Below are 72,089 nucleotides of genomic sequence, written 5' to 3' on the forward strand. Positions count from 1 at the left end.
TTCCTTCAGCAGAGCTGTGCAAACAAGCAGTAGATCCATACCTTTCTGTTCTGCTGCCTTTAGATGCCAATGAAGCCAAAGCAGTATGGAGACAGCATTTAGGAGGTGGGAAAAAACCCATCTCAGCAGGCTTCTGTAAATGACGTCTACAAACTGGCACTGGCACAGGCTGCCCAGAGAAGCTATGAATGCCCCATCCCTGGAGATATTCAAGGCCAGGTTGGATGGGGCCCTGAGCAGCAAGATGGCAATTCGCACATGGCAGGGGTTTGGAACTAGATAGGCTTTAATGTCCCTGGATACTTGAATAGATCTGGATACTCAATATGTGCTTCTAATTAACTCAGCAAAAACCATTTCTCTAAAGGTAGTGGAGCCTTCAGCATGCTCAGTCCACATCTGAATGTCTCACAAAACACCTCACCTGTGGCCCTACCACCATCCTCAATGGTGACCTTGATCCAGCCTATGAGGAGCTCATTGTACCAGGGCATCGCTAGGGCCAAGAATCTTGGCTTGTTCAAAGAACTAGAAACTTAAATAATGTGATTATTCAGAGTTATTATAGCTAATGCTAACAAAAACTTTGGAAAGGAGGTAAAGCCTCATGCTCCTGGGTGTAGGCCAATCTCTAACTAAACTTACTAATAGCATAAGACCTTGGGGCTGATTACCTAGTTAATATCTGCTCACAGCTGGGTTTCATGCACTGGACTCCATGTATTGGCATAACAAAGAAGGATAAAAGATATTACTGTAAATTCAGCCTCATCCAAAACACCAATTTCTTAATTTCCTATGTTGCTAATCTCTCTGACTCTGTTCTTTCTTAACCTTCAAGACAGGACTCTGCAGCTTTAGGAAAGTATTGTAAGCCCTTGGAAATGCTTGGCCATCAGATACTCCCTCAAAATGGCAGTGGTAGGAAGTTAGAGACACATCTTGCACTGTAGCAGGTAGCAATGATAATAGTATGAATCACACAAAGGCAGTAGCTGGTTGCAGTGAAGTGGTTTGTGTCTCAAATCACAGCCTTTAATGATGTCTCTGGCTAAGAAGGATAACCCCTTTGTAATTTTCTATCCAAACAGAAGTATAGAAATAACAGGGGTCTTTATTCGCTTGTTTTGAATGAGATTTTGTCTTACTGAAAAAACGTCTGTCAATAAAAACAGAAGTTTCAAGGAAAAAAGAACTCCTCGGATTACACTTTTTCATATTTATGTGTATATACAAAAAGTTGAGTTTAATGATTGATTATAAAACATTGCATAAGTTTTCCTAGTGGTACTCTGAACTCTTAATAAAATCCATCTTTTTGGATAGGTGACAAATTCCTAATGCCATTTCAGTACATATTTGGATGAGAACTCCATTAAGGAGTATTTCAGTAATCACAGAATATATTTTCATGTTCTCATTGTCATCAATAATGTAAAAATCCTTCATGGATGAGTTTCACACAATATTAAAATCTGGAGGGTTTGCTATCAAAACTGTTGAAAGATCAAATGCCTTTAGGCAACAAAGGGTGAAGGTTGCCAGAAAAGCTGCTAATTTCAATTAGAAATCATCAGTGCAATTTTCACTTAAAAGATAGGGTCAATCGTGTCAATGGAATGATTTTCTCATTGTTTTTAATTGCTTGCAGGTTTGATATAACTGAATTTGGAAAACAGAGAACTGTTAGACACTGGCATTCATACGCTCTAATGCTGTTATGCTTTTATAACTTCTGATTATCAGTCATGGGATAAATCTTCCAGATTTTTTTGTGTTTTAGATTCCTGCAGCACACACAAAAAAACCTCCAAAGCATGAGCTTTGTGCTGCGTTCAGCCAATGTGAGCATGCTGATATGTACAGACAGATGATCACAAATTATTATGTTAATGCAATTTAAAAAATATTTATCTGTTATAATTGAGTTCATGCAGCCCTCCTGGAGTGGACACATGTAAAGATGCTTCATATTGTTACAACTGCCACTTCTATTATTACCAGTTCATGAACAATGACTTATATTGATTAAAAACAAATCACATCTGAAGTTAAAGCAATACAGCTTTAACTTTTACACTGTAATGGAAGCATGGCATCCTGCAAGGAGATTTCTGCCCTGCTGCAGTGACTAGCATTTAAAACCTGTCTAGAAGTGAGGAGATGCAGTTAATTATCACTAAGAAGACAGTGATTAAAAAAAATAATAATAAAAAAGCAAGCAAAACTAGAGCACAGTAGAAACACTTCTAATGAGGGGTGAAACAGGGTCCAGGACTGTGACACTGATTTTCCTGCAAAGTTTTCAGCAGGCAGACTAATCCCAGACACACCTCGTGCTGCCCTTTTCATGTGTGTACCTCCTAAACTTTCTGGGAGACTTTTCTCTCCCCAGCCCTTTGCTTCCTCCATCTCATGGGAGGGCTGCCTGCAGGATCTGGTGATCCTGCTTCCGCACAACGCCAAGCAGCCTCCACCTCCTTCCCTGCTTCCCTCCCCAGCTACTCACTCCCTCTCTCCCCTCCGGCTGGCAGGATTCCTGGGGCAGAGCATGCAATCAGTTCGCAGGGAGCAGCTGCAGCAACAGGAAAGATGCAGAAGCACAACCAAAAGGAGCACCTCTACAAGCTGCTGGTGATTGGGGACCTGGGAGTGGGCAAAACTAGCATCATCAAGCGCTATGTCCACCAGAACTTCTCCCCCCACTACCGGGCCACCATTGGGGTGGACTTTGCCTTGAAAGTCCTCAGTTGGGATGCTGAGACCGTGGTACGGCTGCAGCTCTGGGATATTGCAGGTAAGTACAGAAGGGAACCCTGTGCCCAAACCAAGTAGAGATTATAGACAAAATAAAGATCTGTATTTGTTTGTACCAGTCTTTAAATTGCCTTTGTGGTGAGAGGAGAGAGAACTTTAAGGTAGCTTGAGATTTTGGAGTTGCCGTAAAGCCAGCAGATGCATAAACAAGGGATGTCAGAGCAAAACTTGTCCTTCCTGATTTGTTTCACAAGCCCTCAGACCTGTATGGGGACATGGACGCCTCTCTCCAAGTGCCCTGACTTTTCCCTGCAGCTGCCACATCATTAGACTCACAGATCTCTGCGAAGGGAAAGAGATTGACAGGAATTTTTTGGCTTATTTGTTTAAGTTGGTGGAAGATATGAGAGGGATTCAGTAAGATGGCTAATGTGATTTTGGTAGTTAAAAAATAATAACAACAAAAAATCATGGTGTTACTTTGATCACAATACATTTTTTCCTTCCTCTCCTCTCTCTTCCACCACCTTCCTTGCGCCCAATAAAATGTAAAATCTTCTGCAGCTACTTGAAAATTGTTTACATTTGGGCAGACTTCTGGTGGTTAAAATGTATTTGGTCTGATTTACTTATCCTCCAAGAATAAACTACCTTATTTTACTTTAGCCTAGAATAAAGAATCAAACATCAAGCCAAAAAAGAAAAGGTAATTTAATCTTGGTGGGGAGGGGGGAAAGGGGGAAGAGTATAGATGTCCATCTCTATACATGCGTATTTAGATCATTAAAAATAGGGAACTGACATTGTTATAGTCTGTGTTTGTTTTTTTTTTTTTATATTTGACTCCCAATTAAAACTGCAGCTTTTACTTTTTGCAAACCCCCTTCCTCGACTTGAAGGACTTTTGAGTCAGTGGGCAAAATAAAAGCTGTGTATGGCGTATTTTGCGTGCCGTATGTAATCCTTCCTCGTGTAGCGTACATGAGAATCCAAGTTCAGCAAAAACTCAACAGCTTACAGCTGAAAGGAGGGCATCTTTAAAACTCTAAATTAAGAAGCTGTGTTCAATAAGTAGGGAATGAAGGTGCAGACTGCATGAGCTGTTAGGCAGCTGTGCCAGCTTGTGGGTTCAGTATGGTGTTGTGCAGAGTGAAACTAGTGAAATAGGAAAATTCTTAACATTCATATCCATGGAGGGAGTGCCCTCTTTCCACAGTTAGCTGGCTCGTATCTGAGCACTGAATTTGGCACTGAGGTACTAAAACTTATGCAACAACACTGCTTTGTGCATACCCTCAGCCTTTTTACACAATCATATAGTTTTGGGGCTTTATGGTACTAAATAAGCCCACATCCAGTATTCATTTTTACAAGTTGGAATAACAGGGAAAGCATTGCTTTTATTGCTTACCAGTGATTGATTGTAACAATAAATATATATACATCCAGCAAAATTTTTCTGTGTGTGAAAAAAACAAAAAAAAAGCTTTTAAAAGTAAATTCTGAATGCATTATGGACTTAAAGAATGTATTTTGCATGCTTTGTTTCAGAGATTTATTACACTACTAATCATGTGCTGGCGGATCATATGATGTAGCTTTCAGTCAGGCTGCAGAAGCAATTAGACCGAGTTGTAGTACTGAATGACTAGCATGCTTTCTGAGTTATCACACATGACAGAGAGAATTACAGCACAGTACTAAATTTCATATGAATTGCTCAATTCAGAGCATCTCTGTGAAGGTCAAGACAGTGGCTGGTAATAAACAGAGTGCTGTCTCAGTTTTAATGACTTCTGCGTAAGGAGCTGGAGCTGTTGATGGCTGTACGTAGAAAATAAGTTCTGCAGGTAACATTCTCCATTCAGAGCAGTGTGGAGTTACAATAATGCATCTCACTGGTGAGGAAAAAAAAAGTGTTTAAAAATGAAATTGAAGTGAAACTGGTTGGGTACATGGTGGGAGTGGAAGTACTTTGTCCTTGCCGTGGCTGTCATTTGTCATCACTTGCAAAGCACAGATAAATAGAGGTAGGAGCAACCCCTGACTTTTGCTAGAATCTTTGTTACTAGGTCATGCTTAGCTTTGAAGATAAAGATTATCATATAAAACCCACTCAGTTCCAACCTCCTGCTAGGCTGGTTGCCACCAACAGCTCAGGCTGCCCAGGGCCCATCCAACCTGGTGCTGAGCACCTCCAGGGATGGGGCACCACAGATCTCTGGGCAGCAGTGCCAGGTCCTCTCTGTCCCAATAGTAAAGAATTTCTTTCTAACATCTAACCTATTTTTCCTCTCTTTTAGTTTAAAGCCATTCCCCTTTGTCCCATCATACTATTAAATCTTGTTAAAAGTCACTCCCCTTCCTGCTTGCTTCAGTTACTGGGAGGTTGCAATGAGGTCTCCCTGGAGCTTTCTCTTCTTCAGCTTGAACAAGCCCAGTTCTCTCAACCTTTCTTCACAGGGGAGGTGCTCCAACCATCTTTGTCATTCTTGTCTGGATCCCCTCCAGCACTTCCTGTACTGGGTCCCTCAGGCCTGGATGCAGTACTCCAGATGGGGCCTCATGAGGGCAGAGTAGAGGGAGACAACCACTTCCCTCTCCTTGCTGCCATTCCTCTGTTGATGCAACCCTGGATTCTATTGGCCTTCTAGGTTGCAAGAGCACACCACTGTCTCATGTTCAGCTTTTCATGCACCAGAACCTCTAATCCTTCTCTGTAGGGCTGTTCTCAAGGAGTTCTCCCAGTCTGTACTCACATCTGGGACTGCTCCAATCCAGATTCAACACCTTGCAATTGACCTTGTTAAACCTAATTAGGATCTCATGGACCCATTTTTTTTTAAGTCTGTCCAGGTCCCTCTGGATGGCATTCCTTCCTTCTGTTCTGTCAACTGCACCACTAACTTGGTGACATCAATAAATTTGCTGAGGGTGCATTGGACTCCACTGTCTATCACTGATAAAGATGTTGGATACAATGCAACTCTTTAACCAAACTTAAGGATGTTGGCTTAGCATTTAGAGCATTTTTAAATTGAAGGTAATGCTGCAAACATGTCAGTATTGTTTTGTATCTGTACTTCTATATGAATATATATGTGTGCATATCTCTACATATCAGATATCTCTGCATCTCTCACATTCTCATCTCCCCCTTCATACAGACAACATTACTACCAGGCATAATGTGTAGTGTATTCTTACTTACACTTCACTGTATGCATCAACGGGCAGTAAATTGTTTAACAATATAGAAATAATTTTATCAAAAATATTTTAAGTAAAAATAGTGTGAAGCTTATGTGTATTATTAGTAAGAATATACCTGGGTGACTTCATGGGTGGAGTGGTGCACTCTAGCCACAAAAGAACTGATTTTACCAATTACATACCTCTGATCACAGACATAAGAACTGGTACACATGGTAACATTCTCCTTGTCTTTAATTTCATTTCAATACTTCCATTTTGTTTCACTGAATGCCCCAAACAACCTGCTATGGTATTCATGTGCTTCTTGAAGTATGCCATCACCTCTACTGCGGTGTGAAATATTGAAATCTTGCTTCTCTGTCTTTTGATTTGTTCTGTTGGGTTTGTTGTTGTTGTTTTTAACTACATGTTACCCCTGTATGAGCATCCTTTAAATTTGTCAGGAGATTGTTTGAAGGGAAACTTCAAAGGAAACAGTCATAACTGAACAAGGCTTTTACAAGGTAGGATCACTTTAGTCTTCCCTCCCTTCCCTCTGTGGTAGCTCTGCAGAAGAAACTACCCATTGCAGACAGCATGTCCAGATGTCTTTGCTGTTCACTTCTCTGTGCTGTTGCCCATGTGTTGTGCCCATTTAATTGTAGGCTCACTGCAGGCAGCAGCTTTCTGGGGCAGAGAGCAGCCTTCTCCTCCCCACTTGCGTTTTCAGAACCATTTCAACACTGCCATTATTCCAGCTGCTATGCATGTGTGGGCTGCACTATTAACTGTTAACAAATACATATTGGTTTGCTTTTACAAAGCTGGATCTCGACTCATAAACACTCGGTTAGAGACATCCAGGCAATACCAGTGACAAAAGACTAGTTTAATTGCTTTCCCTGCAGTTTCCACCTTCAGAAACAACAGTATTTGCATGGATATGGTCACATGACTTAGTAGTTGTAAATTTGCTGGGACTGTTATATTCCAGAAGGAGTAAAGAGACCATTCACTATTGCAAGGCACAGTGGCTTAAGCTTTCAGTGCTTGCTCAAGATTACAGTATGTATGCATAAATAAGATAGTCATGGTGATTTCTAGGCTAAGTTACCTTGAAATTACTGTTTCACAATCATAAATATTTCCATCACTGTGGTGGTTTTATTTCAGTAGTGATTTGATGGGATCTGAGGGCCTGATCCAGCTCATAGGTTGCTTTTCCACTTTTTGGCATGCCAAATGCAGGGTGCCTTTAGGCTAAGTTTCAGTCCTGCTTCTAGAAAGATAATGGCTTGACTTTAGGGGTGAAAATTCTGAAGGGTATTTTGAAGTAGAAGATAACAAGGGTTTAAATTTTTGTACAAATTCAAGCTTTTCAGTTTTGGGTAAAGACCAGTGGTTCCCAGAAGCTTTCCCTTTGTTGGATGAGGGATAGTGGCAAGAAGTGAAACTCATAGTAAAAGTGGGGTTGAGATGGTTTTAATCAATTTTTATCTATTTTTTATCTATTTTATCTATTTTTTAGATACTAGCAGATACTAGCACTTTCCCATCAGTTTTTATAACTTTATCAAAGATGAAAGTGGCTAGTGGACGCTGCAGAGTTCTGCAACTTATTCTCATGTGGTGTGCATTTATATAAGCTATAAAAGTTCAGGTGTTGATTGCTTTAAGCTTATTAAATGATACTTTACCTTGTTGCAGAGGTGCCTTTGGTATCAGTATAAATGTGTGGACAGGTACCATTCAGACAGCAAATCCTTCTTTTGAATGGAAATCTTGGTGCTTTAGCACCTTCATCTGTTCGGGATCACTTCAAAGTGGATCAAAATTTATCTGGTTTAACAATTAGGCATCTTTTACTGAACCAGATGAGTGTTAGCTACTATTTTTCAGCTTACCAGGGGGTCGAGTAAATTGAGTCATAAAATCATAGAATGTCCTAGAAGGAACAGACCCATAAGGATCATCAAGATCAAATCTGTTGATATTTTCCTGGTTTCCAGTTTGCCAATTCCCAGCTTGTGCTGGTTTGCCTCCATGGGGAAGCTGATGTGACTTCTTAAGTGACTGTCCTGGCTGAGAAAATGCCCTCTAGGTATCTTTTCTCAGTCCCTGACTACAAAGAAACCCTAATCTTAGATACAATTGGTGAACAGTTTGTGAATGAAGTTAGGGCTGGACCACCATCTCACTGCACCAAAATCGTCAGACTTGTGGGATTTGATGCAAGAGGGGCAGCAAAGCACAATGATCTACATAAAAGGTTTAGCAGGTTTCTGGTTCTTCCCATTAAAAACAGAACCCACCTGCCCCAGATTCTTGCTATAAGGCAGGTTCTAGTGTTCAAGACTGCCTGTGAGATACCACTGAATACCTAATGGTTGATCTATTTTCTAACATAATTACTGCCTAAACCATTGTGCTGCTGAAAACCTGAGGCCACATTCTGACAACTTTAATACATCAAACAGCGCCTATTTTTGTGAGTAATTCTGCAGAAGGAAATGGTTTTAGGAACCTCATCTATTAAGATAGCTGTTCACATAAAATGGGACCTCTGGAAAAAAAGTCTTCCTTGATCCTAAGACAATACCTTGCACTGCAAACATAGCAGAGTTCTTTTTCCAGCTTTGCCTTTCAGTTTAAATAAGAGTACAAATATTATGCAAATGATATAATATTAAAGGTCCATGGTTACAAACCACTATTTTCAAAGTTTCATCATGTCTTTATGCCAAATATGTTCATTTATTAATTGTAGCTGATAGGGAAGATTATTTTTTAAAAGGGTTTAGGCACTTTATTCAGCCATCAGCTTCATTTCTTCCCTTTCTTTGAAGTGATTTTTAATGGAGGTTGGTGAACTCTCTCTGCCTGCAGAAAGCAGCTTTATAGGTACCGGGGCTTTTCTGTGGAGTGAAAAACCTGGGTATCCACAAATGCAGTTGGAAAGAGAAGAAATTAGTGTCATAGAATTTGTCAGTGTTTTATGAGATACTATTAGCCAGAAGAACACATCTGTGGTGCCTTTCCTTCCTCCAGCTCTGTGATAGATGATTTATATTCTGTAAATTAATGATTCAGTGCATGTTCTATGACAAAACATCCCACCTACCTTATAGAACTGTGTAACAACAACTTACACAATGTAGAAGTTCCAAGTTCAGTTATTCTCGTGTCTACATCACATCTGCAGTGTAAGCAACCAAGACATTTACATGAAAAGTAAGAAGCATTACTGTAACACATCAAAAACAAATTGTATTTGTTGCTTCTGACCTCACTGAGAAGATGTTGATCAGATTTCTGTCTTTTTTTGAACATACCTTCTTGTAGATGGAAAACATTTTCTCAACCAGGAGATTGCTGAATAGCGCGTGACTTAGCCATGAATCTGATTTTCCCTTCTGATAGGATCATAAGACATTTTAAGTAAGATAACCATAAGAAATTTTCAATACAACCTTACATTTTCTGGATTTTTTTTATATTTCTATCTTGCTTTATCAATGGAGAGCAGTGTTTTTTTAAGGTAAAATATATATATATATCTGAGATTCATTAAAGGAAGTCAGATACAGATTGGTTTCTGTGTCCTTCAAAAGATCTTGCTGTTGCTAGAAACAACTATTGCATAAAACCAAAGATGAGTACAAATGGACTCATTGTCTCCATGATGTGCATTCAGTAAATTCCAAGGGCAGGCCCTAAGTCTGCCTGGTCAGTGCCATTTACATGAAATGAAACTTCATGGTCTAGAAGCTCAGGTCTCATCTCAGCTTTACATTTGACAACACATTTAATCACATAAAGTCTCCACAGGTAACCTCCCTGAGGTCAGACAAACTCCAATCTTCTTGTATTTTTAACCCACTCAAAACCACATGTATCTAGAAAATAAGGCTAGAAACAGGCTTTCATGGAACACTGTCTGCTTTCATAGCTTCTTTTCCCAGCTATGGGAGTTTATTGTTAAGTACAATGCTTAAAGATTGCTGTTATCATTAGATGTTTGCACTATTTACAATTGTTGTTCATTTTTGGATCAGAGCTTCGCAATAGACATCAATGGAAATTCTGTTCTTTTCACTTCAAGGAAAATACTGTGTATTTTTGGATATATTTTTGGTCAATTTTCCTGTGAAAATAGCATACATATTAACAGAACCCCTATGATCAATATTTCATATCTTAACATCACTGACTTCTTTTCACTGTTAATCATATGAAATATGAGACATTTCCAAATGTCCCCATTGAAACCTAATGTTATCTGTCTCCTCACAAAACACAAACAGCAACAACAGCAGCAAAAAAAAAAAAAAAAACAAACAACCAGCACAACAAAAAGTCTTTGTCTCTAAATGCATTTCCATAAACCTCTTTGAATTCAGCAAATAAAGCCATAAAACTTCTAAACAGATCCAGTGTGAAACTTCTTCCACCTCTTACTGGAGCAATACAGTTCTTTATGTTACTTTATATTGCTACTGTTGTGCTGGTTCTGATAATGTTTTCCACTTATTTAAGGTTTTAAATTCACCTTTCTCACCTTTATGCTTTGCTTCACCAGAAATTAAGTTCATAATGAATCTGATGTCTGGTGTAGCTCAAGAGCTTAATTAAGTTATGGTTAAAAATAGGATGGGCTTTCATGCATAAGGAGATCAACTGGGTTAGAAATTTCCCATATAATAATGTAGTGTAATGGAGCTTCAAATCTCATGCCTAAATTTTTTGTGACACTTGTTTAAAATCCTATGATGTGTACCAAGAGCCATGATGCTTTCCACAGAAATTTGGCCACTTAAAAAGTCTAAAGTTCAAGCTTGCCATACTTATCTAACTCCTTTTTGCTGCTATACTTTCATTCTCATACAAATGAGTCTGGCACTCTAGTTATAATTATTTAGACAAATAATAGCATTCCAGAGGTGTCAGACTTAGGAAATCAAGCTCTGTCTTCAAAAGTGTTCCACTAGAAAATGTGCTATGTGAAATACTGACTTAGATTAGAAGCAGTGATTTTTACAAGTTGTTTTTGTTTTTTTTTCCTTTCTATGTTCATAACCACAGGTCAGGAACGATTTGGAAACATGACCAGGGTCTATTACAGAGAGGCCATGGGAGCATTTATTGTCTTTGATGTTACAAGACCTGCAACATTTGAAGCTGTGACAAAATGGAAAGAAGATTTGGACTCTAAGCTTGTTCTTCCAAATGGCAAACCTGTGCCAACAGTCCTCTTAGCAAACAAATGTGACCAGGGAATAGACGTTCTTATGAACAACGGCATCAAGATGGATCAGTTCTGCAAGGAAAATGGGTTCGTGGGCTGGTTTGAAACATCAGCCAAGGTAATGTTTCAGTTTCTTTTTAAATGTTTTTCTTTGTACAGAGAAATTGTTTCCCAAAATAGCTCACGGAGTTGAAATGTCTAACTTGCAATGCTTCTTTCTTGGTGGATTTAATTAATGGTAGATTTGCAAGTTCATTAAGCCTTCTGTGGTAGTTTGTATTTCATTTAGGTGTTGTTTTATCCCAAAGCAAATTATATGCAACTATATGAAATGCAACTTCTCTAAGGATGTAGACCAGCAGAGAATATACAACTGGTCAGCAACATACTTTGTAATAGCCCGGGGAAGAAGATGACTTCTCCAGGCTTTGTTCAGCCTGGAGAAGAGAAGGTTGCGGGGTGACCTCATTGCAGCCTTTCAATACCTGAAGGGAACTTACTCCCAGGAGGGGAGCAAACTCTTCGAAAGGGCTGATAATAGCAGGACTAGGGGAAATGGTTTTAAGTTAAAAGAGGGAAGATTTAGGTTGGATGTTAGGGGGAAGTTCTTTACTAGGAGAGTGGTTAGGTCCTGGAACAGGCTGCCCAGGGAGGTTGTGGATGCCCCGTCCTTGGAGGTGTTCAAGACCAGGTTGGACGGGGCTCTGGGCAACCTGATCTAGTAAAGACGTATGTTTGGTGGCCCTGCTAGGCAGGGGGGTTGGAACCACATGATCCTTGCGGTCCCTTCCAACCCGGGTCATTCTGTGATTCTGTGATTCTGTGACTTTTGACAAGATGCAAGGCCTATTTCTTACAAGGAGATGAAAATATTTTCCATAATTCTTGCATTGAATGTTGTCTCTAAATGTTTATATAACTGCTGTCCCTAAGGAATCTGGTCTGAGACAAGAGCTTCATTGTGTTAACTTCCAGAAAGCCAATCCATGGTAGCATTCATAGTCATCTAAATGTTATAAGCTCTCATTCTCAATGGGTTTTTCAGAAAAGTTGCATAACCAGGGAGGAAAAAGAGTATTGAAGCTGCTGAATGAGCTTCTCTTATATTAAGTTCTTTGCTTTGGTGCAGATTTTGTGGGTGACTATAAGGAACTCATGATTAAAATCAGAAATGCACTGGGATATTTAGAGTGAAAAGACCCAGTACATCTAAGTCACAACTCCATTATATCAGTTTGACACTTCTCATACAACTTCAGTATGTAAAACTTTGCAGAGCTGACATACAATGAGGTTCTATGAAAGGAAGATGTCTCACAGACCCTATTTGAATACGTGACACCTGCATACCGCTATAGTTTGTGAAAGGCTGTCGTAACCTTGGGACTTTCCATTTATGTAGTGTAATTTGAATAAAGGACCCAAGAAATTGTGATAGTATGTGTAAAAACTGTATTCCAAAAACTGCAGTAAACTTTAATAAGGTTACCATGCAGGAACTATGGAGAGCTTCTGCCTCTAGTTACACCATGACAAGATTTCTGTTTATAAAGAAAGCATGTGGCCAGGAATAAATAAATATGCAGAACAAATACCCACCATTATATTTTCAAAAGCTTTCAGTATGTTTAGTCTTTTAAATATAGCCTTTGTCCTCAGCTCTTTATCTGTAAATCTTCTTTGCATTTCCAGCCTTCTGTCTGCTTTCAGTTTTGGCTCATATTCACAGTACTTAGGAGAGGAGTGTTTGACCCCTTCCAATGCCGAATGGGTGTTTTTGGATAAATTTATTGTCCTCGTGTACCTAAGTTCCACCTACATTTTCATCTCAGTGCCTTGAATCATGTTTTTCCTCTATCTGCTTTGAAGCAGAATGAGAAGCGTGTGATGTGGCTGTCTAGACACCTCTCAGAGTAAATGGAGAAAAATGTACCTTTCTATATCATCCTGAATTGGACACATCTCCCTGAAAGGAATATTAGCTCACCATTTACTGCCAAGAGATCTTCTCTATCTCCTCCCTGTAGCTGTCTAATATTAGGTTATATGATTTACACACGTATTATATTTGTGTAGCTTCTATCACAATGCTACCATATTTTTACTATCACATTCAATAAAAAGACAGGAAATTTCATATTGTGATTCCTATAATCAACAATGATATCCAGTTAATCTCAGTTTGCTGGAACCTGAATTTATACTAATCTGATTATTTCATTTCTATTATGACAATGATTTCTAGTAGAAGTTTGATCATATGTGAAATAGTGATTTAAACACAAAAGCTCCATGGGTATTATGTTTATTATATTCTCTGATTATGAAAACTGCTCTCTTCATTAACAGCCCAGGAGGACATTTGAATATTTTAAATACAAACAATATGGATCTGATTGGCCAAAATTTTTAGCTGAAAATGTATCCAGTTTGTATGAACGCTTTATGAAAGTTAATTAAGGATTTTTCTATGGTATAGTTGTGTTTTACTTTTCTGGTCTTGACATCTTCTAAATATTAATACTTAAAAGAAGTCTCACTTGTATTCAGCAGAAGTAACATCAGGTAACTGTTTCAAGCATTTTATGAGTTGTGTGTTGAGATGTCACTGTAGTTGATGTCTTCTTGTCCCTACTGAATGGCCTCCAAAGTAGTCAATATTCAAAGTGCCATCTTCAGGAAAACCCTTTGGTCTGTGTCTGTGAGTAAATTATCTTTCTCTACGAATAGGGTTCTTCTCATTCCTGCTGATTTGTGCTGGATGAAGCCACTGGAATCCAGTGTTCCTTTTTGGGACAACCAAAAATTTGCTGTGAATAGTGTTTAGTGTTTTAATTGAGAGTGTTAGTGTTCAATTGAGAGAATGAGATCTCTTACATCAGGTTCTTTGTGATAATAATGGCAGAAAGTTATTTACTCAAGGAGAAAATGAAAACATGGAAAGCAAAGCATTTGAAATAGCTGAAAGTAGAAGATATGGAGAGGGAGGGGAATTTATCAGGATGAGTTATTTTTTGTGTAAGAATTACATGTTCTGGCCCTTTTCAATATTCTATTAGGTGTCTGTCTACCTTTCAGGTCACAAATAACATGAAATATCTCATTGTATTTGATACTGAGTTCACCTATGATGTGTGACGTTGTATATGGCTGTTTTCTTCAGAACTACTTATTCTTAATTCCTGATATGTCCATGAATCTGCATTTCTCAGGGACAAGAATCAACTCACTAAGTACTCAAGGTCGAATGGCAAAATTACCACAAAAATAAATAAACTAACAATTAAATAAATAAATAAAAATATGGGAAGACATGAACAGCAGACTGGTTTAAAATGTTTAAAATGCTTGGAACTATAAGATTTACAGAGAGAATGTGGTGGCAGTGAGATTTGTTATCTATGTTAGGATGATGGAGGGTGGCCTATCCTGGGCAGAACTTTGGAAATGGAAAGGACAATTAAACATAAAAGACATCTTATGGGAGAAAAGTTCAGTCTAAGTTCCTCTAAGCCAAATAGGCTTGAGATTTATAAGTTATTTAAAAACAATAATTATCTAGATTCTTCTTACTTCATTTAGCTTAGAAAAACTGTTAGCCAAACAGTCTGCTTACCACTGGAGTCATATTGGAATATATGACTCCATCCTTGGAGTGTTCAAGACCAGGTTGGACGGGGCTCTGGGCAACCTGATCTAGTAAAGGCGTATGTTTGGTGGCCCTGCTAGGCAGGGGGGTTGGAACTACATGATCCTTGAGGTCCCTTCCAACCCGAGTCATTCTGTGATTCTGTGATTCAGTGATATAAAGAAATCCAGCTATGAAAAGACTTGTCTTCTATAGCCATTGAGGGGAGAAGTGAAAACTGAGGCCCCCATTCCTTTTATCAGACTATTTTTTGAAGGTACAGGATAATATCTGATATTCTGAGATCTCCACATCTGATCTCCTTCCTGAATTGTAGGCTTTAAAATGATTCAAAGCAGAATAATTACACTAAGGACAGTGAAATCACAACATTTATGGTAAGTTAGATCACAATAATTTACTAAATAATTTACTAAATAGAAGTTCTTATTACTACTATTTTTAAATATTAGTTGTAACATATATCCAGTATTCTTTCAGCCAAGGGCATATTAAATAATTGAATTCAGGTAGGGCATATTAAATAATTGAACTCAGGACTGGGGAAAATAAAAACCTGCCTATGGTTGCTATAGAAAATAGAAACTCTTTTCTGAAGCGGAATAACACTGACGGAGAAGTCATCATATTGCAGCTAGCAGTTTTAGCAGTTCAAATAAGTAATAAATCTTTTTGTGGTATCCTGGAATAATTAGGTCTCCAGAGGTTTCTTGCCAGCATGCTTGGAAATGTTATCACCTTCATAACAAACTGAATAAGATTTATGTGTTTTGGAAAAACAAAGGTGATTATTTATAAAAATTCATCTTTTGGTTCTAGTTGCCTTGCATGCTGTATGTGTACCTGCCATATTTTATGCTGTCAATGGTTTGATTTTTTTTTTTTTTTTTTTTGTCTATAACACTGGAATATTACACCAAAAACATCACTGTATTATTCCCAGGTGCCGTTTTTCTTAACGACTTTAGTATAAATCATTTGAGCCACGTAATGTATTATCTTGTGTTAGCCTGGATTCTTACATTAATCTAAAGGAAACATTCAATCTGTTCCAATCTTCTACTCTCTATAAAGATAAAACTTATTTTAACAGTTTCTCATGTAAGAATGACCTTGTTGGGCAACAGCACAATGCAATATAGTCGTGTTTTATGTATTGCTGTAAGTCCAGTAGAGAAAATGGTGTCTTTTACCTGTGTCTTTGGTTTGCTCATATTGATTAGTAAATTATTTAATTAATTACATTTAAAGAGAGGAGATTTAGAATGGATGTTAGGAGAAAATTCTTTACTCAGAGGCCCTGACACAGCTGCCCAGAGAAGCTGTGGGTGCCTCATCCTTGGAGGTGCTCAAGGCCAGGTAGGATGGGGCCTGGGAAGCCTGAGCAGGTGGGTGGCAACCAGTCCATGGTAGAGGGTTGCAACTGGATGGGTTTTAAGGTCCCTTCCTACCCAACCATTCTATGATACTATATTGTATGATATTGTGAAAAGTGACTTTTTTTAAAGGAAGAAAATTTCGCATTCCTGTTGCACATGTAATTATCCAGAATGTCACGAGCATAACTGAGAAATCCACTCACTTTTTCAAGACTTTAAACCATACTTGCCACTATTCTCAGTTTGAAGAGGAAAGCTTTTAACTTCTATTAGAATAGCATCAGTGTTAAGCTTATTATCACTTCATAATGAAAACTGAACCATTCATCAAATCAGACAAATTAGGCAAAGCTGAGGGTGTTTGAGAATACCTGGTTCAGAAGTGAATTTAAATATCTTATTCTTCTATAGCTGTGTTATAATTATGCCTGAGTTCCTCATTCCATGCTAAAATCCTGCTGTCAGCATCAGAATTAGATAAAAAGACATTCAAATTTTGTCCACATTGCCCAGAAGGTCTGGTAGCCATGCTTTCCACATTCTTACCAACAAACTGATCACTGAGAACTTCATTCCAGGCTACTTGGACACATCCTATTTGGACCTGGAGAAGGTTATATCATCAAGTTATATGATCTTTCCTTCTTTAGGAAAGGTAGGTAATAATGTGTCCTTCTTGCAGCTTGTATAGAATGTGGTTCCCAAACACTGGACCAGGCATCAGGAGTCTTCTTTGCCACTATTCCGCTGGATGACCTTTCAGAAAGTCACTCTGTCCTCTGACCTAGACTCCCCCAATGAGTTATGTATTGCTTCTTACATTGTCTTTTTAGTTTGCTCCCTCTCAAAATCAAATTAATCTCACAGCACAGAACCATAGAAAATACTTCAGCTTCTGCCATAAACCAAGATCTGAGGCTGACATCTCAACAAAAGATTTCAGTTCAGATATACAGTCACTACTGTTGGAATACATTGTTGATTTTGTTTCCTGGAACTAAAAGAGGTCACTTCAGAGCACACAACAGGCATCAGATCTATCCTATAGCTCTCTGGATCACTGTTATGAAACATATTGTTTAGTGCTGGTCAAAAGCTGTACATTCACAGAATTACAGGACTTGATAAAAGGGGCTTCCTCAGGTCATCTAGCCTGATTCCTTCTTCAAGTGTGGATGCCTAGAGCAGGTAGACCATGATGCAGTCCAGTAGGGTTGTGAAGATCACTGAATTCAGACAGTCCCCAGGCTCTTTTAGCAACCTGTGCCAGTCTTCAGCCATTCTCACTGTAAGAAATTGTTCTTTGTGTTCAGATGCAATTTCATGTGTTTTACTTAATTCTACCGTATCTACTTCTTGCATAAACCTGGACGTTTTGACATTTCCCTCAAAAAAGAAAGTTCATAATTTTTTATTCCAAACAACCAAATTGCTAAGTTTAGGAAAATCGTAAATCTAAGGGAGCCTTTGGCTGAGTTTTGGGTTAGGACATGCTGCTCTTATTCCTCAGCCCTGGAGGCTGGCAATGCAAGCTGCCTCTGAAAGGTTCTTACAGTGAGAGTGGGGCAAGTCTCTTCTCACTAGTGACATGTGACAGGACAAGGGGAAATGGCCTCAAGTTGCGCCAGGGCAAGTTTAGGTTGGATATTAGGAAGAACTTCTTTACAGAAAGGGTGGTTAGGTACTGGAATGGGCTCCCCAAGGAGGTGGTTGAATCGCCATCCCTGGATGTGTTTAAGAGCCGTTTGGATGTGGTACTCAGGGATATGATTTAGCAGAGGTTGTTTTTTTTTGTTTTTTGTTTGTTTGTTTGTTTGTTTGTTTGTTTGTTTGTTTGTTTGTTTTTAGAGATAGGCTACTGGTTAGGCTGCAGTTGGACTTGATGATCTTCAAGGTCTTTTCCAACCTGGCTAATTCTATGATTCTATGATTCTATGACTGCGGCCAGACTTTCTTCAGGCAGACTGCCCTGAATCCACACTTGATCTGCTTCTCCTGATGGGAAGGTTTCTTACTGCAGCATATTCAGTGAACTCTAACGGTTCATTTCCAGAAATGATCTTGTTCTTGATAGTGAAATCACAGCAGTTCACATCTGTGAGTTTCATGTTCATGCACCTGGATGCTTTTTAACTTGTGCTGTTATATTTTCCTAGAAAACCAACTGTGGTGATACAGCACATCTTAAGAAGTCTCTGCTGCCTGCACTTTGCAAGAGTGCTGATAAGGGAGTAATGTAGCCATTCCCTCAAATCTGTTGCTCCAGAGAAGTGCAGATTAAAAGGTCTTTAAAGCAATATCCCTGCTCCTGGATTATATTGCATGATAGAAATAAAATGTCGAAACTCTGTGGTTGATGTTGAGTTCCATGTAATACCAAGGTGTTCTGGAATTTGCAAATTTTTACTTTAGAGAAGTTGATTTTCTTCAGCTCCGGTTGTAGGACCTAGAGTTCACATCTCTATTTGGTGATGGTTTAGACATTCCAAGTGCCCCTTTTTGGTAGATACACTTGCACACATGCTGTTAGAAGAGAGTAGTTCAGTTGGAAGGAATCTTCAGAGATTACCTAGCCTTTTTCAGTGCAGACCAAAAGTCAAACCACGTTGACGAGGACACTGTCCAAGTGTCTCTTGAACACTGACAGGCATGGGGCATCAACTGCTTCTCCAGGAAGCCTGCTACAGTGTCTGACCACTCTCATGGTAACTAATTTTTTCCTAATGTCTAGACAGAACCTCCTTTGGTACTTACTGCTGTTCTCACATCTGTTTGCCCCCTTGGCTGTCAAGACATGCTGCTGTGTTGAACTGACCCTGCTGTCATCATTACCTCCACTTCCCTTCCTGCTGAGCTGCCCTCCAGCCTCTCATCACCTTTCTGTGCCCATGTCTGGCAGTCCTCCATCCCAAATGCAGCACCCAATATTTTTCTTCCTTGCACTTCACATGATTGCTGATTGCCCCAGTGCTCCAATCTATCTAGATCCCATTAAAAAGCTTCTCATCCCTAAAGGGATTCAACAGCACCTTCCAACTTAGCTTCATTGACAGTCTTGCTAAGGAAGGATACATTTAACTCTGCGTTCACATCACTGACAAAATGTTGAATAAGAGTAACTTTAGAATAGAGCCTTTGGGAACACTACTGGTGACCAGCTGCCAGTCATGCATAGCCCCATTCACTATGACACCTTGATTTCTGATCTTCATCCACTTCATCACCCAGGGTAACACGAACTTGTTTTTCTCACAGTTGGACAATTTGAAGGGAAGGTGATCTGTAGCAGTCATCACAATTCTTGTGGTGTTTCATGTAGAACAAATTGTATAATAGTGGCAACAGTTAAACCATTTATACATAGAAAGATATTTCACTTTATTCTCTCTCATATATATATATATATATATAAAATCAAACATAAAAAATTTGATTTTTAGGCATAATGGAGTCTGTGTGTCTGTTTCAGTACGATCAGCAGGATGTCTGTAATTATTCCTCTATGTCCAGGCTTACATCTTGATTGTTGTTTCCTGGTATGTACTGGATGGATTTGCACCTGCTCCTTTTTCTCTGTCCTTTCCTAGATTGCTTTCCAACACTTCCTCTTCACTGAAATTGTCAGATCCCTGGGTGTCTGTTTGGATAGCAGATCACCTCCTACTCTCTGCAGCTGCTTTTCTCCCTAGGAGAATATTGATTTTTCTTTTTTATTTTTTTTGGGGGGGGGTTATTTCTTTTTATTTATTTTTTCCTATGCTGCAGGAGAAGAGGTGCAGAAATCAATATTTCATTAGATAGAACAGAATCAAGCAATGTCTGGTCAACAGAACTGGGACAAGGATTAGAGTTACATCGTAAAGCAACAGCAGCATCAGAAGGCAGATGATCAAGGTGTAGAGCTGCTTTGGTGGCATAAGCACAGACTTCTTGCATTGAGTGACTTAATGTGCTGCTCCTCACCTGTACCACATTCCAGTTGTCATCTGAACCATGGGAGAAGACTAGAGTTGGACACAGTCTTAAGAATAGCAGTGCTGGCTGTAGAGCTCACCCTTGCTCTTTTGCTCCCTTGTCCCCTGGCAGAAATTTTCAGCTGCACAATTTGGACCATTCAAATATATGTTCAGGAGTCACTGGGCCATAGCTGGATGATAATATGACCGATCCTGAACACACTATGGGTGGGACCTTTTATTCCTTTCATCACTGAATAATGATTCAATGATTTGAAATTAGAGTTGTAGAATGGCTTAGGTTGGAAAGGATCTTATGATCATCCAGTTCCAACCTCCTGGCTATGGAATTAATTCCTTTCCACTAACTCAGTACCAAGAGCAGAAAATCTGTAGCATGGCTGGAAATGTAATTTGCAGGGTCGGTACTCTTGTGGAGAGGAAGGTGGGCATGAACTGAAAATCAAGAGTTACTCAGGTAGAACAGTGAGAACCTAGCATAAACCTTATAATAATCAGTAGATCTATGTAGCAGTACTCAGTCCAAAATGCAACCAGCAAAGGAATAAGCAATATGAGTTAAGTTTGGTAAATCATTTCATTAAAATGGAGAAAAAGCAATGCAGGAAAAAGAAAAACATTTCATTTCATCTTTTCCAAAACTAAATATTTTGAATTTTTATGTCAAAACAATATTCTCATATTCAGATTTGGATTTTTTCCCAAAAAGCAAAAAGCAGGTCTAATAATCTGATTTTGATTTGGTTTGAGTTCTAGTTGAGGTAGAACAGCATTGCTTTTCTTTCTGAATTTTTAGTCTCAGGAACCTGGAATTTCTTCTAGCAACAGTGAGGATAAGAGATGGCCACCTACATCCATGTTATGTCTTTGTGGGCTTGGGGTCAGTCCCTCTTTTCTACTCAGATAAAATGCTGATCTTATGTCTCTGACAAAGAGGGTTGCTGTTAATAGATGTCAACATTAACAGATTTGGGCATGATCTCAGGGAGTCACTAAGGCTTTCTTGAAAAGTTACATGCTGCCATTCCAGAAGAGAAGCAGCACAGCTAACTGAAGTGCTTACCAGTCCATTAATAACAGAAAACATGATGGGAAAGACTTTTGGCTTTTTTCACGATTTAGCAATCCTGTTTTATCATTAGCTCACTAAGCAGCTCTGAGACATTTCCCATGCCATTTTTTTTTTTTTTTTCTAAGAAAATTTCACACTGTCCTGAAAAAGACTTTTGGTGCATGCCTAAGGAATTTGTTTGTCTGGTCCCAGAGAACCGTGTGATGCTGTAGTGCTTTGACAGCTCAGTGCAGACATGATTCTCAGCTCTTTCTTACTTTCCAGGCACTACTATGAAAATGGCTTGTCTAAAGATTTATTTATAATTATATTTTTATCTCCAGGCTGTATGTGGCTCTGGGCAGCCTGGTCTGTTGGTTGGCAACCCTGCACATAGCAGGGGGCTGAAACTGGATGGTCATTGTGGTCTTTTTCAACCCAGGTCATCCTATGATTCTATGATCTTTCATGTAATTGCACCATCCCTATTGAAATACACACATCAGTTTATTTTTTATAGCTATACTTCATAGTTAAAGATCTCATCTGATTTTTTTGAACACAGGCACAAAGGAAGTGTTTCACATTAAATTTTGCAGGCTATTTTGTTAGTGTTGCTGCACTGGTGCTGAGCATTTTCTGAAGGTGGACTTCATGGCATTATGTGTGTGGGTGGCTTTCGTCTCAGTACAGTAAGCCTCAGATAAATCATGGAAATGTGGGTCAGCCTTAAATTGCAAATACATAACTTTCTTGAAGCAAGAGAAGCATGTGTGTATACATCAACACATACCTATATTTATATATATGGATATACATATACATGTATTGTTGGTGTGTGATACAATATTCCATATCAGCAGTGAGTTTCAATCTCTTGCCATGGAATCATGGAATCATGGAATCATTGAATCTTAAAGGTTTGAAAAGACCACTAAGATCATCTAGTCCAACCAAAAGTCGCTTAAAGTATGTGCCAATGTAGAGTGGAAGAGAGTATTGTATGCCAGAAAACCTGACTTTTCATTCCAGCCAAACTGGTGGCTGTCTCACTAATGAGGTTGTTTCAGCTCTGCTTAGTCTACAGACAGAATAAGGGTTGCTTCAAGCCTAACATGATGTGGAAGGAAGGCCCAAGTAGGAACAGACGTGCTGTGCATTTCAGTCTGAGTCTCTGGCTGTGGATGTTTATCTTGAAAATAAAACCAGTGGTGACATTTTGCTTCTGAATCAACACTTTGGAGATAACTCAGTCTCAACAAAAAATAACCGAGGAATCCTAATGATATGGAGCTTATTTTTGCTGTTTTGTGCATAACTGGAGATTGTATTATTTTTTTAATGAAACTGTTCATCTGAAGTTTCATTGAGTGCAGTGTATACAGAAACGTTCCCAAAACTGTGGAAAAGTCTCTTAAAAAGTAAGTCAGTAATGGCTGTAATTGTTGATAGAAAATTATTACTTTGAAAATCAAAGTTACAATCATTCAAGTTATAAAATATGGATTTGGGAGCTTTACTTCAGGCATTTGCCTTTTTAACATCTCTCTAGCATTTGTTTCTTTAGTTTATTGAAGCAATCAAATCACCAAGACTTTGGGTAATTTGAAGTGAGATCTGTGTATAATTTAAAGGAGATGTGAATCATAAAATACATGAGACCTAACTAATAAAAAAACAAACAAACAAACAAACAAAAAAAAACACTACAGTAAGCATTATTTAGTACAGTCAGTTTTTAAAAGCTGTTTATTAAGGAAAGTAAACTTTTGATGTTGCCCACAGAAAAGTTTAATTATATGCAGGAAATATGCAGCGTAGTGCAATTAATATTGACTAATCAACCTCTTTCTCTTTTACTTGCAGGAAAATATAAACATCAATGAAGCTTCCAGATGCTTGGTGAAACACATAATTGCTACTGAGAGTGATCCAGTTCAGCCTATTGAAACAGATATTATAAAACCACACTTGAATTCTGGCAAGATTGTCAGTTGTTCAGCTTGCTTTAAATCTTAAAAGACTTCCAGACTATTGCAAGAGCTGAACAACTATAATTCACAGTGTATACTTCATCCAAAGTACCCACCCTACCCAGATTGTCCATAAACAGATTTCAGTTATCTCAGAGATCTACTTACATTTTTCCATAATTTGTTAACAGCTAAAATTTGTCACAAACTTTTCACTGATGGCAACTATTCAAAACTGTTTTTGATTATTAGTCAAATAAGAACATGAGACGTCTGTGTTTTCCTGGTTGGTTGTCACCACCAGTGATATCAAAACCTATTTTTCTGCAATGTTGTTTCTGAAAAGTCATTTTCATGATGTTCCTGTAGCAATAACCTACTTATTCCCTTGGTTCTCCTTGCTTCCCATTAAACTTGAATGATCTCTTTTTGCATGAAGAAGATGATGATAATGAAGATATAGGTGTTCAGGGAGAGGCAACAAGAAATTTCAGTGTGAAATATTCCCGCGTTCATTCTCCTGGGTGAGCTGGCAAGGCTGAACGTGCAGTAACCGTTCATGTCATTCAGTTCTTCTGAAGATCTCAGCTTCTGAGACTGAAACTGTGTCAGTTTTTGCTGTCTCTCCCTGAAGACTTACAACAAGTAAAGGGTGATAAAACAGGGTAGTCTCACAAGTGATGGAGCTGACAGGTTTCAGAAAGGTTATCAGTTCCAGAAATCCAACATCTCCTCTGAAAAAACTTAGTGATTTTGTTCCTACCTCTCCATCCCTCATGCTGTGTATTCCACAAGTCCCTGAATGCATCCTCTCCATTGCATTGATTCTCATAGGATGTCTTTTTCGTGATGTAATAAATAAACTTTGCAGGAACACATCTTTGTTGGATAGTAGGGTATATACTTTCTGAGAACATTCTTGTAGAAAACAAAATCCTGTGAATGATCATAGAAATAAAAATGATCATAGGAATAAAAATGGAACAGCCTTGAGAGTAAACACTCCTGGAGAATTTGCAGGATTTGTTGAGCTGCATTCTGAAATGAAATGGCAGACTTTAAGAATCACATGAAATATATGTGGACTCAAGCAGACAGGTGTCTGGACAAAAAGTCTCGACATCTGGTTGCAGGTCCCCGCAAGACAGACTTTGCCTGTCTCCTGCCACAGGCAAATCACTTCCACTTCCTTATTCCCATTCAGCCTATTCCCCCCTGAGCTGTGAACTGTCAGTGGCAAGGCCTATCTTCTGAAATGAGTTTCTGTCCTTGGAGATGTGTAACACCATGGAGGGGAGGAGGCAGAGTGTTATACAGGTGTTTGCAGACATTATTGCATTACTTCACAATACTTCTTAGAAAAGAAGGAGTAAAGCTCCCAGAGGCTAGCAAATAGGTGATGGGTAGGAAAAACTAAACAAAAGTCTCCACTGTGATCTTATGCTGTGAAACCCATGGGGTTCAAGTGTCACTACAGCTCAGTATGGTAATGAATGCTCTCTTACTATATAGGCACTGCAGAGGAGAGCCAAGGATGGAGATTTGACCCTTCGCATTCTCTCCTTACAGCCTTAAATTGATACATTTTTATCATAGGATTTTAGAACTGGCTTTTTTCAAGGTGAATAAATTTCAGATCTTGATTTCAGAGTCATCTTTTAACAAAGGCTCCTGCTATGATCTGAGTCAAACACCTTTCTGCCTCAGTTTCCTCATCTGTAAAATAGGGATTGATGACACACCTACCTCACAGCACTCCTTGGAAGTTACTGTTGGAACAGTGCCTTAATATGTTATACAAATGCCAAGACGTATTATGGCTCGGAATGAATTATGAGTGCCCTCTAGCATAAATACATGGTGCTCTAATGCTCTAATGTTTAAATCTACCCACGGCTTGTCTGTACTGCAACAATTAGCTCCAATTATTCCACCTCAGTTAATCTGGTTGGGGTTGTAAAGCAGCGTGGTGCTGCACAGGATGATTTGATTAGCTGCAGATGTGTTGCAAACTGATACTGGCTGCACGGATGTCATGGTACTGGTTTAATAATCTCAGCAGCTAGGCTGCAATTAAGATCTACTGCCAGGTCAGTTATTTAAGATTTAAGCATTATTTATGTCAAGTTGTATGGATACCTTAGTAAGGTTAACACTTAATTCATACCTTCAACTAGCACAGTGGGGAACACAAGCACCCAGACAAATAGATAGCTTCTAAAAGGCTTCACAAGCTGAATCCCATGCTTTACGTGCAAATGTAGATGCCTCAAGCAAAGGAAGTTGCTGTTACTTCCTAAAAAATTACTCTGTACTCAACTTTAGTTATCTTCTGATCACTTATCTTTAATAGCTTTTAGGCAACACTCATGACAGATATGACTAAAAATCTGGGATAATGGCAATTAAAAAAAAATAAACATAAGTTAAACATTTAGAGGACATATAGGTTTTGTTTGTTTCTGTTTTGTATCTTTTTTTATCTTTTTTTCCTTCTCTTAATTTTGCTTCAATGAGTTCTATAAACATCCTTTAACCTCCAGTCTCATTATTTGTTGCCTGTATTTCTGTTGTGTCAAGTTTTGCTACAATCACAGTTTTGGGCCAAATATCCTCTGATAGAAGGGGGCAGAGTTTGGTCTATTTCTAGGCTAAACACGATATGAGGTCAAATAAGACTTAAAGTCATACGTATTTATACTGCGAGAATAAGTATGAAGAATCAAGCTTCCTTAGGAAGTTATATAACTTCAGATATTCATATTTATTTGTACTGAAGTGTTAAGAACCGGTGAAGTCTCTTTCTACAATACAATAAATGTGTGAATGCCACCTGTGCATCTAGAAAACAGAGCCCTTGCAGAAAGGTTGGTTGTAGGCAGGCCAGAATGAAAACTTTAACTTGGAATGAATGAGCTCAACATGCTGATACCTTTTCAGGAACAAATGTAATCCAAACAGATTGGATTTCTTAATTATTTTTTTTTTTATTTGATAAATTCTATATTATGCTTTCTTTGCTGGATTAGGGATCAAGAGTCTTAACTGCAAAGACATTTCAAAATGAAACATTTTCCCCTCTTGTAATAAATAATAAAATATGGAATCATACAATTGTTAAGGTTAGAAAAGGCTGATAAGCCTTTATATCATCTAGTCTGACTCCCAGCCCATCACCACCATGCCCACTAACCATCTCCCTCAGTGCCACATCTACCCAAGTGGATAAAGGTACTGCAAACTGGATTTAAAATTCAGTCACTCCAGTTCTCTATAAAACTCAGTATATCCCAGCACCCATAACCACGGGGTACACAGGCAATGTGCTGGTCATAAAGGATGAGACCCAAACACTCATGAAAAATGATGGTTGAGCATCTCTGCCAAAGACTTCAGACAACTCAACCACAACACAAGCAATGATAGAGCGTCTTCCATCTTCTATCCTGAAAGATTGAGACATGTAGTATCTCACGGTCCTAAATACATTTAGGTGATTCTAAATAACTTGGAAAGCACATATATATACCTAGAACAAGAAAATAGGAGTGACCTGTAAATTGTGCTCTTTTATGACTGAAAGATCACGATCATTATTTATTTGACCAGGTTGGATTTTCAATAAAGAGCCATTTGAATACTTAAAATTTTATTCTTCTCATGCACCATTTTTACGATTATGGCTTTTTTATTGAACATTTCAGGAACAGTTGTTCCCAACATAACTTTGTATATGATATTTTGTCTTCAGACTCTCTCTCTCTCTTTCTTTTTTTTTTTTTTTTTTTTTGTCCCTTCTATTTTAACTTACTTGACCTTGCAAAAGGGGAGGGAAGGTGAAGGGGCATGTTTAAATAACAGTTTTGTTTTACTTCTTGAAACAGCGTGTTCGGCTGGTTGAAGTGGAATTCTTACATGTGTGGGGGAACACAATTTCATGTCAATTGCCAGCAAACAGTCAATGGAAATATATTTTATTGCACCAATATTGATGCATGTGGCTGCAGGTCCAAATGTAATAAACTAATTATATTTCTGACAAAATGCGGAATGTGAGTGTTTTGTGACGTTAATTCATTAGCTTTGTAAGAACATACGAATAGGCCGATATTAATTCAACTGTTCTCATCTGCAGTCAATTTATGATGTATTCCCAGTGGCTTTGTTTTTTGCTTTGTCTTTTTGCCCTGGAATAGTTTCATTTAGGCTGTTTCCTTTCTGTACATCACTCTCAAAGCATCCAAGTTAGCATTTGACATTGATTAAGGGCTTGCATGTCCGAGAATGAAACTTTGTACTTTTTCAACCATTCATCATCCCATTTGATTTGCAATTCCAGATACAGTTCTTATAACTCTGCCTCTTGAGAGAGCTGCAGTTCAAAGTCTATTTTCTGAAGGAAGAAATTTTGGCTTGGAAATAGATGCATCATCAGTTTGGGGGTTCATTATTGAACACAACCTTTTTTCTTGGAAGTCTGACTGGGTAATAAGTGGGCTACATTTGCAAACCAGGCAGCGTGCATGTTTAGGATGTAGAAACTGCATGCATTCATCTTCAGCTGTCAGGGCGAACAGGTGCCTGCAGCAGTTCTACACATTGACCTTTCATTATTCTCTTCTTGTGCCTTCATCTGTTATGTTGTCTTGCTTTACAAATAAATAAACATACAAGCAAACGAACGAATAAATGAATAAATAATAAATAAACAAAAAAAGGTGCATATTTACAATGTGAGTCCAGACTTTATTTTACAATATTTTTCTGCAACCACACACATACACACATACAAACATTCTGGTTTTGTTCCCTTTTTAATGAAATCTGACATCTGCATGCTCTGTGGATGGAAATGCCCCACAGTGATGGTATTGTTACCATTACACTGAATAATTGTTCACCTTGCAATGAGGAAACGTCTTTGAACAGCTGAGAATACACATTTCCTGTAATTCACTTCCCTTTACAATTTCAGTGCATCAGCTGCCTAATTAAGACTAGAATCTCCATGTTTTATGTTTCAAATGCATTAATAATAGTTTACAAAGATAAGACATTAAACTGAGTACAGACTCAGCATGCATCTCCCTAGAGTGGAAGCTAATAAACATGTCCTGGCAGACTTCTCTGCATGTCAGTAGCAGGAGAAAGTTGTTTTAGTCTGATATTTGCCTGGTTTCTTCCAGTAAATGAGCTTCCAGCTAAGCTTAAATATCTAAATTCTGCAGCAACAAAACAATGCTGCTGGCAGTATTCACACCTGGCATTTGGAGTTTCAGTAGTTTTAAAAGACCAGGCACTATTTCTTTCAGAAATATTCTTTAATATTTCTTTTCAGAAATAGTATCTTTGTTAAAGGTTTGAATGTCAGTGGCATTTAAATATTTTCTCAGGCACCAAAAAGATCATTCGGGTATCGATCTCTCACATTAATCCATCCACATACTTCTGCTTTTGTGAATTCATGCCTTTGGCTTTTACAAAGCATAGAAAAAAAGGGCAACAGAATCATTTCAGACATACACATCTGCAAAGGAGATGTACAAACATAATGAAGGGAATGTAACCAGAATCAGGACGGAGAACAGCATCTGGGATTAGAACTGGGGTAGAAGCTAGAAACATTTAAGAGCTATGATAAGATGTTCTACAAGTTCCTTAGAAATGCAGAAGTTACTTAGTGAAAATATGACTCAGTGTTCAGATTTCATCATAGAATCATAGATGCACAGAATCATAGAATCACGAAATGGCTTGGTTTGGAAAGGACCCCAAGGATCATCAAATTCCATCTCCTCTGCCATGGCAGGGCCACAAACCTGAAGATCTTGTAGTAGACCAGGTTGCCCAGGGTCCTATCCAGCCTGGTCTTGAACACCTCCAGGGACAGAGCATACACACTATCAGTTATCCACACCCTTTATAAGCCAGAGATCTATAAATTTTGCAGGGCACAAAGAGATATGTCTCTCTGTTGTATGCCTTGAAATTTGCCTCTTCCTTGGTTACCTCCCTGAAGCTTCATAGCTTTTTTCACGAATTCTCTCTTTTTGGTGTTTGGTGTCATCTCTTCTCCTTATCTGGCTTATTTAGTGAGGAGCTTTTGTCATTCATAAGTGTTTAGCACTGAGACTCATGCTGCAAGGTTTATGCTCTTTGCATTCAGATTATGCCTCCAAGGGCCTCTTGTCATTCTGCATTAGCATTTCTGATTAACAGCAGTGTTCAATATTATAGAATAACAGAATCACAGAATTGTAGGGTTTGGAAGTGACTTCTGGAGATCACATAGTTCAAACCCCTGCCAAAGCAGATTGCTTAGAGTAGGTCACACAATAAACTGCCCAAGTGTGTCTTGAGTATCTCCAGAGGAGGAGACTCCACCAGTTCTCTGGGCAGCCTGTGCCAGTGTTGTCACCTCACAGTAAAGTTTTCCTTATGTTTGTGTGGAACTTTCTGTGTTCCAGACTGTGTCATTTGCCACTTATTCTGTCACTGGGCACCATAGGAAAAAGCCTGGTCTCATTCACTTGACTCATGCCCTTTAGATATTTATGAGCATTGATATGATCCCCTCTCAGTCTTCCTTTCTCCAAGCTGAACAGTGTTGGATCCCACTGACTTTTTTTCATAAGAGAGATGCTCCGGGCTCCTCGTCATCTTTGTAGTCCTCTGCCAGACTCTCTCCATCAGTTCCCTGTTTTTACTGAATGGATAAACCCAGAACTGGACACAGTACTCCAGATAAAGTCACTCCAGAGAAGAATCTTGTTGCAATACGTGGATGATAAAGAAAAGAAAAATCTTCAAATGGTTAATAAACCCATCTGCAGGCAAAGTGTTCCAATGTCAGTGTCTAGTCTGAGCAGTGCTGGAATTTGAACAAGAAAAAAGAGTTAGAAACCTGACAGAAGTGAAAAGAGAAGGTTCCCAAAGGTATCTATCCCTTGAAATCTGTGGCTCTTGGGCAATTTACAGGTAATGGATATCTAAGTCTTCATCTGTTCCTGACTTGTGTGTCAAACAAACCCATGTTTAAGTCTTAGAGGAAAACCATTTTTTTCTCTGGTTTTCCAAAGAGGAACCCATGTGTGGCACAGAGACTGGAAAACACAGCATGGCATGTGGCCTACTAAGTGTTCTACATCACACATTTCTTTTTTTTCCCTCACTGAAGTGATATACTGACAAAGTGAACTACCTGTCAGAACTCTGTATCTTCCAGAGAACTACTGCTCTTCTTTCACTTAGCAGGCACAAGTAAAGAAAAGCCATAGGTTCCAAAATTTAAAGATAACCTAAATAGCTAAAAAGCTGCTGAGATATCATGTGTAGGGCCTTCCACTGCATGGCAAACACATAATTATCAGCAAACAGGGAAAAGAGTCCCTAGATATCAGTCAGTAGCTTGATGTTATAGCTCACCTCTCAGAGGTTAGCTTCCATCTGGAACAATACCTTTTAGGCACATTTAAGATGATGTCAACAGCAACCAGAAATATTTCATAGACTCTATGGCTAGCAAAAAAACCAAAACAAACAAACAACAACAACAAAAAAACAAACAAACAAACAAACAAACAAACAAAAGCTAGATGACTAAATATCATATATATCAGATCTACTTCTTTTTCTATCCATGTTATATGCCAATTTCTTCAGAGTTTGTTCATCTAGATTTATGTAAATCACCACCACTGTAGGAGAGAATACCTATAAACATCATGCCTGGATATGGTTGGTGTTCATAGGATTTTGGAGCAAATCCTCTGCAATGAGTCTCCTCTCCTCATCCAGGGGAGATCCAAGCACCACTGTTGCTTTTGGCTCCTGTCAAGTGAGAAGAGATCTTAGCTCAAGCATGCAGCTGAAGAGGGTGCTACGCCTGTCTCCTGACCAAGCATGGGAATGGGGCAAGGTTCAGCAGGTCACACGACAGCTTTTCACCTATTCTGCGGAGTTCCACCTATGCTTAGTTTGCATGGCCCCATATCACCTTAGATGCAGACTTATCCACTATGGACTGGACTCTTCTAAAGAATAGAAAGCCATACCTTAAAGAGAATATAAGGACCTGAGGAGGGACCCATTTTGAAACCAAGGCAGTTGTCAGCCCAAAGACATAGTGCCTCTTTTCCTGGCAGCAGTAGTTCTCCAGGTGCCTCTCTGCCTTCGAGCATGCTCATGGATGCCTCTCTGGCAACAGCACTGAACAGCTTAGTATCCAATTAATTCTACATATTCTTCCACTACAAAGCCCCTGATTATTAATATTTAAACAACAACTTCAAAGTCTTACTGCCACCTTCTTTCCTATGCTACCACCCACTAGTTGGAATGTTCAACCTTTTATCCTAGTGGGCTTCAAAGTCTTATTTCATGTTGCCCTCAAGTGGAGCAAGCAATGGAAGTATTGCCTGTGCAGAATAGCCATATTAGGATTAGGCTTCAGATGGTTTTAGTCAAAAGATTATCTACCTTGGCAGTGAAAACACTCACTTTGGAAAATGCTTAAATTTCTTTCCCTGAAAATTTCCCCTTCTACTAATTCTAAGATTTACAGGTCCAGGTTCTGTAAACCTATAGAGTACCCTCTGTGTCTTTATAACATCTGTCTTTTCATCTTTTATAGTCTCCGCTTTTTATGCATCTCAGGTAAATTTTGCGCATAGGAACAATATGGCTGCATTTGCATTTGTGTCAATCCATGTTTGATTTAAGAGCTACAAAAGCTCTTACATCTGCATGCACATTGATCTTCTGCTCTGATAACACTAAATGCATTTATCATCTGATTTACCACCTAGTAAAGAAATTGAGGGGTAAAATGAAAAATGTAAATTAAAAATTGAAAAAGGTGAAATTCACAGCAAAATGTTTCTTAAGAGTTAAGGAAGAAATAAGAGAAAGTCTTACAGTAGAGATTCATAAAACTTTATTTCTCATTATGTAAAGAATTACAAGTCAGAATGAGTGCATACATCCAACATGGGACTGTCAGCCCTGGTGGAACAACGTGTCAAAGCGCTCAAAGAACAGGAAAGCAGGAAATACTATGATATAATTATTTCAATTTTAAGAGGAAAAAAAATAAAAAACATTGCAAAATCACAGAGAAACATACATTAGAAATAGAAAGCATATCAAATTACTGTATGCATTACAGTACAATTTTACTTACAAAACTATTTACAAAAGGGAAATCAGGATTGCAAATGACATCAAAACTCATAGAGATTGAAACCAGGTCTTTGATTTTTATTTTATTGTCTACATAGCAGCTAAACTGAAACACCAGCATCAAAGAATTCAAGTAAAAATGTATTGAATCCTGGAACCACGGGAGCCCTGCAGTTCCCACTGAGCTCTTGGTGAAATATGAAGCTAACAATGAATTTAAAATATTCAAAAGTCATGAGGAATACCATTCCCAAATAATGTCATATTGATTTCACAGTCATTAGATGACTCTAAAAACAAAGCCTTCTTTTCTGACCTCTGAGCACTGAGAGTTTCGGACAATTTTCCTCACAGTTTTTCCCATCAAACAAGATTCAGAATGCTTCTTTTTCCAAAAAAAAAAAAAAAAAAGCAATGAAAGACAAAATTCCCATCCACTGTAGGAATCCAGAATTTGGGAGATTAAGCACATTCAGCAGAAGTTCACTAACTTGTATTAAGAAGAAACCTTGAGCGACAGCCCACATTAAACTGTAATTTCTGAAAACATTGTTTTCATACAGTATACAGCCTGAAATATGTATAGTGTTATATGTTGAAGGTTTAATACACACATGTATTGTACGCACAATATGTACACATGCTCATACAGCATCATATAGAGTTTACTTAATTACAATAGATAACTAATTTTAGAGTTGTGACACCTCATGTCAGATTCTTCACAATGAAATTTATATCCTCCTCTGCCTTCCAGTCCAGATGTACCAACTCTCCTTTCTTCCCATCATGGAATCTCTCTTCCATTGCCTCCCCTGCAGTTCTGCTCAATCCTACTGCCACCATGGCTCCATGTATCTCTCCATAGTTCTGCACTCTTGCTGAAGGCCACCCTTTTCACTACCTGCAGAAAGTAACCAAGTTTTGCCCTTCCCCAGCATTTCCTAGGAGCACAATTTCTGTGTCATTTAAAAAAAGCACCTAGCTGGAGCTTACACTTACTGAAGTCAACCAGACTGACCTCTAAAGGTAGATAACCAAGATGTAGAAAATGAAAAACAGGTATTATGGTAGGTCAGTGGAAGGTAGAGTGTTTTACATTACAGCATACTGATTAATGTACCGTCACCAAAGGTACAGGAGGACTGTTCACTGCAGTCTCTTGGGATTTATCAGTTTCAGCATGTAGCTGACATGCAGTTTCCTTTCCTGTTCATAGAACTGTAGAACGGTGGTTGGAAAAAACATCTGAGATCTTGTAGTCCAGTCATCAACCCATCACCCTATAGCTACTAAGCATGTCACTCAGAGCCACATCTTCATGTTTCTTGAACATGTCCCTGCATCACTTCCCTGCGCAGCCTGTGCCAATGCATCACCATTCTTTCCTAATATCCAACCTGAACCTCCCCTGGTGTAACTTAACACCATTACCTCTCTTCCTATCACAAGTTATCAGGGAGAAGAAGCATGCTTGGTGACTGTTACACAAAAGCAGTAGTGTGAAAATTAAACAAAACCACCCTCTTATGCTGAGTCCCAAGCACATATTTATTTTACATGTAGAGAAGACAGAAACATAACAGAGAAAGATCCAACCAGAAGCTGAACCACTAAACTATACCCATCATCCAGCACATGGACCAATTCCCTATGAAATCACCTGTAGTGTTGCCATCTCCCTGGGCCGCACCAACTGAGCTGCTAGACCTCTTTCTCTCAGGGTTTCTTGTGTGTCTTTTGCTGTGCCACCAATGAATAAGTGGTCTCACAGAAATCTTAACTAAAATCAGAGGAAGCCTCACAGCCACAGAAGTCAACACAATCAATTGAATCATTAAATTCTCTGAGATTGCAGTCATTAATTAGAAATCTTTTAATCTACTTATAGCCATGGGGGAAAAAAAAAGAAAAAAAAGAAAAAGAAAAAAAAAAAAAAAAAAAAAAAAAAAAAAAAAGCTTTTCTCAGACAATTGAGTCAGCTTTTCTTAGATCATTTCCCTAACATAGTAATAGTCTCCAGAGTAGAAGGACTGTGGGAGATCCAAAAATATTAGTTGCACATGCAGACTATGGAGTTCTCAAGCTAGGAACAGCTGGTAGCAGAGACAATATCAGATACATACACTTTTCTTACCTTCTCCTCATTGTTTTTGACAGCTAGTGGAAGTAGGGCACAGCCCCTTGGTCCTATCCATAATGTTTCTTTTTACGTTATCAGAATGTGGAATGAAGCCAGCTGAATTTTTCTCTGGGGACTACACACCTTCATCCTGTATAACGGCAAGGTAAGTGGGTGACAATTTTTTGGCTTATGTTCTACAAGAATCACACTGAATGCTAGGAAAATATTCAGTAACAACCTGGAGCCAAGCAATTTGTCATCCTGAGCAATTATATTGAAATTCTTAACATCACAATAAATGCCGCCTTGCTTGATGTCTCTGACGTGAAAAATGGTTTATTGTGGATTTTCTTTTACCCATATAGCCATATGACCAGTGTAGCTGGTTGGCTGATCTTTGTATGAAGTGAATTGTCTCTTGGTGTACTGCCTACAACCAACAAACTCAAAACCTAGAAAATTTTAATTCCCAAATGTAATAAACTGTACAATGTACAGCATAGATGTGGTCATACGAAAAATCCTGTCCCTCCTAATAATATTGCATCAAGAATAATTCCTGTTAGGGCACTTTTATTTTTATATTCTTAACACTTGAGAATGTCTTCTTGTTTTTTTCTCTCAGTAACTACAATCTTCTACACAGTAGTCAAGTTCAAATTTCTGTTTTGTTTTTTTTTTTTGTTATTTTTTTTTTTTGGTAGTTTTCTTTAGTATATGAAATACTTTGTTACATCGACATCTGCTTTGAAGTGCATTTATAAAACCAAGTGAAACATCATGTTACTGGTGTTTGGTTTTTATTAATAAGTAAGCTGGCTGTTCCTTAGTTGTATCTTTTAACTTTTGTCAAAGTCATTAATAGCTGTGTTTTCCATCCCAACTCAAGATTTTTTCCAAGGTTTTAGCTAAATTTATCCAATATTTATGCTACATTTAACACTTCTTTCTAGGTTATTTGTTGGTGCATGGCCACTTCTAAAGGAATGCAAATGTATAAATTTGTCATAAATCAATTTTTGATTGTCAGTCTATAATAAGATCATATCATATCAGCACAGACGATGATGCCATTTTTACATTTACATTTTATTTTTCCCCATCTTTCTCCCTATGATTGTCGCCTTGGTACTCTATACAGTTTTGACAGTTTGTAGTTGACCCCATTACACCGATCTAATTGATGACCACTTGAATTATGATGACAAAGCAGCTGCATTAATCACGTAACATATCTGACTTATTTTACCCTATTAGCCCTCTGGGAAATCTTTTAGAAAATTATATCCACATGTTAAGCTCCTTTGAACAGTCTATTCAGCTAAAGACTTAGCCACCAAAATCCATTTATTTTCTCTAGAAATCAGTCACATAATTTCTAGTGACTTAGCCTTTTTTTCACCAGGTCAAAACCAAATTACGCATGTATTTCATTCCCAAAGAACATTCACTTTAGTACAGGTAAAAAAAATGAACACAGTGTCCATCAAGTTCTCAGTTCTGAAACATACAGAAATAGCCTGCAAGTTTGAAGAGTTTGTTTTTTCTCTTTCTTATTTGCTGATAATGATCTGAAATATTAATCAAGATGAATGATGTGTGCTCATTCATCGCCCCAGGAAATCCTCATTGCCTCATTATCTCATTCTGTACAGCAGAAACAAAAAACAGGTGTCTTCATTGTGGATATGTGAAACAATTCAGATTTCGGGGGTTGGACTCTTTTGTTAGTAGAACATTCTGTAAAAAGTATTAATGTTTTCCTATCCTTGTAATAATTTATACATGGTGATGCCACTGTTTGTTTTAATGACTGCTTATTTGCATAGGTAGATGGCAGACTCACCGTGACTGCCTGGTTTACATGAACAACCAAGATGAGTTCATATGGAATTCCAAGCTGGAAAGAACTCTTTCCCACAGGAGCAGCACAGAATCTCATCACCACTTAATCTCATAATTAGTTTAGAAATCATATGCTGTCCCTGCACTACGTGAATAAACACCTATCTCAGGTGTATGGCTTATGCTCCAAGTAGATATGATCTTCTTTATGCTTCATAAACTTGATTGAGATGATGTCAAGTTAACATTGTACTGAACCTCACCCAGTTTCTCCCACTTCTCAGCACTGTTTCTTTGTGGCTTCTTCAACTCTTAGCATTATGCTTGTCAAGACTATAGAAATATTCTTTTTAAAGGGAGATTTGAAAAGAGCTGGATTATAACCAGTTGCCAGAGTCTGGTAAGGAATGTATTGTCTCAATTCAACATGAGATAATTAGCAACACTTTAATGTTTAAAAGCATTCCTTTGGACAGAGTCAACTGACCTGGAAGAGAAATCTCCTAATATGACAAAACAATGTGTGTACCTCTGTTTGGATGAGGTCTTAAAGGAATCTCTTTTATTTTCCCACTCTCTTCCCCTGGGAAGGTCTATTTTGGCACTGAAGAATCATGTTTATAAGATACAAAACAAGCACTGAGCTTGGATCACTCATAAAATAATTTTAACCAAGGCACAATGAAAGTAATACAATTTGTTCCTGTACTGTATTTCCACACATTTCCAAGGAAAGAGATAGAAGAAATACAACTGCTTTGAGATCTGTCTCTGGGACCTCTCATACCAAAAACCTTCTTGTGGACATATTAAATTTGAGTTTGGATGGACACTGGGTGAAAATAAGCTTTCAGGACAGAAAGAAAGCTTGTAGACAACATTTGTGAGGGAACAGCTGGCTATCTAGACTGGCAGATACTCTTATTGATATGGTCATTAATAACTTAAGAGGCAACAGTGCCTTGGCAAAGGGCTTCAGATTTATTATTTTAGATACCATTTCACTTCAACTCAGAAAAATCTGAATCTGCCAGAAGATGTTACCCTTTTCTTCTAAAAAAAACGCCAACCATAAATTCACAGACCTTGCAATATGAATAATAAAAAATGGAAAGTCATCACAGAGATAAGCATTATGAAAAGTACTGGCTAAGCGTACTACAAGTCCTCTTCCTATATGCTCCATTTGCATCTCACTTGGCAGAAGAACAGCTTCACAGTGAACAGCCCCAGGACCTCTGATGTTGGACTGCAACCAGAGATGAGAAGACAGCCACAAAGGACATGACTAGGAACTTTCTCTAACCCTGCACTACTTTCATTCTATTACATTCTCTGGGTGACTGCTCCAGTTTGTTGAATGGAAGAAGATACCTTCACATCAGATCCCTGGGGAAGTCCAAGTGGATATTAGGAACATCACTGAGTTCCAGCCCCCTGCTGTAGGCAGTGACACCTCCCTCTAGGCCAGGTTGCTCAAAGCTCTATCTAGCCTGGCCTTGAGTGTTTCCAGGGAGGGAGCATCCACAGCCTCACTGGGCAACCCATTCCAGTATCTCACCATCCCCACAGTAAAGATTTTCTTCTTAATATCTAATCTAAATATTCCAGTTTAAAGCATTTCTCTCCCCAACTTTCTTGTAGGCCCATTTCAAATACTAGAAACGCCCCTATAATCATTCAGTTGATCTAGGTTTAAATCAGTGAATAATATTCTCAGACTATTTCTGAAACTAACAAGCTGGGTTGGGTGAATGAGTGTAGAGAAATAAACCTTGCATTTTATTTCTATAGTCTCGTGATCATATATCCGATATTCCTTTTACATGCCTATGGAATGAATGAAATATGTAGTTACTGAAAATATTGAAGCCTACTTTCAGAAATGGCTGGCATGATGTTTATTCCACACATTTTGCAAAGACATAATTCATACCAGTAAGTATTTGAAAGAAAAACAGAAAAACAAGAATAATATAATGCCATGGGAAAACAAACAAACAAACAAAAAAAAAACTATCAAGGATATTCCCGAGCAGTAATACTCCACTCCTCATCTCAGAGGAATAAAATACAAAATCACAGAACAGCCCAAATTGGAAGGAACCTCAGATGATCATCAGATCTAACCCTTCGTTGGAAAAGGGAACCTGGAAGAGAATATTCTCCTGAGGAAACTGGCTGCCCATGGCCTAGACAGGTATACCCTTCTTTGGGTAAGGAACTGGCTGGAGGATCGTGCCCAGTGGGTAGTGGTTAATGGAGTTAAGTCCAGCTGGCAACCCGTTACAAGTTGTGTCCCCCAGGGGTCAGTTCTATGGCCCATCTTGTTTAACATCTTCATTGATGACCTGGATGAAGGAATTGAGTGCAAGCTAAGTAAGTTTGCAGATGACACCAAGTTGGGAGGTGGCGTTGATCTGCCTGAGAGTAGGGAGGCCCTGCAGAGGCATCTGGATAGGCTGAATCACTGGGCTGAGGTTAATGGAATGAGGTTCAACAAGGCCAAGTGCCAGGTCCTGCACTTTGGCCACAATAACCTCATGCAGCACTACAGACTTGTGGCAGAGTGGCTGGATGACTGTGAAGAGGAAAGGTACCTGGGGGTGTTGGTCGATGCTCAGCTGAACATGAGCCGACAGTGTGTCCAGGTGGCCAAGAAGGCCAACAGCAGCCTGGTCTGTATAAGAAATAGTGTGTCTAGCAGGAGCAGAGAGGTAATCATCCCTCTGTACTCTGCTCTGGTGAGGCTGTATCTTGAGTACTGTGTTCAGTTTTGGGATCCTCATTACAAGAAAGACATTGAAGCCCTGGAATGTGTCCAGAGAAGGGCAACAAAACTTGTAAGGGGTCTGGAGCACAAGTCTTATGAGGAACGGCTCAGGGAGCTGGGATTGTCTAGCCTGGATATGAGGAGGCTCAGGGGAGACCTCATTGCACTCTACAACTTCCTGAAGGGAGGTTGTGATGAGGATGGGCTTGGCTTCTTCTGCCAGGCAACAAACAGGACCCAAGGAAATGGCCACAAGTTGTATCAGATGAGGTTTAGACTGGACATAAGAAGGAACTTTTTCTCTCAGAGTATGGTCAGGCACTGGAATAGCCTGCCCAGGGAGGTGGTGGAGTTGCCATCCACGGCAGTGTTCAAGAAGTGTCTGGATAGGGAGCTAGGAGATATGGTTTAGTGGTTTTCTGTAGGTATGGTAAAGGGAGAATAGTTGGACTAGATGATCTAAACTGGTGCTGTTTATTTTGCCTGAATTATAAAAATGCATGGAAATCATAATATGAAGCTTCCTGGAAATTAATAAAATATCCCACTTACTTACCTTATATATAATAAACAAAGAAGACTCAGTAAGAAGGTGAAAGACCTGTGGAAGTTGAAAGAGTTACACTGTGTGTTCTGTCTTCTACCTGGTCTTGTCTCTTCACATATCATGGAGTCATAGAATCACTTGAGTTAGAATGGACCCTTAAAGGCCATCTAGTCCAACTCCCATGCAGTGAACATGGATACCTACAGCTCTATCTGGTTTCTCAGAGCCCCATCCAACCTGACCTTGAATGTCTCCACGGATGGGGTACCCACCTCTTGCCTGGGCAACCTATTCCAGCACCTCACAACCCTCACTGTAAAAAACTCCCTTATATCCAGACTATATCTCCCCTCTTTTAGTTGGAAACCATTTTCCCTTGTCTTATCACAACAGACCCTGCTAAAGAGTCTTCTAAAGAAATTAAAGGACTGTAGAGAGCAAGAAACCACTCCAACCTACAAAAAGGATATTCAGGCAATTATTAATGCCGGAATTAAAAGATTAAAGTTGTCTGAAGTTGTAAATACTCATGTTCTCTTATTAATTACACACCCTACTAAGCATTATACCATACTTTGCGATGCATGGATTCATCCTATACATCCTGTGCAAAACAGTGCTTTGGGCCTCTGTTTAAATTTTAGTGCTCTTCTAAATCAAAATTCTAGGTTTTATATTCTCTTACACTGATTTCCTCCTTTCTTTCTCTATAAAACCAATACTCAGCAGCAGTAAACACATTTACTTTGAGACCCAGGCTTAAAACAATGATTTTATGATGAAGCAGAGCAGAGATGACCCCTCAAAATGTATGCCCAATAACTCTGTTGAATCATGTCTATGAGACTGATGTAAGTTCATCTTTAAAGGTACTGTATGCTCACAATTCCTGCTGAGGCTTTTCCATCCAAGTTCCTGTGCAGGCATCTGACATCTGGCAGAGTCTGCCTGTGCTGCATAGCTGAATGCACTAGACATTTATCATTCCTGCATTACCACACTGAGCTTTTGCTGTGCTGTGGGAAGAATCCTATTTATCACATTAAAAATGCAAGAAACAAGTTAAGAATCCCACTGTTAATAAGATGGTACTTCTCCTATCAATTTTAAGCAATGAACACTGCAAACTCCTTTTCAGGCAAGTTAGATTAATATTCACCACTCTCTGTTGTCAAGGACAGGCTCCTGCTGTTATGTGTTGAGCTCCTGACAGTTGCAGGAGCTGTGCTGAGCTTCAGCATTGGGTGGCTGTCAGATCTAATTAATGTCAATCCCAGAGATCCATTCTCCATGTTCTTGGCTAAATACACTGATGTACTCTCCTAGGTTGAATATATGGACTGTACTTATGGAGTATACTAAATATAGGATATGTCAGTTTACACAGCAAAAAGCTTGAGAAATTTCTGGGAGGGCTGCTCTAAGAGTAATGCCCCCTACTTTATTATGTTGGCCCATGACGTCAGAGGCAGATTTTGGAGGTGTGGCCATAGAGGTCACACCTTCCCAGCTGTATTCCATTACATTTTGTTGCTGTAACAGTTGTCAGCCAAGGGGCAGTTTGACAAAATGGCATCTGACTTAGATGTGTGTGAAGCAAAGGTGTGGAACCGAATCCCTCCAGTGGAAAAAAATGCATCCATCATTGACATTCATTGATGCTTGCTGAATGTTTTTGGAACCAGCAGGTGTGTGCACAGAATGGTGGCTGACAGTGCATTTCAGCAGTGATGACAGCAATATGAAAGAAAACCCATCTTCTGGGCAGCTGTGTGGATGTTTATGATTGTGGAATGCAGGCTCTTATTCACCTCTAGCAAAAATGTACATCTAATGATGATGACTATGTTAAAAAATTGTGTTTTGTAGCTGATAATTGTTTCTATCAAGTAGTGCTATTGTGCTCTTTGTATCTGTTGTAGTTTCTAATAAAATAAAATAAATGAAAGGACAGATCTTGCCTGAACAATCTGGTGGCCTTCTGTGTTTGAGTGATGGCTTTGGTAGATGGGGGAAGGGCGATGGATGTCATCTACCTGCACTTCTGCAAAGCCTTTGACATTGGTCCCTCACCACTGTCTTCTCTCTAAACTGGAGAGGTGTGGATTTGAAGGATGGACAGTACAACGGATTAGGAATTGGCTGGCTGGTCTCAGCCAAAGGGTTGTGATCAATGGTTTTGTGTCAGGGTGGAGGCCAGTCACAAGCAGTGTCCCTTAGGGGTCAGTCTTGGGACCGATGCTCTTCAACATCTTCATTAGTGACACAGATGATGACAAGTTTGCAGATAGATGGCACCAAGCTGAGTGGTGCCATTGATACACCATCCAGAGGGACCTGGATTTGCTCACAGAGTTTGAGTTGAGCAGATGCCATTATCAGCCAGCACACTGTATTTATGGAGCATTACAAACTTGTAAGTGCTATCTGTGTGTACAGACATGAAAATATGTAAGAGCATTTTCTTGCTCCATGAATAGCTTCAATATCCCTTCTTCCAACCTTGACTGTAAGTTTTGTCCCATACTCTTTCAATATCAATTTTACACAGGTCTTCAGTAGGCCTGCAGAAGGCAAGCTTGGTTCTCCCGCTAAGATGCATTGCAACTGTGTAGTTTACCAAGCTCCTACTGAGGCACATTAATGGTGCCCTATGCTCAGGAAGTAATGTCACTGTTATTTTGTGTCATTCTGTCTCTGTAGATTTCTCTAAAATATGCTCATCAAGCACAAGCAACTATCTCAAAAAGCTGTATTTCCCACTCTTATTAAAGGTTACCTAGAAACATCTGCAGTACAATAACAGTAAACTTTCACACATCCAAGAACACCAGCCATAAAGTGCTCCACTGTGCCTATTAACTGCAGTAAGAACTCTGCACAGGGGAGCACTTTATTGCTTCATTATTGGTTTTATATCATTTTAAATTCTGTTCACTGCAGAAACAAACATCCAGACAAATATTTAAAAAGCTAAATGGGGAAGTGTAGCAAAAATTAATCTGCTGCTGGAACCTTTAATGTGTGCAACACCACGTATGGTGTATCTGTGATCAGAGTGCAATAAAATACTTTTAAAGGTACAAAGAAAACAATGTATTTGCCTTTTTAGTAAATGCAGTTATACTTAATCGGAAGTGATCTGACTGATAGAGTGGGCTGACAGTGAGTAGGAATGTGCTGGTGATACATGTGGTGAGGAGATAATTTAGGAACTGCTTAAATCTAGAAAGACTCAATTCATTGTTACAAATAAAGTATGATTATAAGCAAAGATCTAGAGGTTATGTAATCTGTAGCTAGATAGAGATGGTACATAGTTGAATAGATAATTTTGCCAGTGTTGTCACTCTTCACCATCCTGTCAGACCAAAAAAATTAGGCAGCAGTTGCCTGTGATGTTAAGATATTATTTGAGAAAGAGTGGAAATGTTCCAAGCCTGAATCTTTGTTAACTAGTTTAAAACTTCATGCTCTTGGAGAATCAGAGCCCTGGAGCTGCTATTAAAAAGCCAGTGAGGTGACAGAACTGATGTCAAGGTTTTATGATTAATTAAATAACTAGAGGATTTAAACACAGAGGTATAGTGGTGATGTCAATGTAGTTTCATAAGAAGTTTCTTGTCAGCTACTTTTCTGTTCCTTCCTCCCTTCCCTTCCCTTCCCTTCCCTTCCCTTCCCTTCCCTTCCCTTCCCTTCCCTTCCCTTCCCTTCCCTTCCCTTCCCTTCCCTTCCCTTCCCTTCCCTTCCCTTCCCTTCCCTTCCCTTCCCTTCCCTTCCCTTCCCTTCCCTTCCCTTCCCTTCCCTTCCCTTCCCTTCCCTTCCCTTCCCTTCCTGTACAGCAGTCCATAGCTACAAACACAGATTAAGCTGTGTATTTCTATTCACTAAAAAAACAGAATTTGGATCATGCCACACCTCCTTTTGGAGGTGATCTGCTGCAGAATTATAAGAGAAGAAAGAGAAATGACTTATAACAAAGCAGTAACACAGCAGGGAGTTGTTGTACCTTACTCCCTGAATAAAAAGTTTTAATGATAAAGGCGGTAAGGCACTGGAACAGGATGCCCAGAGAGGTGATGAATGCCCCATTCCAGTAGACAATTGAGGTCAGGCTGCACTGATCTCTGAGCAAACTGATATAGCTTTAGATTCCATGATTCTATGAAATAGTTATTTTTTAATTGGAAATACAAATTGTTATTTATACATAATAACATCACTCCTGGAAATCTGCTAGCAGTGATGCTTCTTTTCTTCCTACAAAATCTCTGTGGTCAAAAACTACTTTTTTCAGTCTTTGTGATGGTCTCAAATTGAGATTCTGTTTCTTCAGGAAAAGTTATTTTGCTGAATCTGTCTGATTCAGGCTAGCAATGATTCTGCCCAGTCACTGATCTTTGAGGGAGGGCAATGTTTGCTTTCATTGCAGATGACTGCAGTGCAATTCCCCAAAGACCAGAGAACAATTATGATGAGTGAAAATTGCTGATAGCTTGAAAATGTCTTCAGCCTTTTGACATTTTCAAATCCTTTAATCTGTCACACTGAATGGTACCACTACATTTTTACTTTTATGAAAGGAAGCCACTATTTGAATGCTTGCTATAATGACTGTGATCTCAGAGGAAGTAAAGAGGAAAGAAATCGTCCTGTTGTCTTACTGCCTGCATCTGCCCATGAAAAAGTTACTTAATGCTCTTTGTATTGTGACTGTGATGTGTTTGTAGTGGAGATGGATTAGATTCCAATCTCAGAAGAAAATCAGAATAATGTAATTTACATCAATGGAGTTATTTTGCTTTTTACTGTGTAGAAGAGGTGAGGAACTCCCTCAGACCTTTCTTTATTACTAGCTCACCAAGTATGAAATTTGCAGTACAAAGACACCTTTTTAAAAGATAGTGGTTTTAGCTTACTTAAATTGCCATCTTTTCCTATAGAATGAGAATGGGGGGTTCGGTGCTCTTTTCCCCCCACATGAGTTTCTGTTATTTGTTAATAAAAACAAAATAGCTAATAACTGTTTCACTCACACAAACCTAAGCACATAGTCAAGTAATGACGCATACATAATTGTCAAGTATCTGCCTCCATTTTACTTCATCCTGTGGCTAATTGCCTCACTGCAGACTGCCAATTAGTTTTACTCCCAGCTGTATTCAGGAAGCCTACAGGGACTGCCAGTATAAGCCTTTGAAGTCCTTTACATTATCTCCTAATCTAAAAAGCTTATCGATGCAACATTTGAGAAAAAGAAATAAATACTTACAAAAAACACTAATCTTTCCAAAGCCCTAGAAATTACTTGAAAACATTTGGAGATACTGAATAATGAAAGTTACAGGCTCTCTGACCTTTGCCCTCTCACTTCTATCAGGATGTTCATGACAGCCTTTTAATTTTTCCCTCCAGATTTCTCAGATTCTCTAGATCCCAGTTAAACTGAGAAACAACAGAATGTTTTGTTAACATGCATGTTAACACTGGTTGTTTGTAAACTCTGTGGCCACCTGGCTGAAGAATTACAACCAAACATGGCATTTTGTACTTCAGAGGCACTCTGTCATCACATGATGCTTCAAGGCCAGAAAGTGCCAGAACAGTTTTACCTGCAAGTGGAACATTTCTTCTCTTTCTTTAGCAGCAACAGTAAATGAGCAGAAACACAGGTACACTCACTGTGAAGCTCTAAAGTCTAATCTTACAACTGATAGTTATTTCCCCACATTATATCTTCCCTCTGAAAAAACACAAACTCTCTTGTATGCTTACATATGTCACAGGCTGATGCTGAGAATACAGTTAGTTAATACTTGTGTGAGACTTCATTAATGTTAGGTTTGAAGGGATGAAGGTTATCGCAGCATTCTCTGTAAGTAAGAGCATCTGGCAGGAGTCTAGATCCCTACCTTAACAATATTGAGGCTATCAGAAGGAGTGCCTTTACCCCAATAACAACTATCTGTCACTCACAGTCTAAGAACATTGTGTCATTCTTTCTTAAGCTTCTGTGCATGAGGAAGAATCTGTGCTTTTTGACAAACATATCCTCTGGTCTGTAAAAATTAAAGAAATAGCAATGGTTTGGCTGTGTTGGAAAGCATCTCAAATAGCATTTCTACTTTTCTTTGTGCTCAGTACTTCAGGAACACTTTTTCTGTCTGTGCTAGCTGGGTTCATTTTCAAAGGATGTATAGTTTTGCCAATGCCATGTGTACCACATAATTTTTGTTCTCTTTTTTGACCAGTGTCCACTGATTCAGAAGCAACTCTTTTCATTAGCTGCTGTCATGAAGTTGTAGTTAGTGTTAGGTATCCCTTCTGGCATCCTTTTACATTTCTAGTCGCTCCCAACTCGTCTGTGATGAAAGGTTGGTAAAGAATCTTACAAAGAAAATAAGTAATTGTGAAATCTAACAGGTATTTATCTTTGCTATTGTTTCACATACAAACTAAAATATCTGAAATTATTAACACTGAAAATCCATGACTATATTTTGTCCATGGAAAAGAAAATTGCCTTTAGAACTGGAATAAGTGATTCACTTGTTTAAAATAAGAGTATGAATAAGAAACAATACTGCAAAATTTCAAAAGATAATCCTCCCATTCTTTATGGCATATTCCCTCCCAGATCCTTTTATCTTCTCAGCCTTCGTTCTTCTTTTTTTCATTTTTAGGTCTTATATCTCTTGCCTGTGCCCATATCTTCAATTTTTTCACATTTGGTCTTTAAATCATAGAAGAAAGCCTTCCCTAGAGAAGAGCCCTGTGATTGTATGAGTATGCATATAAGATCAATAATGCCATTAATAAACTATTTATAGTAATAAAATACAAAATTCCACTGCTATTCAGAACTCTGACTCTCAGAGTCCATGCAGTAATGTTCTGTACACATAAAGAAGATTCAGCTTATTTTTCATCATCATTATATTTGCATACATAGTCGTTAATGAATGTATGGATGCAAATGTATGGAAAATGGTAGAATGTACACTAGGGCATTAGGTTAAAAAACATTTATTTTTGTCCCAGAAATTTATCCGGTTATATAGAAATTAAATTAAATTAAATTAAAACAAGAGTGAAAGAAATTAGATATAGAGCTACAAATTTATGTATTGGGCTGAAAATTAAGAAGAATGCAAATATCGAGTTCCCTGAAGTATTCTCTTTATTTAGAGAATTCCCATTTTGCTGAACAGTGATGAGTTAAATCTTGATTTAGGGGAATCACGTGAAGCTATACTCTTTTGAGGTGATAACCTGTAACTCTCTGGGGTGAGCAAGTGATATAGGCAATTCTTCAAAGTCACCGGACCATATGACAGTAATGCTATGAATGATTATAAGAGCAGATATACAACATTCAGAGCAACTGCTATTTCATAGGTGAATACAAGTTTCTAAGCAGCACTGAAGGCTTTATTGCTTTCACTGGTAACTAATTTTGTGAATGAACTGATAATTTTTATGACAAGTGATCTCTCTCACAATTAAAGCACCAATGCAGTTTATCTTTCCCTGACATGTAAATTATAGCATTCAAACAAAGAAAGAATAAACAGGGGTGGAGACTACAGAAATCACATTCTGTATGCATAGTGAAAACCTGTAGAATGGGTGCAACTTAATGTTGATAAATTCCATTGGGAGGAAGGAGGAAATGTCATGATAAAGAGCTTCATATAAGGCAATACAAGATACAGAAAGCTCTAAGACATGAAATATCTTGCATATGTACTACAGTTATGTTGCTATCTCTAGAAGTTAAATAGTCAGTAAATCTTATATGCTTTTAGTATGAAGGTTAAAGTAACATGAATAGACACATTCACAAAATAGCTTTGTGAACATCTTGTTCACTTTGCCTCCCTAACATCACACTTATGGAACTCACTTTATTGTGCTAGTGTAAAATATCATTTGACCCAAAAGGCATGACCCCTGGATGAAAAACCACGTCAAACACATGCAAATATTCATCACATACAAATTATTGCACCAGCTTAAGAATGACTCAGAGAGCTATTACGACTCCCATCTGTTTCAACAGGATTGAAACAAGCAGAAGATGGCTGTGAAGAAATTCTCATTATAGAGCTTGGACAATCCTTTAAACTTTCAGAATGAATGAGAATGGCATCCAGTTCCTGTTCTGAAAGGGGTACAAGAAAATTAACAGAAGTGGAACCGTGCCACGCTCTCAGAAACATCTGCTGTCTTTCCAGGGCTACTCTTGAACATGCTGTCTGAGGAATAGGCTTTTCAGTAAAAAAGTTTATACACTTTGACAGAAATCGACAAACATCTTCCAGCCAGTTACAGCAGATGGCAGTTCAAAAGACTGAGGACATCTGTTTGTGACTCATCAGACTTTGAAAAAGATTACCAGAATTTGAGATAGAGCTCTCAACAGATTTGGTACCTCCTAGGTGAGAGTGGAGTTACTTCCATTTGGCAAAAGGTCTCGTGCTGATGCAAATTTACAAAGGAGTGCTTGTTGTTCATCAAGGATTTACTGTGTAAGTAATATACAGGTCTTTGGGGAAAAGTTACCAAATGTGGACTTGTAATGCTTTCATGCAGAATTCTTTGTTCCTATGACTAGTTTCCAGAATATTCCTCTATTTCATTTTGTACATTGAAAAGATGGAGTGGGGAAAGCAGCTAACAACACATTCTTTCACAAATGTTTCATTTGCAGTGAAAGAAATTATGAAGTAAACTACTGTTGCTAGAGTTGTAAAGCTCCAGTGATTCAATGTTAATGATTGTCTCAATCCTTCTTCTTCACTACTGAAGCATTATTGACAGCAGAAAAATATCATTTTGTACAATGCCAAAATAACTGTGATGACTTTATTGTGAAAGACATCAAGAAATTTTCCACAATCATTAACGATTTTTATGCCTCCTACATTTCAAGAAGAGTATACATGAACTCATTTACTGGAGGTAATGCTCTTCAATGTGTGTACACAAGGCCATGTAAGAGAATGATGTTATATAACAATTATTTAAATTAACCCTGAGAACCCCTCCACAGATGTTCCAAATGACTTCAACAGGCTAAAGACAACTTCATATAATCAGAACAGTCATCATTTGAACACACAATTAAATATCTTGCAGGCTGAATATCATGTTGCATTTCCTTATATCCATAAGTTTCTTATGATAAAGGCAGTGAAGCACTTCAACAGGTTTCTCGGAGAAGTGATGGATGACTCATCCCTGGAGACACTCAAGATCAGGCTCGATGTGGCACTCAGCAGCTGATGGAACTGTAGGTGTCCCTGTTCCATGCAGGGGAGTAGGACTAGATGGCCTTTAAAGGTTTCTTCCAACTCAAATGATTCTACTATTTTATGGTTGTGTTTGTAGTAGTAGATGATCCAAAGGCACAGTCTGAGGAGGGGATGTGATATACATCAGTGAAATAAAAATAGCTAAGCTATCTCACAGTATACATATTCTCATAGACTTTATTAGGTTATTTACATCTTCTTCCAGAGGCTAACCATAGTCTGTGACCTGTAAGATACAAGAATTTGCAAATGTTATCATGAACACATGGACAGAATAAATATTGTTGATTTTCTAAATATAAGTAAGTCTTGGTTTGCTGCTTTTTTCTTTGATTCAGTTCATGATTACATACTCTACAGAATTAAAAACATCCCATCACAGAAAATTTAACAATAGACTCCTGGAGAGAATCTATCTTAAGAAAGAAAATAATTGCAAGGGAAAACTATCCTTGCTGTGCATTATGTCAACTATTTATGAGTTAGAAGAATACATGTATATTAAAAGTATTTTGCTCTTTGGTTGTTGGCTTATTTCTTAATAGCTACAAAAGCAAATAAATAATACTTCCTACTCTGCTGTTTTGAATGAAGAAAGAGCAAGTGTGCAATTGTGTGCTTTGAATATCTTTACTACTTCTCTCTCCTTGGCAATAAAACTATCTGCTACAATACACTATTATACAAAAACTTTAGAGACAAGTGCTTTTATGAAAATTCAACACTAGAAAATAGGTACAGATTGCTGCTTCCCTTGGGAATAAAAGATGATAGAAAACTCCTTTGAATCTTGTCAGCACAATAGACTACCTCTACAAATAATGGGGAGAAATTACTGCAAAAAGCAAGCCAGTATTAGATGAGTAGAAAATTGAAAGAATTGATCAGAAATGTTTCTGCCTCGATGTTCCAAAATAAATGCAAGCAATAATGTCCTATTTTCAAATTACTTCAGGATAATAGATGCATCTTTGCTGCACTCACACAAGAAAATTAATGATTCAGAATAAAAACACACAGTGGCACAGAATTACTACAGTGTAGCAGGATACAATGCTCATAGGAACTAATACTGAAAAGGAGGTGTATTATAAAGTCTTGAAGCAAGTATAATGCTAGCAAGTAAACAACAAACAAGATCTTGACTCGTGAAACCTGTTATTCTATTCTTGTTCAAATAATACAGCTTTCAATTCTAACCCTACTATTATGTCCTGAGTTGATCTCAGTGTGGATCAGAGCCCTAGGTATTGTCCTAACAGATCATCATGTCATATCTGTAGTGTGAAATTTAAAATTTGTTTATTGCCTAAGAAGAACTGCACTTTTAAACATGTATGTACACTTTTCTCAGGCTGCATAGACTTTCATGATGTACAGTGTCTTTTTTTTTTCTTTTTTTTTTCTTTTTTTTTTTTTTTCCATTAGCTCTGCAAACTATTTTGTCCAGCTGCAGATCTGCAGGTACATTCAACTGAATACTAATGAGTTCTTTGTGCCATGACGCCAATGTCATCCTGGGCCCCATCTCCTGGTGGCCCATGTCTACATTCCCCTGCACAACATCCCATGCTTCTAATGCTCAGTGCTTCTGTTCTCTCACTTGTAGTTCTGCATCCTACCTCATTGTGTTAGTCGTGAATATCTCATTCTATCTAGAACAACTGGTTGTTACTGCTATCTATATAAAAACATAACTATATTCTATGAAGATATGTAAAACAAAATGGCAACAGGCACTTGACTGGAAAGCAACAGCCCTGAGCATATATATAAATTCAGTAGATGTGTAATGGCCAATGGCAATACTGATGGCAGAACTATGGACTTATAGGATGATTACAAAGAGACAGATCATTTTCAGTACAGATCATCCATTCAGTTGAAGGAACAGAATGAGCCATATCCTGCTTTTGGAAAGTAAATCCAGACCTATGACTGAGTTGATCCTTGTGTCTGGGCAAAGCTGGTGAAATCTAGTTTGTGGAACAGTGGGACATCTATTTCATTTGCAAAATATCAGCTACTATATAGCGATTAGGATAAGATGGGATGGATCTGCCCCAGAATTCACTCATTATTAAAAGAGAAAAAAGGCTCCTTTTATTTGCATATATGTGCAAATATATGTAGTAGAATATCTGTAAAGATCAAATGGTACTCAAGGATATTTAGAGTAGGTGGGAGGGGAGTATTTTGTCATGTGTAATTTACTTATTCCACAGTATTAAATCAAATGATTTTAAGCTACTGAAAACATTGTATGAAAGATTTTATTTTTTTGCCACAGAGTTTTTTTTTAATCTCAGCAACAATTTTTGGAACAAGAGAGAAAAGTCATCCCCACATAGTGGTGAGTAGCTAATAGAACTGACTTTATATTTCTCATGATTTTCTGTTCACTGTTCTGTGTTTGCAGAGAAATAATATTAGAGATAACTTCTTTTTGTATCCATCCTTGAAGGGTCTGTATGCTCTCAACTTCTGGCTTCAATCATGCATGCGTGTTCATTATGCTTCAGCCATGGAAAGGATTTGGTAAAGAAAATCTGGAAGGGAGTATGAGTGTGAGAGGAATGAGCATGCAGTTACATGAATGATTATTTGGTATAGCATTTCACTGTGAAGAGCAAACCAAGAAAGGAGAGAACAGTTTACATTGTGCAAGTTTTAGACTGATATTTCATACATTTTGAATTTAGCGCTAAAGAGTCTGAAGGTATCTGAAAGTTTACAGAAAAAGAGTGTCAATACTATTCTCAACCATGCAGTCATTTCCTCACCAAATTGAAAAGCAGATTGAGCAATTATTGCTCTTTTCTTGGAAGTGGACATTCATTGAAGAGAAAATGTGAACAACAACTGCTTCTTAGACCCTCATGAGTTACATACAATAGAGAACGTCTCCAACTAATTTTCTGACTACAGCAAGCATTCTGTGGGAAAAAAAAAAAAAAAAAAAAAAAAAAAAAAAAAAAAAAGAATGGAAAATAAGTGGAAATGCATCTCATTCAGATCTGTGAAAGATTTGAAATATTCTATATTTTGTGAAACCACAGAATGGTTGCCATCAGAAGAGACTTCTGGAAGTTGGCTGGTCTAAACTGCAAGACATCACTGCACAGGCAGGGCCACCTAGAGAAGGTTGACCAGGACTATCATGATTGGAATTTGTAATAACAACACCATCCAAGATGAACAGTTAACTAGAGTAAGAAATGCAGAGCATAATATATGCTTTTGTCTTAAGCAGAGCATAGTCTTTTGATAGCCTTCTACAATGGTATGACTAGCTTGCTGTGAAAGAGGAGAATAGTAGGTATACTATATCTGGTTTGTTGACATAAATGAGAATTGCAACATTTGTCATAGTTTAGGTAACCCAGAAAAGTGGTGTATAATTTCTTGGTACTCATACTCTTCTTGTTGCTGGATGAGAAATAGAATTAATATGGATTGGCATCATCCCCAAACAAAATGAATGGCAATTTTTGTAGACATTAAAGACATTTTAGGAATAAATGAAGATTATAAGGGCTGAGGCTTCTCTGATGGTAAAGAAATAGGCAATCTTATAAAAACAAAATGAAAGACATAATAGCTCTTCCTGCTCCTTACAGAAGACCTTTATAATGCCTAGAGAAAAAAAAATGGATGATTCATCATACAGCACAGAGGTTTTTCTAAAGTAGTTTCAAAACAAAAAAATGAGAATTTTGTCACTATGGTTTCCTAGAGAAGGCAGAGATATGAACATACAGGGTACAGACAAAAACACACACATTACATTACTTGCAACACCAGAGGCCCGGGTTCGAATCCCCCCTGTGGTGCAAGTGGCAGAAATGCTGCTCTGCTACACAGAAAGGCTCGAATCCCGGGAGTTGGACTCGATGATCTCTAAGGTCCCTTCCAACTTGCATGATACTGTGATACAGTGATACTGTGATTACCAGCAACACTCAGCATGTCAGGGAGTTTCACAATACTGTTTGTTTTTTTTTTTTCTTTTTTTTTCTTTTTTTAATAGAAATACTTGGTTGAATTGAAGAAACTGTTTTTGACAGTTGTGTTTCATATATAATGATGGTTTAAATTACAAGAGAGATGTTGACAATAGTAATTTTCCTTTCTGAAGAGGAACAGGACTTATAGAAATGAGTCCAATTGATGTTGAGTCTATGACAGAATATATTCAAATTCACATTCAATCAAAACAGCTAATTATTATCATTACAGATACTGTCAACCTGTGACCCTGCTGATCATTCAAGAAATGCCAGAGACTCAAATCAGAAATGTTGGCTTAATTACTTGATGTTTTTTCAAACAATGCAGATCTCACATGGCTTCTTGTTGGTTAAACAGTAAATCTCCTTTGAAAATATGGGAGTCATTTCAATATATAATTTTTGTCAAAGCAAGGCATGTAAACAATATGATCATTTTAGTAAGAGAAATCTGATGTCCAGGTGAAATGCTTGAGTACCACAATGGACTGATCCTGTAGAATAAAGAAGCCATAGTTTTTGTACCAGATTTAAAGAACATTGTTCAAATAATAATGGAAAAGTTCTTTCAGTTCATGCATCAAATACTGTAAGAGTGTACCTAGCTTTTGGCTTCTATGAAGCTCTCTGTATTAGCAATATCAAGACTTAGAAGCTTTTTATACATTAAAAAGAATACTCTAACAAATTTATACAAGTTAAATACAATTGAAAAAAAAAAAAAAGACTATAACTCACTTCTTCTCAGAAAAGAAATAATGGAAAATAAGATACTCAGGTAATCAAGCACTCTTCATACACTGTCTCATCAAACCCCTAGAAGAAGAGGACTGGCAATCAGTTGTATTCACTTACCTACGCATAATAAAGATATGAGAGACACATAGGTCTTCTAAGGAAGTTTTTATTCTTCAGTGCTAACATCTTCATTGTAGAGTCATTGAATTTACTGTTATAAGATCACAAACACTGACTACAAGTACCCCTAGAGTACTGATGGATAAAGTTATGTCTTTCACAACCATTCTTTCAGTCATGCATCCAACTATACTTGTGTCAAGAAAGATCTTAGCAACAGCCTCTTTTTTAAAACTGTTGTAAATCTTGGAAAGTTACACACAAGCAAGTGTGATAGGTGTAGTCTTTATTACCTCATCAGAATAATCTAATATTTAGCTGAATGACACATCCTATCAAAACAGATATAAAGAGAAACAGACATTTGAGATGTTGAACATTTTCCAGCAGTGTCAAAAACCTTGTAGAAAAGATAGTCAGGCAAAAATATTCTGTCCTACTTCCCATGAGCTATGCAACTGCTTTCTCTGAAACAAGTCAAACCAAACTGAGAAAGTGATAAATGCACATGTTCTACATAAAAATACAGTCATCAGTATAGCAGAATATTCCGCTTAATTACTAAACTACAGACTCAACTACCAAATGAGAGTAGAAATTGTTTGGCTTTGGTTCTATTTTCAGATAAATTCAGATCTTCATTCTGACACCTGCTTCTCCTCTGTCGAGATATCATCTATGCCAAGAAAAATATACATAGCATAATGACTGTGTGCAAAGAAAAAGGCTTATATCACTTAGTCAGCTAGTGACAAATTGCGTGTCCAAACTATCTCCAGTGACAGTCATTTTTGAAGGACAGTATAAACCCTCGAGCAGCTAAATCATTTCAAAGTCAAGTAGAGTTACCTTTTGATCTCATAAGTCACCATGAAGGAGACAATGGAAAATACAGAGGAAGTTCTGTGCCCAAAGCAACTGGAGAGATGGCCATAAATCCTTCCAAGGGGTGTTCTTTAAGGAAAAACCAAAGGAGAAATAATGGGCTCAATAATGCAGTAATGCTGCAGGATGTTCATCACAGTCCTTCCTAAACTATGCCCAAAGCATGGAATTATGAAAATCATGACCATATGGGGAGATGTGGCCACTGCTGAGTACATGACATATAGCAGCAAAGGAAAATCAGATTTGAGACACATTCTTTTCTTGATAATGGCTAGGAATTAATCTGACAAAACCAACCAAAAGGCTCATAGGTTTAGATTTTTTCCAGTTTTAAGATTTCCCTTGGGGAATTAAGAAGACCATAAGAAGGGAGTGTCTATTTGCAGAAATCAAGCTAAAGTTTTGGAACTCATCCAAGAGCAAACAGCTCCTCCACCTGTTCATGAATGACAGCCATGGGACAGGCTGAAGGAAAATATATTTTTATGTCATTCTGTATCAGAAATCAGTTAAAGAGACAACTTGGTTGGACTTTCCAAGATAGAAGAAAAGATTACTCTGAACATACTGAAAACAAAAAAGCAATAGCCTGCATGTAAGGCATTTAACTTAATAGCACAAGCACAAAGGCCTGGAGTCATGAAGAGTGCTGGCTAGATATTTTATTATAAAATCATGTGTAATACTTTTTCCTTCACTATTAAAAAAATACTTTTCTTTAGAGAATTTCACTTATCTGACAACAACAGACTATGTGTTGGGAAAGGTAGCAGCATTGGTGCTTTCAGAGGAATCCAGCTTTAACAAAGTGAGAGCAAGTGCTTGGTGAATATATGAAAGTTATAGAGTCAAGTCCTAATAATTATCATTACAAAGAAAGATGACACTAATTTGTAAGTTCCAGATTGCATACAGGACAGAAAGAATAGAAGTCCTTCTAAACTATTAAGCCCCAGAGAAAATGTACACATTTCAAGGTCAACAAGACAAATATGCAGTATGAAATTGAAGAACTATATGTGAAAAGAATTCTAACACAGAAAAATTTACTGTTGATGTATGTACAAACAAAATAATATTGTCAGACATTTTGTAGACAGGCTTTATTTAACATTGACAGACATAACAAAATTAATCTTTGCTTTCCTACAAGACTGTTCAGTTAGTATTTCCATCTACTCTGTCATGATGGAGAACAAGGGTCAGAACTTAGTGATGAAAGGCTAATCATCAAAATTATGTAGAAGCCAATCTTCATCATTTCAGTGCCTGCAGGAAGGGAAATACTGATACACACAATGGGGAAGGAAGCACATATGTCCTGCCATTACTCTGGTCCTTATCAGATACCTAAAGATTTCTCTCTGGAAATGGAGGAAAAATTGTTTCTGCCTTTCAAATATAAATTGCTCCTTGGATGAGTTTCCTGCCCTGAGTGGAAAGAGGTCATGTGAGCACTTTGATATTGTATTTACCCAGAAAAATTTGTCAGTAGCATTTAGCTGTACTATTCCTTTATCAATACCACGTTTGTCCAGTAAAGAAGGATTAAATGCAAATGCTTTTGTGCACAATTGCTGAATTTCACGTAATACAGCAAACTAAAACTTACCAAAACAATCATCCACAGAGCAGGAGCAACAGTGAAAATTTAGAAAGTTTATCAGAACTCCAGTTCACACAATGAAATATTAGGATGAGCCCAAAGTATAACAGCACGAATGGCCTCATACACAATATAGAATATAGAATCATCGAATCACAGAATGGCTTGGGGTGGAAGGGACCATAAAACCCAATCAGTGTGAACCCCCTGCCATGGGCTGGTTGTCCCCCCACCAGCTCAGGCTGCCCAGGGCCCATTCAACCTGGCTTTGAGCACCTCCAGGGATGGGGCACACAGCTCAATGGGCAGCAGTGCCAGGGCCTCACCACACTCTGGGTAAATAATTTCCTTCTGATGACTATTTTAAATCTCTCCTCTTTAAATGCAGTTCACTAAAGTATGTACTATTAAAGGTGATTTTGTGAACATCTGGGGATATTTATTATGCAGTACTCCACATGGGGCCTTTCCGAACAAGCCAACAGCACAAACAAGTACAAATAGTCAGTACATTATGGATAATGTACTGTGGCTGCTGCAAAACAGTCCTGATCTGCATGTTTTGAATAGAGTGGAGAAGTGGAAATGCTTTGCTGTTTAACTCGTTTTTGGTTAAACTGATCAGGGATCAGATGTCTGCTGAGACTTTGGCAACCCTTTTTAAAGCTTTGATCTGAAGCACATGATCATCTTTCCTTACAGCATTAGAAGTGGAAAGAACATCCAGAATTTTTAAAGAACTTCAGAGAAATGCTGAAGGCACATGCACAGTTATATTAGCTAATCACCTGATATTTTTCCTACAGTGCTTTCTCTAGCAGAAGTCCTAGGGGGAAGGAGGTTTACATGCAGTTTTGAAGGAAGCTGTCTTTAAACAGCCATTCAGCCTGAAGGTGCAGAAATAAATTGATAAAGAACCAAACATATCATCATCCTGTACAGGAAATGGATTAGAGAAGCTCCAGTCAAGCAGTTTTCAACTCTTCAGTGTTCGATGAACACAGCTTTGTCTTCAGAGAAAGGATTTCTCACATCAGCCTGAAATGCTGTATATCCTATAAGGGGTTTTTAGCTTAGGTCAAATTACAAATGATGAAAAATGAGATAGTGGGAAATATTATCCTCTTTGTTCCTGAGGTAGTACAAAAATTCCTCCATGGAACTGTTGATTTTTTTTTTTGTAAGTACAGTAGCACAGAAAGGAATTTGGCATCACAATGTTGTCTAACTGAAATTGTCTATTTCCTTTCTAAAATCTACTTTAAAAATACTTCTTTGTTGTTGTTTAGTTTATTGTGTACGTGTGTGTGTGTTAAGGCAAAGCTATTTGTAGAAAGTAAACAAAAAGAAGAAATAAGAAGAAAATATGTATATGATATTTTTTTCATTAAAGAATCCTGACCTGTAAATGCATGTTGTAACCATCCAGGTCGTGGGTTCAGTTCAACAACATTACATTTGTAAAGAATTACTCATTACATTTGCTGGCTTTACTTAATACATAGTAAGAAACTCACATTCAGCAGTCATTCTGGTATCCATCAACCACTTTCCATGGTATCTATTCAAAATAGCATCTACTGGCACAACAGAAATATGCACCAAATTGTTCTGGTTTATATTGTTTATATTATGAAGCCTTTGGTAGAAAGTGGGGAACCAAAGAAATCTTAGTTCTCTTGTCCCAGTATACCTTGCTTTATGTTTTGTTGTTGTTGTTTTCTGCAATTGCCAAGATTCCTGTAGTATAGATGTTTGTGAGAGGTTTCCATCAGTGGAAACACGAGGGGAATTAAGCAACTGGTAATGAAAATAGACACTAAGAGGCTGTTATAAAACCATAGAAGTTTTCAAATGAAAAGTAAAAGCCTTTTCACATCTGCGTCAAATTCAGACCATTCAACAGTGACTGAAAGTTATTACTGTCTCACAGCTGTTCTCTGGCCTGTGGTAAATGGACCGACTGCAGACAGAGATCCCATCTACAGTAAAAAACAACGATATTCTTCGGACAAAAAATGTTCTGAAAATTCAGTTAGTGCTCAAATCCTTCATCAAATATAGCAAGCAGTATCTCACACCCCTTGAAACTGTCTGCAGCTGGGGAAAAGCTTTTCAGAATGCTTACAAATTGAGTGACGAGTCAGTGTTGTGTGAAGAAATCTCAGAGCAGCAGAACTTTTGTTCATGGGTTGCATTTCTAGCTGTACGAGCAGGCACCTTGCAATGAGTTCCAAACCAGGCTGGAATGAGGTAGGCATGTAGCATCACCTGAACTGAGGGCCTTAGTGAGTTTAATTTATAAGATTTTATTTTTTATAAAAGAAAATGTAAAGTGTTAACTTCATATTTCATTTCCTTCATCTCAGTTTTCAGATGGAAATTATCTCATTTTGTTAAGGAGAAATATTTATATAAACTATTACACCTCCTTTGCCTGCACCACATATAAAGCTATTGCATATTTAAAATGTTATGTATATTGAAATTGCCAAATTCTCTAAAAGTTGCTGTTGTAGAAAGTGCTGAATAGTTTTGAACAGTCACAAGAACTTTGAATGCCTGGTCAGCTCGCATGGAGCCTAAATGAAAACATGCACTTTCACTACTCTCTTTCCATTTATTTTTATTACAACCTCCAGCCTAACAACAATTTTGATTCTTGTATATTTTAAGACCTGCAAAATGTGGCAGAAATATTTTTTGCATATTCTATGTCATCCTAGAGGGTGTAACATGCAGAAACTGGAATTTATTAGGAGTGTTAAAAACCAGCATTTGCAAAAACCACCAGTGCTAAAATATTTATGGTCTTCTTCTCTCATTTAGAACATGCAAAGCATTTCCAAGCAGTTTTCTTAATACCACGCAGGGCTGGTGAGTTACTGGAATTTAGAAGAAAAAATATTAAAAAGTTAAAATAAAGGTGAAGTGTAAGTTATTATGAATTCTCCAGAGTGTATGGAAAATTTTTTGTTATATCATTTTTAAAGAACTTGGCTACACGTTTGAAAACTCTCACTGAGTTTATTCTGGATGGGGACACCATCCATCACAGGCTGATGAGCTACTCTCATATTGTCAGCATTCCGCCCCAGGTCTTTGATTTAGATATTGATAGAGAAAATACAAAGGATTTTGTTAAAAGAAAGAACAATTCTTTTCACTCCACAAAGCGGTCACGAAGGAGTGAGTGTCTGTACTGAACTAGGAGGATTTGTTTGTTGTATGCAGTGGGGGAAAGACTTGAAGACTTTCTCTTTCAGCAGGGTGGAGTATAGTACTATTTCACATGTAACTTTCTGAACAGTATTAAAGTTTCTCATCAAACTGTGTCTTTACTATATAGCCTTTCCTAAGACAGAAGTTCTAATCAAGTTCAGAGATCAGGATTTGATCAATATGAAGGTAGCACAGTCTCACCTCAAACAAAAGGACTAGAGCAAAGTGAAATAAGAACATAAGGGTTTGACATCTTACTTTTTATTTCCCTAAGAACCATAAAGGAGTAAAACTCTCCTTCAGTTTTAAACATCTAGGAAAAAAATGAATGGCATGACACAGAGTCTTTGGGAAATATCTTCCATGTTTTCTGAGTTCTTGAGAAAGCTAATTGGAATGGAGCTTTACAAAGCTGGCCATATGTTGTTATCTGAAAAGATTTGTATCATGTTTTTCTGCACAGCACTGACAACAGAGACATTTTTAGATGTTTTTTGAACCCTTCTTATCATACTTCTTACAGGTATATTTTCATTGTGTTCAGATTTACTTGCCATTCATGTAAGGCAGACAACATTTGCTTCTAAAAATAATCATAGATAAATATGTATTCTACTCATACGTATTTTCACAAGTAGGTTTTAGCATAAGTCCCACAGTTCCTATAGTAATCTATGGCAACTGAGCCTTAGTTAATTTCAACAGAGTTAATTTTCCTCATAGCAGCTCATGTGGCACTGTGTTATAGATTTTTTATCAGAACCGTATTGATCAAACATCAATGTCTGAACTATCACTAGACATGGTGTCCAGGCCAAAATAATGTTTCTCAGACATTGTCTGAGCATCAATCTGCACATGCAAAATATTCTCTCTCTTTCCAACACAGGGACTACATATCATTACTAATGAAAACAGTCTGGTTTTCTTTTTAGCCTAAACCAATTTTCTGCATATAACAAAAAAGTTGATGAGGATTGAAACCACAATTTTTTACAGAAATACTCCAAATCCGAAAAGAGTCATGGCTGCAGGCTTCCCTAATGCTAAGTCCGAATATTCACTGTGATACTTTCTCTATCAAAAGAAATATATTGTAGATGAATAACAGTGTAGATGAATTCATGGTAGATAAAGAAAATTCTCTTTCCAAAGACAGTGCTGATAATAGTTCTCCTGTTGTTTTCTGTATGTTTCTCTATATGAAAATGCTTCACTCTGATAGGAGTATATTTACTATTAAGCTTGAATTCATAAGGAATAAATTATTTTAAGGCATAGGACAGAATGTATTGTACCAATTTTCTATCTCAGTTGTCTTGAAAATCACTAAGTGAGCCTGACTGCATAATTTTAATTATTATTTTTTCTTTCTTAGGCCTGCAACATTGTAGTGGTTAGAAATCCTTTTAAAATAATCTGTTTGTGTTTTGTTTTGTTTTTTCAGCTTTGTCATGTAATTATAGGAATATTTAATTGGACAAAAAAAATTGCCATCTGCTTCAAGTGAAAATAAGTATATATACTATATATATGTATATACTATATATATAGATAGATAAATATACATATAAAGCAAGGCTAGGGCAGATCTCTCAGGCTAATAAGTATGTTTCAGAAGAGTCACTGCCTTTATATTCATATTTATGTTCAAGTGAAATGTATGCATTTTTTCTCCTGCTATATATATATTTCCTGATAAAGAAACAGATGACTTTGTGATCGCTAATTTTTATTGACATCTTTTTAGTCTATTTTTCTTTGTTAACATTCAGTCTTAAAAACACACAACTACATTTGCTGCTAATGTGAACATGCAAATGTATGATCAGTACAACCTTTTAAATATGCATACAGAGTAACTTATATCCATGGAGTAACTGTGCAAACATATTAACCTATTTAAAGAGCTGTGCAACGTTTACCTTGCATGAGTATTTGTGATGACTGGAAGACACATGTGAATATTAATGCAAGTAGCATACAAATCTGTGCATGGAGCCTGTAGCATACTTAAAGGCATACTTATCCTATATCAATGGGACATAGGTCATGATGAAATGGAAGGCACCATGGACAGACATGTGTAACTGTACATGTATAAAAACATCTGAAATATAGATTTTATGTGTAAGGAATCAATTCTTGTTCTATTTCTCTTCTTATCAAAAACAAATTTGAAAACAGTGTATTGAGAGTGAGTTGTTTGGTTTGGTTTGATTTGATGCTCCTTAGGCACCAAGTCTTCCTCTAGCATATGCAATGCAGTGTTTTTCGATTTGGCTTGAATGTGCTTCAGTAAGTCATGTTTTTAAGAGAGCTCCTGTTCTGGTGATTAAGTATCAGACTGGGATCTTTACCCCTAATTTCAGACTTGTAGACTCCAACTGAATAGACAGTGAAGGCTCCTTTTACAGAAAAGGTTCAGCTAAGGATCTAATTTAAGCTGAGGTGAAATTTGATTTAACGCTATATTTGTCTCTCTATAATCTACAAGAGTCAGTTAGAAATGTAGCTTTATTGTGGATGCCTAATACAAGGATTGTAGACTCCCATATTGACCTTATTTATGTTTAAGATCAACTGTTCCAAATTCAACTATTCCAAATGAGGAACACTAATTACCTGATAAGCCAAAATCTCCATCTGCACATTGAGTTTATATAGATCTTTCTGTGAGAATATTTGCAAACAACACCAATGTATTTATTTATTTATTTATTTATTTGTCTTCTTTTTACAGAAACTAAAGGCAAGTCTACTGTGCCATCATTAAAATCAGCCTAGGTGGGAAATCAAGTAAGCATCCCACAGTAATTATGTGTTCAGACTTTTACACCTGAGAGGCAGACTGTACATTCATAGCACATGTATGTGTCCAGGCTTTGGCAGTGGGAATGTAAGGTGAGATACTCAAAATCCTGAAAGCTGTCCTGACCCTTCAACAAAAAACAATCAACTAGATTTTGTCACGTACTTCAGCTGGATGTATAAGTGGTTTTGCTGGTTATGACCCTGTTCAGAATAATATGGATCAGCCTGTAGTCCACATAGCCTCTTGCACAGTGCTTTCTTCAGCTCTGTGTGGAGAAAGCATCCATTCATTTTCAGGACTAACAAAAATATTCATATATTTGCAAAGAAGGGGTGATTGAGCTTTGAAGACTCTGGAGCAAAGTGTTATGGAGGGTGGCTGAGGGAGCTGGGATTGTTCAGTCTGGAGGAGACTCAGGGGAGAAAGACCTCATCACTCTCTAGAACTCCCTGAAAGGAGTCTGTAGTAAGGTGGAGGTCAGCCTGTTCTCCCAGATAACAGCAATAGATTGAAGGGTAATGGACTTAAGCTGTGCTGGGGGAGGTCCCAGCTGGATATTAGAAAGAATTTATTCTCAGAAAGAGTGGTGAGGAATTTGCACAGGCTGCCCAGGGAGACAGTGGAGTCACCAACCCTGGAGGTGTTCAAAAAATGTGGAAATGTGTCACTGAGGGACACAGTTAATGGGCATAGTGATGATGGGCTGACAATTGGAATAGATGATTTTAGCAGTCTTTTCTAATCCTATGAAAATGTTTCTGTGAATGCTTTCATGACTAGAGCAGAAAGTAAGGGAATTTGGAGTAAAGAAATCACACAAATTTATTGGTAAAGCCCTTAGAAATGATCATATGAGAAGATTTGTTTTACTGCAAGGAGGATGCCAAAATGAAACAGTTTTGGCAGCTCGTACTCTATCTAAATTATACTGCAATCTACTTATATATATGGGTTGCTTGATTTAAAAGTAATCGCATTTCATTTGTTAATAGAAAGACAGCAACCTTGAAAATAAAAAAAAAAAATCTTATTTATTTGTCTCAGAAAAAAAATATATTCTTTCAGAACGAAAGAAATTTAGCAACAAAGCAAAAGTGGAAAAAAATAAAGCCTCTGCATCCTCTGGCTGCATTGCTGCATTCTTGTTCAGCAAGCACAAGGAGTTGCTTTTTGTTATTAGCTGTCACTGCTAGAATTTAAGTGACCCAGCAGTCAACATTTCCCACTGTGGCAAAAACAATTTTGTAATTGTCCTGTGAATTAGAGAAGTGAACTCTCAGAGGATTCTCGCATCGGGTATTTTCTTGGGCAATGATGTGGAAATAATAGATTTAATGAGAACAGTGTAATGATGTGGAATACAATTTCATTCTTGAGTAAATTTCACATCTTTTCCAATCAGAAAATGGATTAACGTAAAGCATCAAGCAGGGAACTAACCTGGAGATCCCGCTGCTAAACACAAATAACAGAACGGCCCGATTTGCATTACAGCAGACTTTGATACACTTCAGGAAAAACAAGCAGGAAAGTGTGCAGTGATTAGAAGCTGAAACCACCGCACTTTCTACACACTGTGGGATTCATTCATGCAGCTTCCTCACTACGGATGATTGAAATTTCTTGATAGGATCTGAGCCCCCCACTGAAACACTGTACCTCAGTGTGAGCAGTAATAAGTTAGGGATTATATACTTTTATAAATCCTCGATCTCAGGAGAGGCCTTTCTCCAGTAACTCGGCAGAGCATGGGTGAGTGTTGTATGCTGAAAGGTGTAAGATTAAGAATCAGTGAGTGCCCTCTGGTGTTACCTCTGTCACACTGGGACAATATTTCCACTGTTGCTCTATGTGTGCATTAGTCATCGCAGCAAAGTACCAAAGGATCAGCAGTAAATCTCCACAGGGAAACGTTGGAAGAGGACTGTTTGTGTTAGCCAATACTCTGCACTACAGCTGCTCCTCCCTGGGGGGGATGATCCTCTCTCCTTGAAGACTGGAGAGGGTGGAGATCTGGTGGAGATCCCAGATCTCTGCCCCTTTCTCTCTCACCTGACAATCCTCTGCCTTCTCAACATACACTGGCTCTACCCTAATGCCAGAGATTGGGAGTAAAGCTAGCTTTCCAATAAGGTTATGCAGTCCATCGGGCCATACAATGATGCCTGTGTCTTTATCAGGCCACACAAATGGGAGGAAGATGGAGAAGAAATGTTTAACCTCGACATTTCCCCTTGACTGCATATTGTGGATGCAGAAGGGACCTACTAGGATATGCATCATATGCTGAATCACTGGTTTCTCAAGTATGGAGTTGTTCCTTTCATAACTTATTGACAATGAAAACAGGTGAATGCCCACAGGAGGATGTTTAGAAAAGAAATCAGAGCCTTGTCTTGTGTGAAATTTTTGATTTCCAATGTGTATGCACCCATTTCATATGCAGTAACAAGCAGGAGGATGCCTCTACATCCCAGACAGAACCTCACTCTTTTATATGAGTACAGAGAAATCTGTGTGCCCATTTATACCAGTTAGCACCTCCGGTTGAAGCAGCATTTTGGACTTGTTGATTTGAATAATGTGTACACAAAGGACATCGCAAAAACTTCAAACCAAGTCTAATCAGGTGAAAACCCACTTAACTTGTCACAACAGAGTTTTACTTCATATGGAGAAAACTATAGGTGGACAGAAAACAAGGATAAGGTTAGGAAATACTAGATGAACATGGCTTATGTAAACACATTTAAAAAAATAAATAAAGAAAGAAGAATAAAAAACACCATCCATGTGAGTACAGCTTCACCAACCTTTTAATGCTCTCCTTAATGTGTCCTACTTTTTCTGGGAGTGTGCAATTGGCTTGGCTTGGGAAATACAGTGAAATACATTTTTGTCTGAGTTTTCAACAGAAATCTTGTCTTAACCAACACTAGCAATTAACGTGTGTTCTCTTACTCAATTGAATAACACCCATGCCAGTCTGATTATATTTCTTTGCAACTATGCTAATAAAACAGCTCTGCTCATTTATTCAGTGTACTTTCTTTAGCATATTAGTTTCACAACTGATCTTTCTCTTTTACAGCAAAAAAAATTATACTTAGGATGAAGACCAGATCATACCGAGTACAGTCAAAAAGATGTTTCAGGAAGCAGCTCCAAGTAGTTCTGCTGAGGATGCTTAAGTCTCTCAGGACTGTAAATCTTGAGCAGAAAGTCAAACAGTGACATGACAAACTTGCCTTCTGTAGACCTTAATGTTAAATATTCTAGGACAGATTTTTCTACTTCTTCTTCTGGGTGACAGGAATGCTGTGAAATAAACTGAAAAAAAGAATATCCATCCTTACATGCTCAGAATAAATTCATTGGCCTCTGAAACATGAAGGTCTGATTTGTGGATAGGTTCAAAAGTCAAAGATATTTTAAATTATGATCTCCTGTTGAGTGTTTCCTATCTTCTACTTCAACATATTCTACAAGTGATGTGTACAATCTAGAAAAGACACGAGGAGACAGAGACTAACCAACAAAATGGGAGTCAAACTGCACTAAAAATTTGCAACCAAACCATAATGGCAGTCCTTTTGATTCATGTTCCAGGCACGTACCCTGTTTAAAATCATTAACAGAAAATGCTATGCCATTTGATACAGCTCAAAAGCTTTAACTTTGACTGTGTTCAAAGTCTAATAGAACACCTGTTTTTTTCTCCAGGCATTTCATTCTGTAGATTACTGCCCTCAGTCAGGGTAAGCACCAATGTGACTGCTTAAATAACAGCTCCGACAGCCCATGTTGTTGTTTACATCTCCTATGACAAATGAGTGACATATGCAAAAGAATAAAATATATTTAATTCTAATGAAACTGTTTTTGAAAACCCTTAATATTGTATCAGGAAATCAATGCAACTTGCAAAAGCATTTCAAACACTTCTCAGAAACAAGAAAATATCAAAAGTCTGCCACTATTCAGTTTCTCAGACTTTTGGTCACTGGTAGAGCCATTGATCTGTCATGAATCAATGACAATTTTAGTCCAGGTGGGACCAGTGAAACAGTAGAACTTGATATTCAGAAAGGCAAGGTAATGACTGTGAAGTAGATCAAAGTTGATGCATTTGCTTTGGAAAAAAATTACTCTTTGTACCCATTGTCACAGTGCCAGTACAATCTGAAATTAGAACTGGAATATCTAAGCTAAATATTCCCTCAATACAATCGATTTATAAAAAACTTATCTGGGTAGCCAGTACACAAATGGTGACTTTCTTGTCCGTAAGTAGTATTTAAGTATCTATTCAAATGTACATCATCAGTGAGGTGCAGCATGTTTCTGACAACAGGAAAGTGGATGCGTATACATTACTATATGAATTAGAGCCATCTTTTCTCAAAACATTACCTTTGCCTTTTTTCCCTTTCAGAGTACAAAAACGCTAAAATGTCATTTCAAATTGTTCTTTATTTGCCTTCTGGTTTTACTAAATCCTTTTAAAGAAATTAAGCAGCCTACACACTGACTCATGACCAGCTTTTTCCATTTATTTTTTCACAGATGCCCAACGGTGTTAAATAAAGAGCACTGTTCCTTCTCTCCCATATGTAAAAAGTTTGTATTATATGGGAAATGTTTCTTACGGAATAAATTTTGTTCACCCTACATTAAAAAATAAATAAATAAATAAATAAAATATCTAAAGCCTAAACAATACTTAATTATGAGATAAAATCAATGGAAATTATAAATCTTCCAAGAAAATAACAAGAAAATATGTTAAAGATTGATTTGGATAAATTTGATATGTACATTAAAATAAAAACACAACAACAATTAAATGTTCATTTACAATTTCTCTAAGTCATTTTTTAATGACTGTAAACTTAACAATACTTGTCCAAACAAGCTTTAATTTGTTGAAAGAAAACAGGCCTGGAATTAAAAATGCAATTCAAAATATATTTTTAACTACATTTTCATGATTAGTGTGAGTTTGACAGGAAGATAACAGATTAAAGAAACAGAGTGGATATCCATAAGGAAGAATATTTGGTTTTGTTCTTGTAAAGTCTTGGTCAAAGATTTACAGAGATGCGGAAGAGAGAGAAGGTCAGGAAATTGTATGGCCATTTTCCATATCAAGCAGCTTACAAAAAAAGAGCTGCAAGAGTAAACTTATATATCATCTATCCCACAGCATATAGAGCCAGCCAAAATGTAAAATATCATCTTTATTAAGAATTCAGAGGTAAAAGAACCATTATTCTTAGCTTTCCTCTTTATTTTTTGAAATATGAACTGACAAATATGGCTTAAAATGTTTTGGAAATTGCTCCCCCATTTCCATTTGTACTAAGTGTTGCTGATGTCTAATTCTCAATAACCGTTTCGCTTCATGTATTTCTCTGAGGCTTTATGGAAAGTGAGAACTTTAGATATCAGAAAATTCTTCACACAGAAAAAACAGAAATCCCTAAAACTCTTTTCACAGAAGAAAGTATCTTTTCAAGAGAAAAACAATCTTTACTATCCTGAATACGTCTGGGTAGTTTCCTGTATAAAGAACTACAAGTCTAGTAAATTAAAGCATTAGACTCAAAAGTACTATTAAAAACCATCTTGCCTCCTTCCACGCCATGAACAACTAGTTGTGGTTCATTAATTTCGTGTAAATAACTCCGGACTAATTTTACCATATCTAAACACATCATAAAGTATTTTCTGCATGCTGTAAAATGACCACTGGAAAAGAAACCACTCACATGGAATTCCCAAACAGGAAATTTTCCTTTGTTTTACAGTGTTCAAGATATTTTACAGGAAAAATCATGGATTTGCTTACATGCCTATTAGTGGTACAGAAATATTTTTTGGCACAGTAAGTCAAAGTCCTCCCCAGATCCCACTCAACTGTAATGGTATGGCTCCTTCCTGCTCTGTAGACCATGACGGCATCTTCTGGATATTTGGAGTTGTATCCATACACACTTATTTTCAGACATATGCTGAGAAGCCAAGCCAATTCAATCATGATTACTTAGTGCAAAACCTGATAAAAGAAATTACTTTCACTTGATGTGCGCTTCATGTCCCTTTGTCTTATTCAGGCACAGACATATACTGTGGTGGTCTGCTAATACTGTGCTTGGTCTGCTAATCAACCAGTGTTCCTGATAGCCAAATAAGTAATTGTTGCCTGCTGGACTGGGGCCCTGCCCTTGCCAGAAAGGCATTTAAATGACAGAAATGAAAAACAAAAAGAAAAAAACATCTCTCAGTTGCTGGCACTTTCTTATTTCATATGCTGTGAGCACAGCAGAACAAGAAAGGAATGCCAAATACAAACTACGAGACATGAACTTCAGCATGCTATATTGCTTCCTCAAGCCAAGGATGGCATGCCTATAGGTATGAAGAACTGCGAGATAGAAGGGATTTAGGATTTGTAGAACATTATTCCACTAGCCAGCAATAATGCATATATATAATAAAATATCTATAAATTCTTTCCAAGATTTCAGTTTCTTGTCTGGTATCGGTTTCCAGGCATCAGCTTCTACCCCCACTACAGTACTCCTCTGTCTTTGTAACAGTAATGCATCTTAAGATCAAAGTCCAGCAGAACTTAAGGAGCAAAATTAATGACTGAGTCATAAGTAGGCAAAAAAAGTTAATTTATAAGGGCTGTGCAAGTGTACATATCCATGCATTCAAGTAACAAATTCCATACATGTTCCAGGAACTTGTCATTTGCAGGGATGAGCCAGTGGACCAGGTTTGAGTCAATGGATCAGCTTGAAGCTTGGTGGTTGACTGAACTGCCAGAATGAAGTTCTTGACATAGTGTTACAGGTGAGAACATCAGACAGATCTAGAGATGCCCATAGGCATCTCCTGTTGTGCCCAACCCAATCTAGATCCTCAAAGGTGCTGCTCTTGCTGATGGAGAGACTGAATCTTCCTTCCAGAGGTATCCCTGTGCAGGTCCTGTTTCAGAAGTGATCAAGTTGGGCACTGATAAGGCATCTGTAAACATTCAACAGAAATTGATCCTACAGAAATGGTATACTGGATCTGGCTGGGATGCAGTTAAATTCCATATAGGACTGTCTTTTCTATGTAATAATGATATTTAGTGTATATATATGTATATATATACATTTATTTAATTAAGCTATGTCAAACTCTATGAACTGTGTGTGTGCTGGGGTGGCCAAGTAGCCAGCTGGGTTATGAGAACTGGCCAGAACCACGTTTTGGGACTCTACCAATCCAGCTGAATATGCCACTATGATATCCAGTGCAACAGAGACTCCCTTTGCCATCTGGTCAGCTACTAACTGCTCTTTTCAAGAGATTTGATTGCCCATGTGAGTGTTAACCTATGCCAAAATCCGAATAAATCAGTTTTTCTCTCTAACAAACACTCAGCCATCATTTTCTCTGAAACAAAAGGCAATTTGCATTAGTGTTCCTATCACTCCCAGTGGAACCTTCCTTCTGTGTTTTAAACTAAATCTCACAGTCTTGCTTTTTTTAAGTCTATAACAAATGCTGAGTCTGCTTCTGGAGTCATTAAAGCCAACTATCTAGATCTCTCAATTATAGGAGGAGTAGAGCTTCAAAAGCTGGGACTGAATCCACTCATTCCAGTGACAGAATAAATATGTAAGCTGGGAAAAAGAGAAACAGTGATAAGAGAGATCTGAGGTCAAGCCAGGATGACAACTCAATAGCTCCGAGCAGAGATAGAATCAAACAGCTACTTGTTAAATATCTCAAACACCAACAGTGAAAGCATGATTCTCAAAGCTCTCACCAGAGAAGAGGAGCAGGTCCCACCAGAGGTTTCTCAGTGCTCACCAATGACAATCCACTAGCAAAGCTGCCCCTAAGTCCCTGTAGCCAAACTCAAAGGAGGGAAGAAGTCCTAAGGGCTCTGACAACAGCAGTAAAGCCCTAAGAGTAAATTAAGTTTTGTAGATGAGTTAAAAAAGCAAAAGTGTTTGGAAGTGTCTGCTTGTATAATGAACTTTGCTTGACTGAGATAACTAATAAGCATTTTACTTTTATTTCTTTATCTACTTTCAAGCCATTAACAAAGACAAAATAAATAACGATATTAATTACTCTTTATCAGTACGTTCAGCTACCAGGAATAATTCTTTCCACAATTATATCTGAAAATTTATTATCAAATCTCCTAGCAACCACAGTGTTTTGTTTTATTCAGACTGTGGAAGGTTTGCAGGGAAGATGGCAAATAACAGGTGACCTACCATTTGATACAAATCACTATAGACAGCCAAGTCTATTTTACCCTTCCACGTTGCAGCAATAACAGAAAAAATGCATTTATTTTTTCATCTTGCTAATTCCTTCAAGTATTTTTCTTTTGTCCTACTTGTATAGCATCTACAAAAGTTATTGGGAGGCTTTTTTCTAAAATCCACAACAGACTGTTCTCCTAAATTTTGTAGTAATTTAATGTAATTTATTCTCTAGTTAATCACCACTAGAAAATATTCAGAGATATTTTATATTTACCACTTTATTTTGGCTGGATTTTCAAGTATGTCTATGTGTTGTTAACAACAACAACAACAAAATAAGTCAATAAAGTACTGAAAAAAAAACCACATCTTTGGTCACACATTATGCTAGAACACTGAAAATACTTCAGATACTTTATTAGATATTTTATCCTATAAGATACAATATCTTGTGATAGGATCTAAGAATAGAAGTTAAGTGACTCTGTACTGTTAGTATTTGTAAGTGGTATTTGAACAACTTTCTCTCTAAAAAATTGATTTTGTGTGTGTGTGTGTGTGTGTGTAAATGTTCTTTATGTGCTGAATGTAAAAGCATTACAGCAGACGTGTGTGTAAAAACCATTATTTCAGATTTATGGACTATAATACCTACAATTCTGTGATTCTGTGATAATGTAGAACCTTGCAGGTTAATTTGTGGAATGTTTAAGACAAGTAAAAGGAAAATGATTAGAAGTAAAATGTGCAGTGCCAGGCTTTTGGCTTTGCATGTAAATAGCAGTGTTAAACCAGCCTGTGTGGAGCCTGGGTTGTCAGCATTTAATATTAAACAACATCTCTTCACCAGGCCTGGGGCTTTGTCTACCACTCTCCCTGGATAGATGGCTGACACAGCTGCTGTACTCCTTTCTCTTTCATACCATTATAGGGACACAGAGAGCTACTTGCATCCAAACTCCAGAGGGTCATCTGCTGTCAGACGGATGGTCTATGACATAGGCAGAAAAGCTTTCTTACACTGACTTCTTTTTTTTTTTCTTTTTAATCAAGGAAAACACACAGAGACTGTTCAAATGGTGGATTATCACCAGATCCAGTCTGTTCTCTTCTTCCCAATCCTTTGTTCAAACCGTTTTCTAAATTCCACTTAAAATTATCCAAATTCTAGTGCAAAGTAGCAGAATACAGAGGAAGTCTATATGGATCTACTTCTCATGTGAAATGAGACCTTCCTACAGAGAAGTCCCCTTCTTTTAGTTTTATTGGAAAACATTTTTTCATTAAAATGAAAGATGGATGTTAATCAGAATGTACTAACTATAAGGCAAAATAGCATTTCTTATAAAACAATGGGTGGTGTTCACACACACATTTTATCACAGCATTGGGAAG

General features: G+C 37.8%; 1 protein-coding gene across 1 annotated transcript; it reads left to right on the forward strand.

Annotated features, from left to right (window-relative positions):
- The first annotated feature begins 2,416 nt into the window (after positions 1–2,416).
- RAB38 (RAB38, member RAS oncogene family) lies at positions 2,417–27,266 on the forward strand. The gene is made up of 3 exons (XM_072347838.1): positions 2,417–2,797; positions 11,035–11,315; positions 23,120–27,266. Exons 1-3 carry the CDS (start codon positions 2,593–2,595, stop codon positions 23,270–23,272), a joined length of 639 nt encoding a protein of 212 aa, XP_072203939.1. The 5' UTR covers positions 2,417–2,592; the 3' UTR covers positions 23,273–27,266.
- The last annotated feature ends 44,823 nt before the right edge of the window (positions 27,267–72,089 follow it).

Source organism: Excalfactoria chinensis, chromosome 1 (genome assembly GCF_039878825.1).
Source record: "Excalfactoria chinensis isolate bCotChi1 chromosome 1, bCotChi1.hap2, whole genome shotgun sequence".
NCBI classification, from domain to species: Eukaryota; Metazoa; Chordata; class Aves; order Galliformes; family Phasianidae; genus Excalfactoria; species Excalfactoria chinensis.

Excerpts from the sequence above, each read along its gene's own strand:
- RAB38 (XM_072347838.1), top strand. The coding sequence starts at position 2,593 with ATGCAGAAGCACAACCAAAAGGAGCACCTCTACAAGCTGCTGGTGATT. Across the intron at positions 2,798-11,034 it reads GCAGCTCTGGGATATTGCAG|GTCAGGAACGATTTGGAAAC; the intron begins GTAAGTACAGAA and ends TCATAACCACAG. Across the intron at positions 11,316-23,119 it reads GGTTTGAAACATCAGCCAAG|GAAAATATAAACATCAATGA; the intron begins GTAATGTTTCAG and ends TTTTACTTGCAG.